The sequence below is a fragment of the Schistocerca nitens genome, chromosome 9, assembly GCF_023898315.1.
Source record: "Schistocerca nitens isolate TAMUIC-IGC-003100 chromosome 9, iqSchNite1.1, whole genome shotgun sequence".
NCBI classification, from domain to species: Eukaryota; Metazoa; Arthropoda; class Insecta; order Orthoptera; family Acrididae; genus Schistocerca; species Schistocerca nitens.
In genome coordinates this window covers 181,350,415-181,422,503 of record NC_064622.1, presented here as the reverse complement: position 1 = coordinate 181,422,503, position 72,089 = coordinate 181,350,415, and positions in this window count along the sequence as shown.

Here is a 72,089-nt window from a genome sequence, read left to right as displayed (position 1 = left end):
AGAACACCCGACAACCCAAGATGTAAATAATAGTGTTTTCAGTGAGTTACAATTCAGCAAATCACCATTTAAATCAGATACAACAGATAATGTTTTAAAAGCAAGCCACTGTGACCTGGGAAGAAGGCCTTACATACCAGAAATGGCAATAAGTTAAGAATTGTTTAAATCTTGCTGCAAATAACTAATTACAGGTATTTAAACATTAAAGGCAAGTCGCCACAAATACAGCAGACGGCATCAGACGTCAGAAATGGAAGTAAATAAGGTTTTAAAGGCTTACTACGTAAATAGAAATACCAAATTAGAATTTTATGGCAAGCGACCATAATCACAGTTGAAGACCTTACACGCCAAGGATGGCAATAAAATAAAAAAAAATTGAATCCTGTTATAAAACAGCAAATACAATAAAAAAGCTCTCCGTCTTCAGGCCACGAGTGGCCTACCGGGACTATCCGACCGCCGTGTCATCCTCAGAGGAGGATGCAGATAGGAGGGCCGTGGGGTCTGCACACCGCTCTCCCGATCGGTACTATGGTATTCTTGACTGAAGCCGCTACTATTCGGACGAGTAACTCCTCAATTGGCATCACAAGACTGAGTGCACCCCAAAAAATGGCAACAGCGCATGGCGGCTGGATGGTCACCCATCCAAGTGCCGGCCACGCCCAACAGCGCTTAACTTCGGTGGTCTCACGGGAGCCGATGTATCCACTGCGGAAAGACCGTTGCCTAGCAAACACAATAGCAAAAGTTAATTTAAAAAAACAAGCAACTGTTGCAGACGGTGCTCCAGTAATCGACCTCTGAGAAGGTCCAGCAACGAACACTTTCGCGTGCGATGAGATAGGCAGCGAAGAGTTGCATTCACTTCACAAGATGGTAACTCAGACTAGTGGCAGTCTAACGAATGGTTAATGATAATCTTGCTGAAGCTACCTCACGTCTGATAAACCAAATGCAACGATGGAACAATGCACCAAAGCCGGAACCGGCGGTCTGCACTACGTCCCCAGAATACTGTATTTAGAGCGCCGAGAACGAGAAAGAAACCACTACCAGCAGAGAAGAAGAATCACCTCTGCTCTTCGCCTCGGCGATACTACGAGCAGCAACACGAACGCAAGTCACTGGAGAATCGTGAAATATCACAATGGTGGAGCTTTCTCTACTGGTACTGAAATGCACTCATCTTAAAGCTTGCTGGATCCGGTTCACGAAGAGGTAGTGCACCCTCGTGACGACAGCCCTTCTATCCGGCAGCCCATGCATGCTGCCAATGGTCCCGGCGTGTTCTCGCACTGCACAGACCTGCGTCCTCCTGAGTCCGAAACCAAACTGGCCCACTCAAAAAAATGGTTCAAATGGCTCTGAGCACTATGGGACTTAACATCTATGGTCATCAGTCCCGTAGAACTTAGAACTACTTAAACCTAACTAACCTAAGGACATCACACAACACCCAGTCATCACGAGGCAGAGAAAATCCCCGACCCCGCCGGGAATCGAACCCGGGAACCCGGGCGCGGGAAGCGAGAACGCTACCGCACGACCACGAGCTGTGGACTGGCCCACTCACACGACCAGGAAAAACAACGACGTCGCCTCAAAGATAGGGCAACAATTACTACGTATCGATAATAGCCGCTGCTGCCACTAGCGGACAGGCAATGCTTGCGAAACCGAGTTGCGCAAGTCAACACGAGAAGAAGACAAACAACCGCAACCATTCCAACAAAACGATACTGTCTGACCTCCAACAGAGGGTGGTAACCTACAAACAGCATCGACGCGAGCAGCAGCACGGCTCACTGTGCAGAACAGACATGGTTACGTTGCGTGAAGTTAAGCAACAAAGTGTCGAAAAGATTAAACAACATGTCGAAGCATTTGCCATCAAAGCGACGATGGAAGTGAAAAAAATTCGCAGACCGCGAATGGAAAATTAGTTCAAACCAGCGTACGCCAAAACATCACGGTAACCATAGAGAAAAATGTGGATTGCGACCACAAGAAAGAATAACAGGTCATTCACGAGCACAAGACTGTGATTTACAGCACGGCTCTAGACGTCAAGCACAAAGCGTGACATACACGGATGAAACTATAGAGACGCGTTACTCAACGCCACAACCTGTAGGACGAATACCGACGGGTTACAGTTCGGCGTCTAACGAGCCAGAATTGCTTACACGTCAAGATACAGAGCCTGTAGAGGGCGTTATGCGCGCATATTGCGCAATGAGATCTGCAAGTGATTCTACGGCACAAATGTCACAGAATGCACCACGCTACACAAGTTTGCGTAGATTTGGTGCAAACCTAGGACAGAATTCTAGTCTTCAAAACCCAGAACGTACATCACAGAGAAAAGCGAGAGATTTTGATGATAACCACTTTCTTACAGCGCGGAAATACCAGCAGTATAAGGAAGATGCAAATATTCTCTATCCACACTCAATTATTGACCAATATAAAGTAGGAATACTGACACATTGGCCACATTGGCCATTGAAAGATAAGTTAGATTTCATTTGCGTGCATATGGAGGGAAGTGTTGCTGCAACTATGCAGAAGATAGCAGAAACTTGCGATTCATATGATTCGCTTAGAACTGCCTTTATAGCAAGATACTGGTCACTTGAGGCTCAGATGAGAATAAAATATGGATTATTACAAAATGTCTCATTCGAAAATTCGCGTGAGAAAACAGCAGTCAAATCCTTTGACAATATGGCTAAAAGGAGCCAATGCTTAGATAACCCATATAGCGATGGAGAATTGACTGAAATATGCAGAACGAAACTGCCAATGAAGTATCAACAAGTCTTGATAGGACATGTGGGTGATAATGTAAAAATTTCAAAGGTGTTTTGAGAGAAGTGGAATTCATGTATGAAAACGACGCTCAAAGGCGTCGCGATTCAGGGTAGAATAATTTTGAAGGAACACGTTATAGTAAGGAGAATAATAATAATGGTAGCAATTGTAGGCCGGTATTGGGATTGAATTCTGGACGAAATAGGAATAATTACGGAAATGGGAGTAGTGGAAACACTAGACCACAGCGTAATGGATATGGTTTCAGTAGTGGTTAAAACAGATGGAATATAGACGAAAATAGGAATGGACACTGGAGAACTCGAAAACACTGACAGACTTATTTTAATCAGAGATCGCCAGGTCCATGGAGAGAAAGCAGATGGGGAGGTGGTGCGAGAACGCAGCCACAGGCAAATACTTCGGGTGATTACCGGAGAAACGAATCACAGATGGAGGTTGAATTACGACCACCAAATCCTGCGAAGCGCGAGGATTGACTGACGTTAGGTATTGCAGGAGTTCAAGCAGATAATACACTTTCTGCAGAAATGGATGATAAGGCGATCACAGAAATAAATCGGTTAATATGCGAAGTACAAGAATCGGAATTAGGAACAGAAACGACAGAAAGATAATCAAAAGTATCCGTACAGATACTACAAATAGGGAGGAAGTCACAACTGAAAAGATGGGACGAGATAGAGTGGATTGACACCGACGATCAGGATGATCTCCCTCCATTACCTAGTAATGTATCGACTCTCGTATCGTGCAGGCTTGTATGTTTGGTTAGAGCAGCTCAGTCAGTGTCAGTTAGACCGTCAGCGAGAGCGCATCGCTAGCTCCTGCTACTACTAAGGCGAGTACACCGTTTGCTTCTTACATATTTTACAAACAGCAGCGACTTATTTTCAGTTATCTGTGTAATTACTAGTTTATTTTTGTAATTTCTTGCGTGTTCGAGTGCTTACTAGGTAGAACCTTTTATTTCAATAACAGTGTTTTTGTACTTATTTGCTGCGCTTAGCTTTTAAATAGTTTTTCTGGGAAAACCTAGCGTAGTTTTCGCGTCTCGTATTTCAGTGAGTGTTTCTTGATTATCAGAGTAGCTCATCAGAAGATTATCTTGGGAATTTGTCACCGTATAGAGTAGGGTAAACATAGTCATGTGTAGGGACTGTGGTTGTTGTGAGCGGACGCAAGGAGAATTGGCCACTCTTCGGGGACAGGTGGAGGCTTTGTCTGTTAGGCTCATCGAGCTCGAGGCGCAGGCGTCGGCTCGTAGTGGCGTTGGGGCAACTGTGGTGAGACCTATGCCTACTTCGGTGGCCTTGGAATCACATGGAACCCCTGATGTCGCTGCGTCTTCCGGCAGTGAGCATCTTACCGGTCAGCCATCACTCCAGGGTGAATGGCGGACAGTGGTGGGCTCGCGCGTGCCTGGCCGAAAGGCGAAGGTGGGATCTGGCCGCGTGGCGGCTGCCTTACCCCTTTCCAACAGGTACGGGGTGCTTCCTAGTGGTGATGACATCGTTTCCGAGCCACCACAGGATGCCTCGCCTGTTGGGCCAGTGGCCGATTCTCCGGCAAGGTCCCGACAGTCACAGAGGGCGGGCCTATTAGTTATAGGGAGCTCCAACGTTAGGCGGGTTATGGAGCCCCTCAGGAAAATAGCGGGTAGGTCGGGGAAGAATGCCAGTGTGCACTCGGTGTGCTTGCCGGGGGGTCTCGTCCGTAATGTGGAGGAGGCCCTTCCGGCAGCTATTGAACGCACTGGGTGTGACCGGCTGCAGATAGTAGCACATGTCGGAACGAATGACGCCTGCCGCTTGGGTTCTGAGGCCATCCTTGGTTCCTTCCGGCGGCTGGCTGATTTGGTGAAGACAACCAGCATCGCACGCGGAGTGCAAGCTGAGCTTAATATCTGCAGCATAGTGCCCAGAGTCGATCGCGGTCCTCTGGTTTGGAGCCGTGTGGAGGGTCTAAACCAGAGGCTCAGACGACTCTGCGACTATAATGGTTGCAAATTCATCGACCTCCGTTATTGGGTGGAGAACTGTAGGGCCCCCCTAGACAGGTCAGGCGTGCACTACACACCGGAAGCAGCTACTAGGGTAGCAGAGTACGTGTGGCGTGCACACGGGGGTTTTTTAGGTTAGAGGAACCCCCCCCCCCCTTGGGCGAAACGATAAAATACCTGACGGCTTACCAGAGAGAACATTATCATCGTTGATAAAGAACGTCCGTCCTCAGAGACCAAAAACAGGAAAAGTTAACGTAATATTGGTAAACTGCAGGAGTATCCAGGGCAAGGTTCCTGAATTAGTATCTCTTATTGAAGGAAATAGTGCGCATATAGTATTAGGAACGGAAAGTTGGTTAAAACCGGAAGTGAACAGTAACGAAATCCTAGACACAGAATGGAATATATACCGCAAGGATAGGATAAACGCCAATGGTGGAGGAGTATTTATAGCAGTAAAGAATTCAATAATATCCAGTGAAGTTATTAGCGAATGCGAATGTGAAATAATCTGGGTTAAGTTAAGTATCAAAGGTGGGTCAGATATGATAGTCGGATGCTTCTATAGGCCACCTGCATCAGCAACCGTAGTAGTTGAGCGCCTCAGAGAGAACCTGCAGAACGTCGTGAAGAAGTTTCGTGATCATACTATTGTAATAGGGGGAGACTTCAATCTACCAGGTATAGAATGGGATAGTCACACAATCAGAACTGGAGCCAGGGACAGAGACTCTTGTGACATTATCCTGACTGCCTTGTCCGAGAATTACTTCGAGCAGATAGTTAGAGAACCAACTCGTGAAGCTAACGTTTTAGACCTCATAGCAACAAATAGACCGGAACTTTTCGACTCCGTGAATGTAGAAGAGGGTATCAGTGATCATAAGTCAGTGGTTGCATCAATGACTACAAGTGTAATAAGAAATGCCAAGAAAGGAAGGAAAATCTATTTGCTTAACAAGAGTGATAGGGCACAAATCGCAGAATATCTGAGTGACCACCATCAAACGTTCATTTCTGAGGAAGAGGATGTGGAACAAAAATGGAAAAAATTCAGAAACATCGTCCAGTACGCCTTAGATAAGTTCGTACCGACTAAGGTCCAAAGCGAGGGGAAAGATCCACCGTGGTATAACAATCATGTACGAAAGGTACTACGGAAACAAAGAAAGCTTCACCATAGGTTTAAGAGTAGTCGAATCATAGCTGATAAGGAAAAGCTGAACGAAGCGAAAAAGAGCGTAAAGAGAGCAATGAGAGAAGCATTCAACGAATTCGAACATAAAACATTGGCAAACAATCTAAACAAGAACCCTAAAAAGTTTTGGTCATATGTAAAATCGGTAAGCGGATCTAAATCCCCTATTCAGTCACTCGTTGACCACGATGGCACCGAAACAGAGGACGACCGAAGAAAGGCAGAAATACTGAATTCAGTGTTCCGAAACTGTTTCACTGCGGAAAATCGTAACACGGTCCCTGACTTCAGCCGTCGCACGGACGCCAAAATGGAAAATATTGAAATAAACGATATCGGAATTGAAAAACAACTGCTATCACTTAGTAGCGGAAAAGCATCCGGACCAGACGAGATACCCTTAAGATTCTACAGTGATTATGCTAAAGAACTTGCCCCCTTTCTATCAGCAATTTATCGTAGATCTCTGGAAGAACGTAAAGTACCTAGCGACTGGAAGAAAGCACAGGTCGTTCCCATTTTCAAGAAGGGTCATAAATCAGATGCGAATAATTATAGGCCTATTTCACTTACGTCAATCTGTTGTAGAATAATGGAACATGTTTTGTGTTCTCGTATTATGACGTTCTTAGATAATACAAATCTCCTTCATCATAACCAACATGGATTCCGCAAACAGAGATCATGTGAAACCCAGCTCGCCCTATTTGCCCAAGAAATTCACAGTGCCGTAGACACTGGCGAGCAGATTGATGCCGTATTCCTGGACTTCAGGAAGGCATTTGATACGGTTCCGCACTTACGTTTAGTGAAAAAAATACGTGCTTACGGAATATCGGACCAGGTTTGTGATTGGATTCAGGATTTCCTAGAAGAAAGAACACAACATGTCATTCTTAACGGTTCAAAATCTGCAGATGTAGAGGTAATTTCGGGAGTACCGCAAGGAAGCGTGATAGGACCTTTATTGTTTACAATATACATAAATGACTTAGTTGACAACATCGGTAGCTCCGTGAGGCTATTTGCAGATGACACGGTTGTCTACAAGAAAGTAGCAACATCAGAAGACTCGTACGTACTCCAGGAAGACCTGCAGAGGATTAATGAATGGTGCGACAGCTGGCAGCTTTCCCTAAACGTAGATAAATGTAATATAATGCGCATACATAGGGGCAGAAATCCATTCCAGTACGATTATGCCATAGGTGGTAAATCATTGGAAGCGGTAACGACCGTAAAATACTTAGGAGTTACTATCCGGAGCGATCTGAAGTGGAATGATCACATAAAACAAATAGTGGGAAAAGCAGGCGCCAGGTTGAGATTCATAGGAAGAATTCTAAGAAAATGTGACTCATCGACGAAAGAAGTAGCTTACAAAACGCTTGTTCGTCCGATTCTTGAGTATTGCTCATCAGTATGGGACCCTTACCAGGTTGGATTAATAGAAGAGATAGACATGATCCAGCGAAAAGCAGCGCGATTCGTCATGGGGACATTTAGTCAGCGCGAGAGCGTTACGGAGATGCTGAACAAGCTCCAGTGGCGGACACCTCAAGAAAGGCGTTACGCAATACGGAGAGGTTTATTATCGAAATTACGAGAGAGCACATTCCGGGAAGAGATGGGCAACATATTACTACCGCCCACATATATCTCGCGTAATGATCACAACGAAAAGATCCGAGAAATTAGAGCAAATACGGAGACTTACAAGCAGTCGTTCTTCCCACGCACAATTCGTGAATGGAACAGGGAAGGGGGGATCAGATAGTGGTACAATAAGTACCCTCCGCCACACACCGTAAGGTGGCTCGCGGAGTATAGATGTAGATGTAGATGTAATGAATCATTTGATTGTGACGAAGTATTAATGTATATGGTTAAGATGTTTGATTCTGCACAGACGAAAAATTATTTTCAGCAGGATAACACAAATCCTACTGTAACCTTTAATGCTACGATTGATCAAGGCGATAGGATTATCCAACAAAATGCGGCCCATACAGGTCATAGAAAAAAGATGGGAGTACGGATACGTACAACTGATCGAAAGTTCGACATGCTACAAGATCTACTAAAATCTTTCCACAAAACTTTGTAAGAAAACCAGAAAGAGTCTGAGTCGTTGTGGATAGCGGGAATCGAACAAAATCGGGAAGAACAATTCGATAACGGAGAGGAAAATGACTGCAAAAATCCCGTCTGGATCGGAAAATGAACCAGATTATAATGTGAACAGTCTGATAAATCAGATTCATATAAAATAAATAAAATAAAATAGAATAAAATATTAATTATTCTATCTGTATGATAGTGATTGGTTGTAATTAATATTTGCTTATCTGGAACGTGGACGTTTAATTATTTGGTGTCAGACGCTTGACAATGGCTTTTTCGTAAATGCAATGTTATTCATAGTCGACCGTGAAATAAGACTCAAATAATCGGACTTCGTATTTAAATCGTTTCCAAAGACTGCTGCGGTAGGTGCGGACTCAAATCTAAATCTCAATATTAGAATAATTTGCCAGCCATGTCAATACGTCGTACAGAGGTGACTGTCTACTAAACATAAAAAGTTTACACAGTTAGTTAAATCAGATATATTCAACGAATAAGCCTACAGTTAAATAATTCTACTTACTTTCATAAATATAAATTTTTTACAGAAACGAGTGCCTAGTAAGATTGCAACTCGCAGTGTTCTTATACAACATCAAATATGGCGGTGTGCCAGTCAATAAAATATACGTGCTTCCCGCACCACTTATCCAAGACCTCTCCCCTCTTAAAGAAACATAAGAGTATCGTAATTGTGTTTTTGTTTTATCAGCGACATAGCGCTGCAGTTCTGTGCAATAGGCTTTATTTATTTGTCAGAGATTAATTATTTAATTAAGATTTCGCGTTTCCGAGGAAACTCACGCACGGCATGCAAATGTGCCTTTATATTGCCCCCTGAATTGCGAGGCGAAAGGACACACCTGCAGGCGAGCAATTCACCTAAAGGCACAAGAAAATCTAAGTTATCTACAACTATTTACATGACATACATTATACTGTATATTATATACAAAATTTGAATGACGCGCGTGCGCCGTAAAAGTTCTTATGTTGACAAAATAGAGGCCGCGCATGCGCAGAAGCGTCAGTGGGACTCCGGCACTGCCGTTATATCGTAAATTTAGATCACGCGGCACAGTATTGCAGTTCATATTGTTCGTGTGCGCGCGTATTTCTTAGTCGTTGCACAAAGAAAATATTCCACCAGGATTGCATATGAAGACTACATTCTATGACAGGTAACTTAGTTTTAAAATTACAATATTTGTTATAATACAATACAACTTTAGATTGTTGAATGTTCTTAGTTACATAGTATTGCAATGAAATGCTTAAAAGAAAAATGTCTTTTTGTTTCAGGTGCGTTGACCTATACACATCGTGTCGTTATTACAGTTTATATTCATCTGCTGCACAATAATTTTTCACAGGTTAGTGTCGTCGTGGTAAAGTTTTTTTTTTTTTTTTTTTTTTTTATCACAGTAACATCGCTGTATAACAACGTGATTGATACATAAGCATGTCCATTTCCTATTTTCATTATAGTCGTTGTGATGCAGTTCGTTGTGACAAAAAGCATTGTTTATTACAGATCAGACGTGACCCGTCGAGTAACTGGTCCATATGCAGTTCGTTTTCGATATTCCGTGGAAGCTTGGTTGCAGAACCTCGGACGGCACATAGCTGGCGTCGATCCTTGGACAGTCCAGGTAAGTGTGTCCGTCACATTTCGACAACATTCCGTTCCCTGAAGTTCCAACCAAAATTCTTCCACTCGTCGTGTTGTTTTCTGGACAGGCACGTTGTGACCATTTAATCCAGTTAACATCTTGAAGTTAGATACTGTAGTAATGTCACTAGACGATGCACCAATTACGCACTTCACATTTTCAGTTTTTTTTGCTGAATATAGCTCACCTAAATATTCGTAGTTACTAATCAAAGAAATCGTTCATCGCGTTTACAAAGGTACGATGCATGATGAATGGCATTAACAGTTTCTTTCACATAGGTTTCTGCGTAGTTGCAGACTTAGTAATGTTCGTTAATGTCTGTGAACAGTCGTTCACTATGCAATTTTTTTTAAAGTTTTTCACATTTTGGCACTCGTTATGGTTCAAATTTTCACATAGTAACAGTTACACTATACATCATTTTTTTTTTAAAAACATAAGTAATCATACATATACTCGCCACATATTTTCTTAGCATAAACATAATACAGTTACACATAAACATGTTTACATCATCATTACATAGCTATAAATTATTACATTGTGTCACATTTGATTACATGAATTGCAGATATTTACGTCCTCTTTAACGGTTTTGCTGGGATTTTATCGATGTTCTTTTGTGATGTCATCTGAAATTAAGATAGGTTAGACACAACATTCATTACATCAGTAGGCAAGACCAGGCGTTTTCACTACTCAATAAATATTCAAAATAATAAGAGACGGAAAACTGTTCGATTCCTCGCGTTTTGTGCGTGTGTGTATAGTGTCTGTGTGGCCTTGGCTACTGGTAGATGCTTTTCTTGCTGAGAGATGTGCGTCTAATCTATTTCTCGAAGTAAAAGATCGCTTCACAGATGACGTCTGTCGGTTCGTCAGGTGTCATACCAAGTCAGTGGTACCTACAGTCACAAATGTTCCGTGAAAAATTAATATATCATTCACTGCTACGTAATCATAAATTTTACCTTAATATTCAGTCTTCTTGGTAGTGCCGCGGCGTTGAAAGATAAGTTCTTCTGTCTTCAACTGCGTCACTGGTACAGCTGAAATGAAAATTCCTATACTACTTATTATCTATGTTGTAATTTGTTTTAGTTCTTGCCACACAGCAGGTCGTTGAGATAACGGTACGTTATATGTCTTGTGGTAGAAGATCTTGTGAGGCTTAACTTCAATCTTGTACACATACGTGTTGATAACACCTAATCGTTTGGTAAAAACTTGTAAATATTTGGATAGCACTTCCTGTAGTTTCATACGTTCATGTACACTGAGAGCTGTAGCTTCATTCATCTTATGATCAAGCAATTTTTTCAAGTCCATTAGCTCTGTGTCAGATGAGTGTGTGTGCGTGTCTTGAATGTCATTGTCAAGTACTAACTGAACCTTGTACCCTGTACAGTGTTTGTCATGCTTTAGAGTTCTCCTGTCCAAATCAATAATAATTACACTGCCTTTATCATTTAAAATGCATTTACCTTTGGAGAAGTCTATAATGCAGTCCTTCTCGCTCATAATATCTATTCCTAATATGCAATTTGTCACAAGGTTTTGTACAACCAGAAATGGCCATTGTACGGTTCGATTACCTATTTTAATGTTTACAAAAACTTGCTTCGTAACCCTACATGACTTATTACCTAGAGCAGTAGTTATTTTACAGTTTTGGGCAGGAAACTCAGGCACAGGCTCCAATTCACACATCTTTTTATAGAAATTAAAAGACAAAACGCTCACAGCTGCACCTGTATCTAAGATAATAGTAGTTGGAATTCCACCTACTACACCAGTAGTAGATGCTAAAACAATTTCATTTGTGTTTGAACGACATTGTGTACTGTCTTGCAAAAGTTCATCTGATATATTGTCATTGTGGTTGTATCTTATAAATAAAACAGGTAGTTTTTGTTTCGAATTATTAGGCATATCATTATTTTGTTGTTCAATTGTGGTGTCAAATAACTGATTAACATTGAAGTCGCCCCCCAAGAATTCTTCAGCCACGACCCGGGGCATAGAAGTGACTGTTTCTAGTTTGTTGGATTAGCATTTGTATTAGGTACTGACACAGATTGAGGTTGTGTATCAGGTGTCATTTCTATTATATTCACATTCGGATATTGCCTGTTGTGATCTCCAAACTTTTGCGGTTGTTGTTGCTGTTGCGCATTATAACTTACCTGTCGGTCTTAAGGTATGCTCCAATTTTGTCCTGGTGGCTGCTGTGGTAAAGCAGTGTTTGAATGAAAGTATTGATCGCTACGAGTCCCGCCTTGATGCTGTCTTGGCTCGTAGTTATTATTATTTCTATTTCTGTTTGTGTTTTTGTTGTTACATTTGTATCCGTTGTTACCGTTGTTGTTATTACCGCGGTGCCTTTTGTATGGATTGCCGCATGGAGTGTTATTACTGTTGTAACTGTTGTTTGTATTGGAATACGCGTGTTGATTTAGATTTCCGTATTGAGACGGCATGTGAGTTTGCTGTTTTAGCTGTACCGCGTATCCAACTGTGGGCGCACCAGAATTGAGTTGGCAAGCCTGCATGTTTTGCATACCACTAGTATAAACATTGTGGCTGCTGTTTTGCCGCGCGAAGCGCTGATCTTCTAGTAACATGTCGACCGAATCTAAAGCTGTTAAAAAAAAATCTGGATCGTCATCCGGAATATGTAAGAGTTTTTCTTTAATGTTGAAAGGCAGTTTGGCCTTCAACGCACGGAGTATATCACGTGTTGCGACTGGTTCGTCTAAAAAATGTCCCATGTTCAAGTATTTTTCAAAATATCTGCGTAAGTTACCATTTTTACTGTTAAAAGTTTCAGGTTCTAAAATTTGTCTTCTGAGTCGCTCCTGGACGGATTGCGACCAGAATTTGTTCAGAAAGGGACGCTCAAACTCACTGTACGTGGTACATACGTCAGCTTGACTGTATGCCCAGACAGCTGCATCGCCTTGGATGTAACCGACAATATATGAAATCTTTTTCCGGTCACTCCAAGTGCGTGGAAATGCGTTACTAAAAGATTTAAGAAAAATCACCGGATGAATGGTTCGTTTTTCTGGGATAAAAGCCTGAAATTGCCTGTGTTTTATTAAGCTTTCTTCTTCCTTTGCATTATGATATGGATTTGTTCCACTGTAATTACTGCAATGTTCAGCTGGCGAGTAATTACGATAATGTTGCTGTGGTTTACCATGATAATAGCTTGTGTTTGTGGTTGCACGTCGTGGTATGTGTTGTAGTCGTGGTGTGTTTTGTTCTTGTGTGTTTGTCGTGTGCGGTATGTGTGCGTCATACTCGAATGTATATTGGTTTCTGAACTGTACATTTTGACTGATATTTTCGTTACATTCAGACTGTGGTTGATCGGTGAATTGTCTCATGGGTGCAGTGACGGATTGTACTGCGTCACTAATCAGCTGTTTGTTATTACTGATGTATTCCGCTACGGAGTCGTGCACAATTGTTGGTAAATTTTCACGTATGCATCTATCAAAATGTTTGTCTTTGTTCTCTACCCAATCATAAAATTCTTTATTAATATTTTGAAAATGAGCTGTGGCATCAGATTGTAAGATGTCAGTCAGGTGTTGTTCAACATCGTCAAATTTATTCTGCACGTCAGTAATTCGTTTTTCAAGGCTGTCGTGTACTGAAGGATATGTTTGAATTTGTTCAGTAAGAGCTTCACACGTGACATTAAGGTTTTTTACTTGTGTCTGTAAAAGTGCTACGTCATTTGTAGTCTTTTCTTGTCTCGTATTAAGCTTGGAAAATTTCGTACTGAGTTCAGTCATCTGTTTGGTCAGTGTGGCGTCTATAAGTTCTACACGTTTACATAAAGTGTCATTACCTGTCTTGATTGCTATGAGATCAGATTTAATTTCGTCATTTTGTGTCTTTAACTCTGTCTTTAAGGTTGCCATGTTTTCCGCGTTCTGCATCCTTAAGGTTGCCATATTTTCTGCGTTTTGTTTCATTAGCATTTGTAACATGTTGGCAATGTTTACTGTTTGCAAGGACTCTGCCCCCGCCGCGTCATTAGACGTGACGTCATGTATTAACATGGGCTCTGACTGAGACTTTGAAATTTTTGTGGTGGACGGCCTATTGTCAAAATTTCCGTCAACACTTGCGTCAATATTTGATGAATCGTCACTACCGGTTGCTGTCGTAAAGTCATTTTCTAACATTTGTCTCTCGTCCGAGTCGGATTGCGTCTGAATAGTATGTCTTTGCTGTTCCATCTTTGCGTATTGTTTTCTAGTTATGACCATGCCACACGTGATATATGTTTCAAGAAAATAATGTTTGACACTGGTTTTAAAATAAAATTCAGTTGAGCATGAATCGCTCGTAGCAACAATGGCTGTTTGTTAATTTAGAGATGTAAACTGAATATGGGATTATTGTTAATGGCTGCTGTCCATGTTACAACGTATCGTACAGAAGTCGGCCATATTGTACACTCGTGTATTGGTATTGTTGCAGAAGTTATTGTTTAAGGAAAAGTACTGAGAATGAAATTTATCACTGAAAACTGCTACGCGTGAAAGAAATACTACAGAATCTACTGAAGAGCTAATACACTGAATTATGCGTCCGGTCAAGCCTGCCAATGCAAAGATGCGTCTTACCTTATTTTGCTGGAAGCTTCATTGCGTCTTCCCGCAAAATTTTAGAATTGGAAAATATCTTCAGATCTTTGTTATTTCTCATACATTCACGTCCAGGTCCAGAAAGTTGATTTTTAACATGAAACAAAGAGAACAATGTAACAAATGACAAAATAACAAGTCCGACAGGCAGTCACCAATATAAAATAAATAAAATAAAATAGAATAAAATATTAATTATTCTATCTGTATGATAGTGATTGGTTGTAATTAATATTTGCTTATCTGGAACGTGGGCGTTTAATTATTTGGTGTCAGACGCTTGACAATGGCTATTTCGTAAATGCAATGTTATTCGTAGTCGACCGTGAGATAAGACTCAAATAATCGGACTTCGTATTTAAATCGTTTCCAAAGACTGCTGCGGTAGGTGCGGACTCAAATCTAAATCTCAATATTAGAATAATTTGCCAGCCATGTCAATACGTCGTACAGAGGTGACTGTCTACTAAACATAAAAAGTTTACACAGTTAGTTAAATCAGATATATTCAACGAATAAGCCTACAGTTAAATAATTCTACTTACTTTCATAAATATAAATTCTTTACAGAAACGAGTGCCTAGTAAGATTGCAACTCGCAGTGTTCTTATACAACATCAAATATGGCGGTGTGCCAGTCAATAAAATATACGTGCTTCCCGCACCACTTATCCAAGACCTCTCCCTTCTTAAAGAAACATAAGAGTATCGTAATTGTGTTTTTGTTTTATCAGCGACATAGCGCTGCAGTTCTGTGCCATAGGCTTTATTTATTTGTCAGAGATTAATTATTTAATTAAGATTTCGCGTTTCCGAGGAAACTCACGCACGGCATGCAAATGTGCCTTTATACGACATGCTACAAGATCTACTAAAATCTTTCCACAAAACTTTGTAAGAAAACCAGAAAGAGTCTGAGTCGTTGTGGATAGCGGGAATCGAACCAAATCGGGAAGAACAATTCGATAACGGAGAGGAAAATGACTGCAAAAATCCCGTCTGGATCGGAAAATGAACCAGATTATAATGTGAACAGTCTGATAAATCAGATTCAAAGGTATACAATTTTGGCACATATGAGGACATAGTTCGGTAGTATAACCGAGACTATGTAATCATCACACCAGACACAGATAACAGTGTCGTAATAAATGGTGACACAGCTGAAAATCTGAATCTGCAACTCTCAGTGGTAGATAACAAATATGATCACGAGTTGAATCAGGGTGCAAGTACAGACACAATTGATGTAGAATCTGACGAATCCCCAGAATCTAAGTGTGAAGTATTGTCACACTTAAAGAATACCTGCCTGGCTCTAAAATCCAATTTAAACACGATTACCGGATGTGTGACGAGGAAACCAACCTTAATGGAAGTAGCAAGGTGTGAAAATGAAGATTTAAGATCTAGATTGGTTGCGGTAGAACCTGATCTAGAAGCAGCGAGAATACAGTTGGACAATTTAAAAGAGGGAAGTTCCTCTCCCCAAACTCTCGATGAAGACCATCAAATGTTGATGGAAGATGACGTAGCTATAGATGCCTATAAACATCCAGTTGTGACAGAACAAACACACATACATCGGTTAAATTACGAAGTAATTCAGGACATATTAATGGAGGAAGTCGAAGACGAGAGTACTCTGGAGATAAGTACGATACTTCGTGTAACAGCCAAGGGTATTGTCGTTAACGCAATAGTAGATAGTGGGAGTGAGTTAAAAGTGGTATCAGAGCCGTTATTCAATCGTTGCAATGTTGACAACGACTTATTCGAACAGAGGAAAGATCCAGAGGTCAAACATAAGTGGTGTAGGCGCCCCGGTGGTCCTGGTCGCCTACGGTGGACTGGAGGCCGAGCGGTGACCTCTCCAGTTGTCAGGATGCTAGGAAATGACTGTGGACGCGTCAGAAAGGACAAAGAAACATTATTAATTCATGACACCTTTATTCCCGCCAGGTTCAATGTGGCCTGCGTAACACAGGCTGACTGAGATTGGTGATATCAACGACCTTCCGCGAGTCCTCGCCGACTCGTAGCGATGACACCAGCTCCGGGCTGCACCAGTCTTGCTAGCGCAGCGCCGCGTGCTGTGACGAAGCGAAGGAATGTCCTTACTTTGTACTTCGGCCGCGCATGACTGGTGGCGCCTGGCTCGCCGGCCGGTTCGGCTGCGGACAGAAAGCCGCTGCGCATAGGAGGCTCCGGGTTGGAGTTCCGGCGCTGTCGGCACGAGAAGCGTTCTCATAGTGCGGAGTGTACTCTATCCCACCCCATCTTCTTCCCTGCTCCTCTTGGTGGCTCGGGTGGACAGGCGGAACGGGCTGCAGTCCCCCAGCATCGTCGGCTCACCCGGTTGTGACGGCGGATACACAGGGCCTAGGCCCCGCACGATCTCGACGACGGCTCACTGGTGTGGTCAGCATTGGCGGCGAGCGAGTCTGCCGCGATGTCTGCTAATCCTGAGTTGATGATTGACAGCGACAACAGAGAGGACCAGAGCTGGTACCATCCCCTCACGTCTGCTACTGGATGGGCCGCCCTTACTGCAACACCTCCTTAGTAAAAATTAACATATCGATCACCGAGCTGAGCGCTACGCAGCGACCCAGTACACATCTAACTGCAAGTCTAACTGCGAGTGCCTAGTTGCTATCAAAGCTGGCGTATTTAAAGGAAGCACGAGCGACGTCCTGACGACATGCTCGTTTGTAATGAACGCATTCGTTCCACTTATACTGCTGATTCATCTGTCGTACTCGCCCCTTAAGTGTTCTTGCTACAGAGTTACATGTTGTTACGGCAGACTTACGCGAAGTTGTGAAATGCAGTACAGCTGACGCTATACCTCTGTCTTACACTCTACCAAAGTCTCTGTCTAACACAAACCTGCGTGCTAAGCAATTCTCTCTCGCCTGTTGTGTGTAACCAGGCCATTGCCCCTGCGTGACGACACATTCCGATACCTCTTGGCTAACCTACTGCCTCTGGCTCTCGGCATAGGCAACGAAACTTGGACAATATTCCACGTTCCCAACTCTATACTATTCCGCGACACTACAGTGGAAAGACAAGAACCCGTTAGACATTCGTCATCATTATTTGCTGGAGAATGACGTGCTGTTCTACAGACGAGACCCAAGTACAAGTTGATGGACAGTATGTCTTCCTGATGAACTCGTAAACAAGTTTATATGCTACACTCTCTTCAGTAATTGGCACTTTGGAGCGAAGACATGTTTTATGAAACTTAAAGAGACCGCACATTTCCCAAACATGGAAAAACGTATTCGGCAAGTACTCAAAAAACGTAAGGATTACCAACGAGCCAAACACGTTGCTTTGCAGACTAGACCATCATTATCACCCACAATACTGGAAAAAAATAAAACATCTAGCAGCAACAGATTTTATGGGACAGTTACCATGGCAAAGGAATGGGAACACGTTTATCCTTGTAGTCTTAGAGTTAACATCAAAGTCTGTCACTTTGACCCCATTGAAACGTGCAACGGGTGTTACAATCAGTAAGATACTACAACGTCATTACCTTAAGTAGGTAGCGCATGTAGAAAGGTTGATTTCAGATAATGGGCCAAAATATACACTATTGGCCATTAAAATTGCTAAACCAAGAAGAAATGCAGATGATAAACGAGTATTCATTGCATAAATATATTATACTAGAACTGATATGTGATTACATTTTCACACAATTTGGGTACATAGATCCTGAGAAATCAGTACCCAGAACAACCACCTCTGGCCGTAATAACGGTCTTGATATGCTTGGGAATTCAGTCAAACAGAGAGTAGTGACTGGCGTATTGTGACGAGCCAGTTGCTGGGCCACCATTGACCAGACGTTCTCAATTGGTGAGCGATCTGGATAACGTGCTGGCCAGGGCAGCAGTCGAACATTTTCTGTATCCAGAAAGGCCTGTACAGGACCTGCAACATGCGGTCGTGCATTATCCTGCTGAAATGTAGGGTTTCGCAGGGATCGAATGAAGGGTAGAGCCACACACATCTGAAATGTAATGTCCACTGTTCAATGTGCAGTCAATGCGAACAAGAGGTGGCTGAGACGTGTAACCAATGGCACCCCATACCATCACGCCGGGTGATACGCCAGTATGGTGATGGCGGATACATGCTTCCAATGTGCGTTCACCGTGATGTCGCCAAACACGGATGTGACCATCATGATGCTGTAAACAGGACCTGGATTCGTCCGAAAAAAATGACGTTTTGCCATTCGTGCACCCAGGGTAGTCGTTGAGTGCACCATCGCAGGCACTCCTGTCTGAAATGCAGTGTCTCGTGTATCCGCAGCCATGGTCTCCAAGCTGATAGTCCATGCTGCTGCAAACATTGTAGAACTGTTTTTGCAGATGGTTGTTGTCTTGCAGATGTTCCCATCTGTTGACTCAGGGATCGAGACGTGTCTGCACGATCCGTTACAGCCATGCGGATAAGATGCCTGTCATCTCGACTGATAGTGATACGAGGCGGTTGGGATCCAGCACGGCATTCCGTATTACCCTTCTGAACCCACCGACTCCTTATTCTGTTAACAGTCAGTGGATCTCGACCAACGCGAGCAGCAATGTCGCGAAACGATAAACCGCAATCGCGATAGGCTACAATCCGACCTTGATTGTGTATGAGAAATCGGTGGAAACTTTCCTCATGTCAGCACGTTGTAGGTGTCGCCACCGGCGCCAGCCTTGCGTGAATGCTCAGAAAAGCTAATCATTTGCATATCACAGCATCTTCTTCATGTCGGTTAAATTTCGCGTCTGTAGCACGTCATCTACGTGGTGTAGCTATTTTAATGCCCAGCAGTGTAGATCTAAACCTTGGCTGGCAACTTTAAAAAGACATAAAATAAAAGCCATCTTCATATCCAGGTACAAACCAAGCGCCAGTTGAGTAAAACGAACGATGCAGGATATTGGGACATGGTGTCGTCTGTATTGTAGTTCACGACACACCACGTGGGACGCCTATTTACATCATTTACAGACTATTATTAACGAAATGCCGCACAGTACTACACGCTCATCACCAGTCATAGTGCTCAAAAATTAAAAAAAAACAGTGGATAGGGTAAGAAAAGTTGTACAGTTCCCCTTCCATCACAATAGCAGATAATAAAATTTTCACTCGCAAACATAGAACAAGCAGCTGCAAAAAGGAAGCTCAGAGCAGACAGAGGTGCATCCACATGGGCATTCACAGTGGGACAGTTGGTTCCTGTTGGAACTCACTTATTATCTAAAAAAGGAAAACAGGTATGTCATAAATTTTATCCCATTTATAATGGACCCATGTTAATTAGTAAAGTGGTTCATGCTAATGCAGTAGAATTGGTGAACCCAAGAACGGGTAGAAATATAGGTCTACATCACGTCACTTCCTTAAGGTTTATAATGAATGATAATTCTAGCAGTGGTCATATGGCAATTAGCCATGAAAATAAAAATATAAACGGATCACATATGATACAGCAAACCAATGTAGATATGTTCCAGGTAGTAGCAGATCTCAGGAGGCAGACATGACGAACCACAAACATATAAATATTCAAATATAAGTACAATAATACTAATCATTTAAATCGTTAAAGTAGATCAGAAAAAAAGAAAACTAATGGCATGATGTACTAACTAACTAACCTGCGTATCATCAATCCATGCTCAGTCACAAACTAAAGGCACCGTTATAAAATAAAATAACTTAAGGTGTATGATAAAATGTCTGTAAAGTACTAGGAAAAAAATTAAATCTTCATTGTATTATTCATGTAAATATTTTATGTAAAGTTCATCATGAATTTCGGACTTGACCATATGTCATAACAACATAATGGTAATCGTTCCTAATAACTTTCACTGAATAACATATTCTATCCCTATGCCCAAGAAGTTGCAAGTTCCAAGGAAACGACATGAAGATGCCATAAGAAATGAAGAGAAGAAAGGGTCCCAAGATGAGGACATAAGACAGCAAGATTCCTTTCTAAATCCTATACCTAAAACCAGTATGAGATCTGGCAGAATCAAGTGAAAACAATGTCCAACGAAACTGTGGCAGTTATTTCATTCAAACCATCAAATCAACTAGAGTTGATCAAACCATCAAACAGAGTACTCATAAAAAGACATCAAACTGTAGAAATTGTCAAGGGGCAACACCCTTCAATCTCAATAGCAATGACAATAGCAAGGACAAGGCCACCTGTGTCATCACATCATTGCATTGCCTTGGACGAGCAGTTTGTCATCAAAACAATGCAAAATAGAGTTGACCATGTAATGGCATTTGTGATCAAACACTCAGAACCGTAAATATCGATAATCTTCATCAACATCGCGCCGAATCTATAACTGACTAGCAGCATCAACCACAACTGATCGATAGCAGCACCAGGAAGCAAATCCAGCCCAAAAGTTTGAAGGGTAAAGTGTGCGAAGAAAGAAAGTATTGGGGTGACAAAATCATTGTAATAATTTAAAGAGCGCAAAAGATAATAACTTCAGCAAGGAGTTGAGTGCCTATAAATATTCAGTTGCACCTGTACCACTGAGAATTTGTATTTTATGTGTTTCATTTGTATTTTTTATTTGTTAAAGTATATTCATAAATGTACCATATTTTATATTATGCATTTTATATGTAAATTTGTAAATATCCAATCAATCTAAATATGTTAATAAGAATTTGTGTATAGTAGATATTTTGGAAACGTGTTTTTAATGAGAAATAATGTAAATGAAAAAAGCTTGTGCTATGCAGAAATATTAACTATTTTAAATATGTAGACTTTCTCGGCCGGAAATATCTTGTCCATTATAATTATCCGGGCTGTTATGCCGTGGTCGGTTGATGAATTCTGTGTCGATTCCCAACGTTTCGTCTCCGACTGCGGGAGACATCTTCAAGGGGGTCAGCAGTGAGCCAGTGGGTGTGTTGGACCTTCCATCGAGCTACGGGCCCCCTTGAAGATGTCTCCCGCAGTCAGAGATAAAACGTTGGGAATCGACACAGAATTCATCAACCGACCACGGCATAACAGCCCGGAAAATTATAATGGACATATTTTAAATATGTTGACAATTCAATATTGATATAGTATTTATGTGTTGAGAATAGAGATAAGAGAAACAAATGCTTCTTTAACTTCACTCAGCTTTCATAATCATCTATATCATGAATGTTTGAGTATTATGGAATGTTTGAAGTTATTGTAAAGAGAAAATCTAAAGGGTGGATGAACTATTGTAATAGAAGTTAACCCCGAGTACTCGAGAGAAAACGTTGTAAGATTAGTAAAAGGAACTGCTATAAAGGACTGTCAATAATAATCATCTAAATAGAAAGTACCCTGTAAAGCAATACATTTCAAATCAAGATAGAATATTAAAACGACAACATCTAGCATAAGTTAGACCAGTAGCTGGACGGTGATCAAAATAAATTGAATTTATAATTTAGCACTGCAGTGAGCGATGCCTCAACCATTGATCACAGCAGCACAAAATTAATTCGGTATGGATGACATGTGTAAGGTGTCTGGATTTTATGGACCTTACATGAGCTTGATTCATAGTGACAGTATGATACAGTATGACATCCTCAGAAAATAATAATTAAATTATAGCAACAAAAAGCAATAGCAGTAATCTCATGTACCGGAAATTAACAAAACAATATCCACCAATATAAGGACAGGGGCATGGATAAGTATGTTATAGTGAAACGCAATTTGGAGACGAACTGAGCAGGTGGTTAATGGCATTGGAAAACTCCACTTAACAAGAGAACAGCGAGCTTCAGCCCAGAAAGGGAAAAGCCCAGAACAATACATTATACCTTTCAACATAAATATGGTTGGGACCAAAGGTAAGTGGCTGGACGGCTGTAACAGGGCTAGATGGCAACCCAGCAAGAAAAATAAAATTCACCTCTAACAAGCCAGCGATTGGTTGAAGCCATACTGGGTGACTCAGACGCGACATGGTAGAGAGAGCGCCATTATAAAAAAGCATTTTGAGAACTAAAATTGTTAAGGATCTCTCTCGTCTCACAACAGACCACACAAGTGTGTGAAAAATAGTGAGGGTGTTGAGCGCTTTGCTTCTGTGAAGTGTGGCGATATGCTTCATATATCATGGTGACAGATAGCAAAGAAGTAGTTAATTATTCCTTTGGGAAGATTTGTGGGCAAAGGAATTCTGAACATCACCTCAACCATTAGCTAGTGTGCAATAGCCATTATTTATCCTAGGGAAAGATTAACGTTCTACGGAGTGCAGGAAAGTTGAGATTGAGTGAATTCAGTCAAGGCCAGAGTAGGGAACCAACGTTTCAGACCCAGCACGGATATAACGCCATTGCAGATCCCGCATGGTAAAGTACCATCCTGTATTAGGCCACAATAAATGTTGAGTGGAGATTTTGCTCACTCCAACTTGTATACACTTCGACCATTAAATATCAAAAGCTAGGATACTAACCTACCCTCCCATTGAGTCAGTATTTCACTAGTTTAAAAAGTAAAATTATTCTCTACCAACTCAGTGCATTGACCAGCAACACCATCATAAATGTAAGTTAGCTGCTGAAGAGTTTTAATCATTCTTTCCTGTGATAAAATTTTTCACATGTAGAATAACGATTTTAATAATCGCCAATTCGATATTTCCAAGAGTTAAATATTTTGGTGAACACGATTGTTGGGTATCACTTGACCCCTTAAAGTACAGTTGATAGATTACATGTAGAATAAAAATAGGAATAGCTGGCTTTTGTCTTTCTAGAATAGATCCCAAACTTTTACTTTTACTAATTTATGCACTCTAGTTACATGACAGCAGCATGGACGTCGCGATGGACGTCGGGAGTGAAGCTGCACATCATGCAGCCTACAGCGCACAGTTGGAGTCGTAACATGACGTCCTGTGGCTGCACGAAAAGTATTACTCAACATGGTAGTGTTGCTGTCAGGATTCTTCCGAGCCATAATCCGTAGGTAGCGGTCATGCACTGCAGTAGTAGCCCTTGGGCGGCCTGAGCGAGGCCTTTCATCGACAGTCTCTGTCTCTCTGTATCTCCTCCATGTCCGAACAACATCGCTTTGGTTCACTCCGAGACGCCTGGACACTTCCTTTGTTGAGAGCCCTTCCTGGCACAAAGTAACAATACGGTCGCGATCGAACCGTGGTGTTGACCGTCTAGGCATGGTTCAACTACAAACAACAACAGTCATGTACTTCCTTCCTGGTGGAATGCCTGGAACTAATTGGCTGTCGGACGCCTTCTTCTAATAGGCGCTGCCCATGCATGGTTGTTTACATCTTTGGATGGGTTTAGCGACATCTCTAAACAGTCAAATGGACTGTATCTGTGACAGAACATCCATAGTCAACGTCTATCTGCAGGAGTTCTGGGAACCGGGGTGATGCAAAACTTTTTTTCGTGCTTGGAAACTACGGTTAATTTGTTTCATTCACAGTGAATAGGTAATGTTTCGTGATACATCTGTAACACACTTGGGAGTTGCTCTACAAGGTGTTCGGAAATTCTTGTTCAAAAAGTCTAGGAGTTATTGAGGGGATTGAGTAGATAATATTTTGAATGGAAAACCATGTCCGGTAACTCACCGTTTCCGTTCCACGACTGTTTCAGATCACATGTGTAACGTGTCCGCATGTGCTGAAGGATGAACAAAATGGTCAGAGTTGGTCGTCTTGGCATACAGTAGGGTAGACAAGATGACGTGTACTAGTCAGACGGGCACCTGATGGCAAATAACGTCTGCCTTGCTGCGAGACGTATTCAGTGTCTGTGCATCTCCTATACAGTAACCATAGTTCGATATGCATTTTCGGAATACACACACATATTCCTTGTGAATAGCGAAGCTCGAGGTAGCGGAAGAGCTGCTTGTCGGCTGTATCAGGAACGATTTCCTGAACGCAGTGTGCCATCGCACCAACTCCTTGCCCAAGTTACACAGCAGTTCTGAGAAACACGTACGTTCACAGTGAGGAGGCAGGACTCTGATGCTTTACAGCAAAGCCGCACGCCTGAATTTGAAGCAGATATACTGTATCGCGCTGAAGATAATCCGTCAACGAATACTCGAACAACTGCGCGTGCAATGGGTATAAGTCACAGTATCGACTAGGACGTTTTACGTGAGCAACAGTTACGTTCTTACCACTTACAAAAGGTTCACGCTATCGATACAGCCGATTTTCGACAACGTGTTACCTATTGCACGAGCTTCCTTCACTGCTGCGTCGGCACACTGTCGTTTCCGTGTCGAACTTTGTTTACAGATTATAATGAGTTCACTAGGGACTTCATTCTGAATTCACAATACAGCTATGTCTGGGCAGACGAAAACCCTCGTGCCACACATGTCCAGGGACTTCACCACCGGTTTTATAGTAACGTGTGGGGCGGTATTCTGGACGTTCATGTGGACGTTCATGCACTGGTAGTGCATACGTAATCTTCCTACAAAAGGTATTGGACCCGTTATTGGAAGCTGTGCCATTGAATGTCCATCAGGAAACTTTGTTTCGGAATGGTAGTGCGCTAGCTTACGTTTCACCTGCGACTCGGAGACATCTTAACAGCTTTGAAAAATGGGTAGGCCGAGGTGGTCCAACAGCGTGGCCGCCGCGATCGCTGGATTTTGCTCCAATGCAGTACTTCTTTTGGGGTCGTATGGAAAGTTTAATTTAGAAGGCTCCTGTACAGACAGAGGAAGATGTGCTGGCTCGAGTGCTGGCCGATGCCCTAGAAATTGAAGAGACACCAGATGTGATGGAGAGTTTGTTCAAGAACATGTTTCGTAGGTAAAATGAATGTAACAATGACGATGGTCGCCACATCGAACCGCTGTTGTAATGCATCAGTACGGTTCTGCACGTACAGTGTGTTGGGTTCTCTTTCGCTTCGGAATAATATAAGCACGTAACGTTTAATTGTCAGTACAAACAAATGTGCATAAGTGATAAATGGATATTAGTTATGTTTCCTTTCGAAATGTTATCTAATAGTTGTACTGCGTCACGCCTAACTGAAGTCCTCAAACAGATGTGAGTGAGTTGAATTGAAACCGTCGTACGTTTACGTACACATGTTCCTATTCAAAATATTATCTACTCACTCCCCTCTAAAAATCCTTGAAGTTTATAACGGGAATTTGTGAACACTCTGTATATGCACAAATATCCCCTGAACACTGGAACAGGGACTGTATATTTAACGTTCGCGTGCCTAAACCACACGCACCCGGTTTTCCTGCTGCGTTTGCTCTTCTTTCCTTGCTGTGAATGCTCCGATGTGTCCTGTAATAACTATTATCTAACAAGGTGAGGAGCCCTCAAACAAACAATTCAAACTTACTCTGGTAGAAGTCCGTACAGTCTGTTAAACGTACAGGGTAGGGCTTCACTGTTCACAATAAACATTATTTCACAACTGACGTAGTTGATCTTTGCATCCGAGCAATCCGTTGTGACGTACTACCGTTATTGTTAAAGTAATATTATCCAATTCAAATGCATCCAACAGAAAACATGCAAAAAATTCACTGCTGAAACGTTGATTTACAAGTCGACGAGAAACACAGTTCTTCCAATCAATACTAAACTATTCCTTCGTTCATTACATGGGCGTGCGCCTGTCCGAATCGCGACGGGTATGTTTCAAAAAATCGGTGTGCAATACCCGAAACGATGAAGTTCCCACGCTCGTGGTATTCAAACAGTCTAGCCATAGATATTTCATTTGCTTGGAACTTGTAATTAGAGTCAGTCTAGTCAACTTTAGCTTGCCGTAACCGTCCTGGCGTGGTAGATTATGGAGCTCCCGACACAATACATGAAAAACGAAATCGTCACCTTGTAGGTAAAAATTGAGCCATGAGCTCTGATACGAAATGTACAACTTGCGTGGTAAATATTTATAATTACACCACAATAACTTGAAAAAATGCGTACTGCAGACGCGGCATCAACACTGCACGATGCCCGCGCTCTGGGGTACCCATGGTATGAACCACTAACGCCCTCTACTCTCACCAGAGAGGCGATTACCGATAAATCAGACATACAACAGTACGCTAGCACCCCCTTCATTTGCACTTTCACGTAATTTCTTGTGTTTCTGTGTAACTAAACAATTGTTCCGATAGAGGAGCTATCCATTGTGGGGTCTTGATGACATTTTACTGTATCACGAATTATGTTTACAGCGATGTAGTTCTGTCTTCTGACAGCTCGCATACTGAATTGTTAATTTTCCAACATCGTGATGCTGTTACCCGTGTATCTGGCAAGGCAGTTTCTGACCTTTAGCATCACACGTATTCCACACATTGTTAGTTCTCAAGTGGTTCATATGGCTCTGAGCACTATGGGATTTAACTTCTGAGGTCATCAGTCCCCTAAAACGTAGAACTACTTAAACCTAACGAACCTAAGGACATCACACATATCCATGCCCGAGGCAAGATTTGAACCTGCGACCGTAGCGGTCGCGTGGTTCCAGACTGTAGCGCTTAGAACCGCTCGGCCACATCGGTCGGCATTGTTAGTTCTACCAAATGGTGTTGTTCGAAGTATAGATCACAGTGCAAAAATTGTAACGAACACCAATATGTGCACGGTGTTTTTGTACATTTTCATATTTTTCAATTTCTTGAAGAGAGGCTTTGAGCCCACCACATGCCTTGCATCCGGTCACTAGAGTCACGTGTTATAGATTGCGTCATGAGTATAGTCAAAACCTACTTTTGAGGAAAATTTCTCTCAGTTTCCGATTTCTATTGTCTCCCCACTTTTACGCAGTGGCCATGCATACGTCTTGCTAGAAGCACCACACACACCTGATACTCTCGATTAATCTCTGATCTCCCTAAAAGGAAGCGAATTGTAGATGTAAATATTGTTGAGTTGCTCTATGTATCTGCATGTACGTGAATTGAGTCCTCTCTCATTCTGCATTTGGGCTGTGTGTCATTGTGTTTACTAGCATGTTAATGATTTTCTTTTCGTAAGTGTATATTAAGGAACGGCTTAAGGAATAATTTGGTACAGAATTCTTGTGTTTGTTAAAATGTGTGCCCTCCTTGTCCTTTTAAGAGTGTGACGATGTGCAGAGAGGTGTCCCGTATATCAACTCTAGTTCTTATTCTTGCTGAACAGTCCGCTTTGTGTTTAAGGAATCTCATTGTTACTCTAACGCACCCAACGTTGCACATTCTCCATTACGTCCAGTATGAGACCACAAAGTGATGATATGCATGATGCTTATGTATATCTTGATTTAGGGATAGAATCGTGATTGGAAAGCAATTTAGCAAACTTAAAAAATTATAACTGTGTAGAGTCTGGTCGTGGAGCGATAAAGTGTTGACGAAATTTAAATATAAGTACACTCTCGACGTCAGTTTGTGTACCATAAATAAACAATAACACAGACGCCCATTTGGTGGTCTTTGACAGAATCTCCACAAAGAACAATTAACGCTTAAAATTATATTGGAGACGAATGGAACTATATTGTTAAATTCAAAATAGAAAACACTATTACAATTTTCTTAAAATTTGAGTTCAGGAATTTCTAAATTACTCAATTAACAGAACATACAGTGCACATAACTTTTCTGATATATAATACAAGAAACCCGCCCGCAACATACTAAAAACCTTAAAGACAGGAGTAACACATAATAGATATATTATATAGAACTAAGTCTAGTATCATTACGATAGCTAGTTTTACCACTCAAAGTTTTGAAAACTGCAATTACTTCAGCCAGTATTTGAAGTGGCCAACAGAGTCATACCAAGATAATTAAGTAGCGCCTCAGCGGTTTAAACAAGTTAAATGTCAATTTAAATAAACGTCAATAATGTCAATATAATGTCAATTTAAATAAACGTTAATGGTTCTTCTGGCAATTTACACTCGTGGCAACCAGGACATAGCTTAAAAGGTGGGCGGTGTGGAATCATTTTCATTTAAATCTATGAGCCTCTCTGCGAATTTCTGTTCACTGAGACGGAGCCTTTCGTTGCCTTATTTTATAAGAGCCCACTGGAGTCATCAGCTGAGAGATTAACTTGGTCAATAAGTTTCAAACTGCTAAGCAACGTATCATGACTGGCTGCAGATTGTGTAAGCAACTGGACTCTTGCACGAACTTTTCTGCCTTCTGTGCAAGAGAGACACTAATAAGTATGTTATTGTTGGGAGCGTGGTGTGCTGCAGAAAATGTAACTGATTATACAGGGTGTGCGGAAATTCCTGTTACAAACTTCTACTACTTCTACAGGGGAGTGAGTACATAATATTCTGAATAGGGTGCCATGTCCGGAAATGTGCCGCTTCCGTTCTACAACGGTTCAGTTCAGATGTTTCGAGTGGTTCTAGGCGCTTCAGTCCGGAACCACGCGGCTGCCACGGTTGCAGGTTCGAATCCGGCCTCAGGCGTGGATGTGTGTGATGTCCTTAGGTTAGTTAGGTTTACGTAGTTCTAAGTCTAGGGGACTGATGACCTCAGATATTAAGTCGCATAGTGCATAGAGCCATTTGAACCATTTGGATTCAGATTTTCGACTCATCCACTTGCGCTTGAGAAATTGAACTAGACGTGACGAAGTACAATTATTAGGCAACAAATCGAATGGGTACATAATGAAATATCCACTTCAGAACATTTGTTTGTATTTACTCTTAAATATAAAATGTTTACATTATTTCAGATCTAAGGCGCTGCAATCATGGACGGTGCGGCTGGTCCCGGCGGAGTTTCGAGCCCTCCCTCGGGCACGGGTGTGTGTGTTTGTCCATAGGATAATTTAGGTTAAGTAGTTTGTAAGCTTAGGGACTGATGACCTTAGCAGTTAAGTCCCACAAGATTTCACACACATTTGTACATCTGAAAATTATTTCAGAACAGAAATGAACCCAACCTACTGCATGTACGGGACAGTAGTGATGCATTACGAGGTGCATTCAAGTTCTAAGGCCTCCGATTTTTTTTCTAATTAACTACTCACCCGAAATCGATGAAACTGGCGTTACTTCTCGACGTAATCGCCCTGCACACGTACACATTTTTCACAACGCTGACGCCATGATTCCAGGGCGGCGGCAAAGGCCTCTTTAGGAGTCTGTTTTGACCACTGGAAAATCGCTGAGGCAATAGCAGCACGGCTGGTGAATGTGCGGCCACGGAGAGTGTCTTTCATTGTTGGAAAAAGCCAAAAGTCACTAGGAGCCAGGTCAGGTGAGTAGGGAGCATGAGGAATCACTTCAAAGTTGTTATCACGAAGAAACTGTTGCGTAACGTTAGCTCGATGTGCGGGTGCGTTGTCTTGGTGAAACAGCACACGCGCAGCCCTTCCCGGACGTTTTTGTTGCAGTGCAGGAAGGAATTTGTTCTTCAAAACATTTTCGTAGGATGCACCTGTTACCGTAGTGCCCTTTGGTACGCAATGGGTAAGGATTACGCCCTCGCTGTCTCAGAACATGGACACCATAATTTTTTCAGCACTGGCGGTTACCCGATTTTTTTTTTGGTGGCGGTGAATCTGTGTGCTTCCATTGAGCTGACTGGCGCTTTGTTTCTGGATTGAAAAATGCCATCCACGTCTCGTCCATTGTCACAAACGACGAAAAGAAAGTCCCATTCATGCTGTCGTTGCGCGTCAACATTGCTTGGCAACATGCCACACGGGCAGCCATGTGGTCGTCCGTCAGCATTTGTGGCACCCACCTGGATGACACTTTTCGCATTTTCAGGTCGTCATGCAGGATTGTGTGCACAGAACCCACAGAAATGCCAACTCTGGAGGCGATCTGTTCAACAGTCATTCGGCGATCCCCCAAAACAATTCTCTCCACTTTCTCGATCATGTCGTCAGACCGGCTTGTGCGAGCCCGAGGTTATTTCGGTTTGTTGTTACACGATTTTTTGCCTTCATTGAACTGTCGCACTCACGAACGCACTTTCGACACATCCATAACTCCATCACCACATGTCTCCATCAATTCTCGATGAATTTCAATTGGTTTCACACCACGCAAATTCAGGAAACGAATGATTGCACGCTGTTCAAGTAATGAAAACGTCGCCATTTTAAGTATTTAAAACAGTTCTCATTCTCGCCGCTGGCGGTAAAATTCCATCTGCCGTACGGTGCTGCCATCTCTGGGACGTATTGACAATGAACGCGGCCTCATTTTAAAACAATGCGCATGTTTCTATCTCTTTCCAGTCCGGAGAATAAAAATCGGAGGCCTTAGAACTTGAATGCACCTCGTACAACAGCGGCTCGGTGTTGCGACCACCAACGTCGTTACAGACATTGTACCTACAAAGCATGTTTTGGTACACACTCTCCATCCCACCTGGTGTCTCTTCAATTTCCAGGGCAGCGGCCAAAACTGGTGCCAGCAGGTTTTCCTCTGTCTCTGCAAGAGTCTCGGTAATTAACTTTGCCTACGACCCCACAAGAAGTTGTCCGTAGGAGTTAAATCCGCCGATCACGGTGGCCACGCGGTTGGTCCATCTCGGCCTATCCACCTTTCACCATAGCCTCCAATGAAATGTCTCTGAACCGCACGTGAGAAATAGTGTGGTGCACTATCATGCTGAAGCCACATTTTCTAACGGTCATTCAGTAGCACAGCTTCCAACAACGGGTCCAACACGTTTTGCAGGAAGGTCACGTATGCGCTACTAGTTACCTTGACTGGAAGGAGGTATGGCAAAATCACATGACTATCCAGAATACCTCCCCACACATTAATACCTAACCGGTGCTAAATCACTGAACATGCATGGCACGAGGTTTTTCGTTTGCTCAGATATGGCTGTTTCGTGAACTCGATGCACAGTCCCTAGTGAACTTGCGTTCGTCTGTGAACTGAAATGGTGTGCCGACGCAGCAGACAAGGAACCAAATGCAGTAGCCAACGAGATGTGAAAAATCGGCTGGACCAAGAGCGTGTACGCTTTGCAACTGGTGTAGATGTAACTGTCACTCACGTGAAACATGTGACAAACACCCATTGCACGCGCAGTAGCTCGACTACTCGTTAACGGATTCTCTTCAACGCGATGCAGTACATCTGCTTCAAATTCCGGACTGCGACGATGCTGTGGGGCAACACAATCCAGTCTCCTCACTGTGAAAGAACCTGTTTCTCTTAGCCGCTGCGTAATTTATGCAAAACCTGAGCTCCGCTATAAACAAGGAGCATGTCTGTGTGTTCTGAAAACGTGTACCGAATCATTTTTACTGTATCGGAGACGCACAGGCATTGAATAGGCCTCACAGCAAGGCAGACGTTAAGTGGCCGTTTGACGTAGTGGATGCCATCTTGTTTACCCCATGGCGTACCACGATAAGCAACTCTGAAGACTTTTCTCCTTCTTTCAGCAGACGTGGACGCATTACACATCTGAACTGAAACCGTCGTAGAACGGAAACTGTATAATCCAAAAACTTCATTTCTCTTAATCTCAAGCGAAAGGGTAGAGTTGTTGTTAACTTTTACATGGAATTCGCCGCATATTTAGCTCCTTCAGCCAGCCGTTGTGGCCGAGCGGTTCTAGGTGCTTCAGTCCGGAACCGCACGACTGCTACGGCCGCCGTTCGAATCCTGCCTCGGGCATGGATGTGTGTGATGTCCTTAGGTTAGTTAGGTTTAAGTAGTTCTAAGTTCTAGGGGACTGATGACCTCAGATGTTTGGTCCCATAGTGCTCAGAGCCATTTGAACCATTTAGCTCCTTCCTTTGCTCACATTTACAACAAATCGCTCAAGCTGCAGATTTTTATTTCTTATTGAAGAAGGGGTCACAGCACAGCTATTTCTGAAAGAAACAACGTATACAACTGCACAATACTATCTCCAACGTCTGTTCTTTTTAGAATGCTAGCTCATATTATTAGCTCGTAAATAACGAGATTCCTAGAGGAAAAGGGCTTTCCCTAAAGAATCGTCAGGTATTCAGGAAACATTAGTCTTCCGAAGCAACAGGCCTTTATCGCACAGTGTCTTGCAAGCACTATATCGCACCGTATCCTGTAAACGGCAGAACTGGTAATTCCACCATCGTTGACGCCCAAAAGGTGTTTAGCGCTGTAAACACTGTCGACTGTAATCAAGATATTATGTACTTTTCCCCCAAAAGAATTGAATAACTCGATGAACTTTCGTCTGACAGAAGCTGCTGCGAAGAGTAGTCCCAGAAATCTATTCCCCATCTCGAAAAAAATAATGTAGTGATTTATTCGTTTGTTAGCAGGTACATATCCGCAGGCCGGGTATCCACCGACAACTCCTAGTGGCAATGTCGTAGAACGCCCCTAGAGGAGAGAAAAGGACATGACGCAAATCATTAATAATGTGCTGTATCCTGAGATAGTTCCTTTGCTGCAACAGCGGAAATGTTCCGGCTGATCAATACATTGTCGCCTATAAAAGTTCACAAAATATTTGATCAAGCGAACATCTGCAACTCAGGAACATACACTGAAGGTAAAAATCAGAAAACAAAAGAATAATTAATTTTGTGTAACGAAATTCTGGGTAAACATTTGTTTAGGTAACATTTCAAGACCACAGATTCATGTACGCGTGACATAGCCCAGTGTGAATGTGAAATTCTGGTACATTAATGAAGGTGTAACCAACAGAATGTTCAATGGAAGTGCATACATTGTGATGTGTAGGTGTCGGATGTCATGGGATGGAGGTATATGCCTGTCGCACTTGGTCTGTCAATACAGGGATGCCGGTCGGAGTGGCCGAGCGGTTCTAGGCGCTGCCTCAGGCATGGATGTGTGATGTCCTTAGGTTAGTTAGGTTTAAGTAGTTCTAGGTTCTAGGGGACTGATGACCTCAGAAGTTAAGTCCCATGGTGCTCAGAGCCATTTGAACAATTTGCCAATACGGGGACGGTTAAAACTTTTTCTGGATGGTGCTTGACTTCACGTCCGGTGATGGTCTATTGGAGACAGACCTGGTGATTGAGCAGGCCAAGGAAAGATGTCGATAGTCTGTAGAGCGTGTTGGGTTACAGCAGCGGTATGAGGGCGATTGTTATCCTGTTGGAAAACTCCCCCTGGAATGGTGTTCATGAATGACAACACAATAGGTCGCTACAGGCAGTCTGGCTCGAAGCTATCCTTAAAGTAACCGATTTGTATCACTTAGTTGTATCACTGTGGTGTCAGCAGCTGCTCACATTGCTGCTGTAGATGCAGTGCGATACGCCAGAGCCACGTGCCGAACACGATGGTCTTTTCCTCGGTAGTCCTACTGCCCGTCCGGAACCTGATCTCCTTGCGGACTTACATGCTCGTGACCACATGCTCTCAGCGATCATGAACAGTTGTTACTTTGCTACCTATTCTTCCTGCAGTGTCGTGGAAGGAACATCGAGCTTCTTGTAGCCCTATTACGTCACCTCGTTCAAGCTCAATGAGGTATTGATAACGGCGTCTTCGTCGCCTTCAAGGCATTATTGACTAACTTACCACGTACAATCTCAAAGATAACTAACGCTCATGCACCTTAAAGTAAACATCATTTGGATACTCACAGTGACCCTGCTAACGCCGCTCCTTTGCTACCGGTGCGAAATTCGGACAGACTTCATCTTTCAGACGTAGAAACAATCCTACCAACTTTCGTTCATGTCACACAACTCCTTCTTGGTCGTGCGATTTTTGTTTGTTAATGTATTAATAGCATAAAAGAATGCTTCAGTTGCCATATACTGTCATTAAAAGCAGATTTTTATTCTGTTAACATAAAAATTTACTCAAGGCCGAATGCACGCTGGAAAGACACATAGGGAAGATGTGCATTATTACAATAACACTGAATGATGAGTGTTTCGTGCGAAATGATTTGGAGGTCAGGCCGTCCATTCGACATTATAGCTACCACATGGACCACGCAAACGAGTATGTTGGACAACCTGCCCACTTCCCATCATTTGAAGGTACATCCAGCGTTGTCCAACATGATGGTTTTTATGATGCAGATGTTATAGTGTAGAGAGGCATGAAGTTGTGTTATCATACACACACCACTCAACTTTATTGTGGTACTGTACTTTGCCCATGTGAGTCTTTTCAGGGATGGGTTCAGCCCTTTCTGTATCTTTATGAATGACAATGCATGACAGCACAAAACACCGCAGGTGGAAGAGCTCATGGAATATTCGGCCATTGGTCTGGCCTGCCCGTTTCCCCGGCTTAAATCCCATCAAGTGCGTGTGGCATGCATTAGAGATCGGTAATGTAGCAAATCCGCATGAACGAGATCCCACATAGTGGTTGTCAACCACGCTGGAGTAATGGAACGCCCTACCACAAGAAATTATTACTAACCTTGTGGCCTGCATGGGAGTGAGTTGCAGAACATTAATTCCTTCGGTGGTGATAACATAGTCAATTAAGATCCCTGTCCCGCTTTTTGTTATGTTCAGTGGACCATCATGATGGCGGTGACTGCAGTGTCATTATGTCTTTTAATTTAAGCGTCATTTCTGTTCGTATCATTGCGTATTTCTTCCATTACTTTCTGTACTACACTGTAGTAGTTCTTTCTAACAAGGAGACGGCACGACCGTTGGGTCCGGGATTTTTCCGAAATTTTGTGTGGTGAAAGAGGACCCCTAACACCTCATGTGATTAAAATATTACGACGCACTACTCGGAAAATCCTGAGAAAAATCGATCCAAAGTTTCTTAGGTGCATTATGAGTATAAAATGTTAGTCCAATGCCGAGCCGCCGTCTGGCCTACATGGTTAGCGTTCGGACCCTTACGCGAGAGGTCTCGGGTTCGATTCCACCTCCGGGACTAATTTTTCTTCTGTTGCTTGCAAAATTGCAGCGCATTGTTACAGAAGAATCGTGAAATTAATTCCCGGGAAGACTGTATAAAAATTCATTCTATAATTCACCCTCAGTTATCGTCACCAATATTCCGAGACATGATTCAATATGCCTGGTTTGCCTCAAAATTATCATGAACACTAAACATTTTCGTAAATGTTAATGGGGCATATTTTTGTACAGATTTATTGCAAACGCCCTGTGATTGTAAAACATCCGCCTTTATATGTTGCGCAAGATGTCGCAAAAATTATTGCTTTGTTTGTTTTTACGATAATTACCACTGCTGTTCTTGTTTATAATTATTATATGTATAAAAAATGAATGTTTTCCAATCGAATTTGTTATTCTGATTAAAAACCCAATGATTCTCCTTATATATTTTACAATGAAAAATGGCAAACCCACCGCCATGAATTGTTTTCTTGGACAAAAAGAAAATACTTTTTATTCAATAATGTAACTAATTTGTTAAAGATAATGCAGGTTTGGGAAACTTTCTGAATAATTGGTGGAATAACAAAAGAAAATGAAACAGAAGGAAAAAAAGGTGCCAGAGGAGGAATCGAACCAGAGACATCTGGCGTAAGAGTCCGAGCCCCAAACATCTAGGCCAGACGGCGATGGATTAACATTTTATACTCATAAGGCATCTAAGAAACTTTGGATTGATTTTTCCCGGGATTTTCCGGGTAGTGCGTCCTAATATTTTAACCACATGAGGTGTTAGGGGTCCTCTTTCTCCACACAAAATTTCGCACAAATCCCCGACCCCCGCTCGTGCCGTCTCCTTGTAAGTGTGGCTCAAGCTTCATCGAGCTAAGTTACTTGGCAACAACATAACATACGAAAGCTACTTTCGTCATTAAATTTTCATATCAGTGTATTGAATTGTTAACATTATTTTTTCAAGACGATAATTAAAGCTAAGTGACGAACCATCGTAAATTATACTGGACGGCCAATATTCAACAGAGTCGATAGCATCATGGGGTGGGTCCTAAGGAAGCGAAATAGGAGCCCTAAATATATCAATACGCTTAAACCATTTATGAGAATGTGGTTATATGCAACACAAAATCCGTAAGGAACAGAAAAATCTTTATAACGTATGATTACAAGATGAGCTGTAAACTTGTGTCGTATTGTTAAATATATACGGATAAACACGAAGCAATGTGAAATAAACACGTGAAGTCGGTGTAGTGAGGGCGAGTGGGTAACTTCGATTTGTTGTGATGATTTTGTGAAAGTGCAGTGAAGTGCACTGTCCACATGGCGATAGAGCATACTGCTTCAGTATTTTCGCTCCTTACCAAGCCGGACTGACAAAGGGCAGAGATTATTTCTCAGAACCGCAACTCCGCAGCAAGCTATGCTTCATACGAAGAAGGAATAACGGAAAGGCTCAGGAAAGTTAAATGTGTTACGGAGTATAAAATCACTTGTGTTGCAATTGATACGTCCTAATTGTCGAAACTAGTTTCGGAATGAATTGATTTCATTTGCATGCTGCACTGCGTCTGAACTTTATCCGAACGTGAGCTCTAATTCCATGAGTAATAGGAATCCAATTATCTGGGTTCCTGGTCATAAGGGGAAAGGCACGCACATTCTGAGTTCCTCCAGGTAAGTCTTCCCCAGCGTTCATATCTTTCTCTTCGATAATACATATTTCCATCCAATAAAAAGAATCTACCTCCCACACATTATTGTGCCTCCGTATTGATCCGCTAATGAGTAATGATGATTATGAGTCTTTCTTGTGTTGTGGCCTTACACATCAATGATCTTTGCAAATTATGATAGATTACTTATGGCGAGTTTGACTAAGGAATTTACTTGTTGCGAGGGTACGCTTAAAAAATCTAACTGCTGAACGAATGCCTATAAAAAAAAAGAGTTCAAATGGCTCTGAGCACTATGGACTTAACTTCCGAGGTCATCAGTCCCCTAGAACTTAGAACTACTTAAACCTAACTAACCTAAGGACATTACACACACCCATGCCCAAGGAAGGATTCGAACCTGTGACCGTAGCGATCACGAGGTTCCAGACTGTAGCGCCCAGAACCGCTCGGCCACCCCGGCCGGCTGCCTATAAAATAACGGGGAAACTCAACACTGTATTCGATTGCTCGCTGTTGTACGCTCACTACTATCGTAGGTGTAGTCACCCCATAGAAAATATACCATAACATTAATGAATCGAAATAAGCCAAATAAATTAAAGTTACCAGTTATATAACGAACGAAATACCGGAAACGTAACTTTTTCAAAAGCTAAATTTTTTTCTGGTTAAAGTTTTCAGCGTTATTTACAATCTGGAACATTCTATACTATTCACCGACTCTCTTTCGCACATGCTACATTTGTCGTCTGTGCTGTCCAGTTTACTGGATGTACCTAAGTTGCATTTTTGTTGTATTATCTCGCTCTGTTACACTGAATTGGATTTTAAGAGATCAGAATGGTGGACTTTTTACTTGTATACGAATAGGTCAGATCTTATGCTTAGCTGTCGCTATTGCATTTCTGTAATTTTATGACACGTGTCGTGCGCATCGTCTTCTCTAGCTACTTGAAAACTTCGCGAAATGTCAACACAGCTGCTCAGCTGGAAATCACAGAATTTTCGACATCGAATCAGGCTTTCAGGAACGCGACAGAGTTCTCTCTGTGAAGCAAAACTTCGGTTCTCGTTACACGGCAGGGTGAACGTTTTTCAGAAAGTGGAGCGAGAAATGTCGAAGGTGATGCGCTATTTGCTGTTTCTCAAGTTTGAGATAATCTTGTAGTTTGTAACATGGTACTAGTTAGAACATACACAAAAATCATATTAGCAGCAATTATACTGTTTCAGCCGTTTGTCAATATTAATTTAAATTTATTAATGTTCTTTTGCAAAATATGTCTGCTCTCAAAGGACAAGTAATTATCTGAGATGTAAAATACGTGCCGTTGGTTCATAATTTTGTTCTGAATATTTTTGTTTCTCTCCGGAGGTAACGACGGCGGTTCCTGCACGGAAGATATCGACGTTATCGAGTCAAAGCGGTTCAGGGACTGGAAACTGAGGATAGACGGCTGTTGGTCCCTGTTAATAATCTAGTTCCGCCAGTTAGACGTCAGAATGTCATTATAAGCAGTGGCATGAACTCCACTGCCGAATCATTCGCCGTGTGAAGACTTGACACTACATCCGCGCGACTCCCTGTTGGAACCTGGGTGCCTAACTGGACTGGGCTACAGATTCTTATATGCACTACGTATTACTGCATGACTCTGCGAGGCCTTACGACCTTCTTTCATTCAACCATCATCCTGATAGCTCGTTCACTCCGACCTGACTCGTTCAGATTTTTGTGAATTAGAACTTGTTCTGCGGTTCAAGAAAAACCGTGCACGTTGATAGACAGGAACGAAAGAGGGTATACAAAACGTATGAAACTACACTGGTGTCGAAAATTAAAGCAACAAATGGGAATTTTGCAAGATTGCTTTTATTTTGCCACAAAACACTATAAACAAGTGATATTAAAGTAGGACCAGTATGTATAATACAGAACGTAAAGAACAAGAACAAGCATAACGGTAGACAGAAATGTCCTCCATTTTTTCCAACTTAATGCGCTTGCACAAAAATTCCGACAAACGCTCAGTGAGCTCAGCAGAGGGTGTGGCCACCTCTGGCAGGAATAGAGGCCTGAAAACAACGGGTACGCTGTGAATGACGTAATCAATCTCATGTTGAGGGCCATTCTTCTCGCAGAGCTGTTCGCAAGTCTTGGAGAGTGGTTGGTGGATGTTGACGTGATGCAACTCGTCCCCTAGTGGATTCCAGATATTCTCTATGGGATTCAAATCGGAAGAGCGAGCAGGCCACGTCAGGCGTGGAATATCTTCCGTTTTCAAGAAAATATCAACCACCACTGCTCTATGAGATCGTGCTTTATCGTCCTTGGATACAAAGTATGAGAACACAACACCTCTCATCAACCTTACATCAGGTCCCAAGATCTCCTCACGATGCCTGACAGCAGTTGAACCTCGCCGAATCGCCCATACAGTTTCATAATGAGGTGTTACAGTGGTCAACATACTCCCTGCCCACACCATTAGGGATCCTCCACGATATAGGTCTCTTTCCAAGATGTTTGGGTGCCTAAATCGTGTTCCACGTGCCCTCCATATCCGAATCCGTCGAGACTCACTCACCAGACCAAATCGGGCTCATCTATAAAAAGATCATTGGCCCTCTATTCGACCGTCCAGGTGGCATGTCGACGACTCCGCTCTAGACGTTCCCTTTTGTGAAGAGGCGTCGTAAGTAAATAAACAACAAGTCTCTGAAAATAAATACCACTCTGTCTGTACACCATTTACCTCGATACAACACGTCCAACGGGTGATGCGATGTCAGATGGTAGTTGCAGTGTCGTACTAAGGGTATAGAAAATGGTTCAAATAGCTCTGAGCACTATGCGAATTAACTTCTGAGGTCATCAGTCGCCTAGAACTTAGAACTAATTTAACCTAACTAACCTAAGGACATCACAGACATCCATGCCCGAGGCAGGATTCGAACCTGCGACCGTAGCGGTCGCTCGGCTCCAGGCTGTAGCGCCTAGAACCGCACGGCCACTCCGGCCGGCGCGGGGTATAGATCCGTGGTCTAGGGGTGGCGTCTTTGATGCATAATCAAAACGTCTTCGGTCGCGGGTTAGAATCCCTCCGCTGTTTAAATTTTGATTAATAATCAGCACTGTCGGCCGAAGACTTCCGGCATAAGAAAGTCACCCTCATTCTGCCAACGCCCTTGTCAAAGAGGGTGGACAGAGGTTAAAGCACTCTCTTGTCCTAGGGGTGGGAAACTGCCCTTAAAGGCGGAAGAATCATCAGTGATCAACGGAATGAGGATGCAGCAGTAAATGGAAACCACTGCATTAAAGACACGGAACAGTAACCACTGGACATGTGGCCTGTAATTGAAAAAGTGTCATGATGATCACTCCATTGGCAAAAGATTCCGGAACATTCCCACATTCGGATCTCCAGGAGGGGACTGTAAAGGAGGAGGTTACCATGAGAAAAATATGGAATAATCAACGGATGGACAACATTCTCCAAATCGGGGCGTGGAATGTCTCTGAAAAGAGAAATGTAAAGACTCAGTCTGTATATAGTAGGGATCAGTGAAGTGAAGTGGAAAGAAGACTAGAATTTCTGGTCAGATTACTATAGGGTAATATCAACAGCAGCAGAAAATGTTATAACGGGAATATGATTCAAATGGCTCTGAGCACTATGGGACTTAACAGCTGTGTTCATCAGTCCCCTAGAACTTAGAACTACTTAAACCTAACTAACCTAAGGACATCACACACATCCACGCCCGAGGCAGGATTCGAACCTGCGACCGTAGCAGTCGCGCGGTTCCGGACTGCGCGCCTAGAACCGTGAGACCACCGCGGCCGGCGGGAATATGATTCGTTATGAATAGGAAGGTAGGGCAGAGAGTTTCTTACTGTGAACAGTTCAGTGACCGGGTTGTTATTATCAGAATCGACAGCAAACCAACACCGACAACGATAGTTCAGGTATACATGCCGACGTCGCAGACTGAAGATGAAGGGATAGTAAAAGTGTATGACGATATTCAAAGGGTAATACAATATGTAAAGGGGGTAGAAAATTTAAAAGTCATGGGGTACTGGAATACAGTTGTAGGGGAAGGAGTAGAATATAAGGTTTCTTGAGAATATGGGCTTGGGATAGGGAATGAGATAGGAGAAAGACTAATTGCATTCTGTAACAAGTTTCAGGTAGTAAAGCGAATACTTTGTTCAAGAATCACAAGAGGAGGAGGTACACTTGGAAAATGGCGGGTGATACGATAAGAGTTCAGTTAGATTACATAATGATCAGACAGAGATTCTGAAATCAGATACGGAGCTGTAAGGCGTACCCAGCAGCAGATATAGATTCAGATCACAGTGTAGTAGCGCTGAAGAATAGGCTGAAGCTTAAGACATTAGTTAGGAAGAATCAGTACGCAAAGAAGTGGGATACGGAAGTACTAAGGAATGACGAGATACGGTTGAAGTTCTCTAAGGCTATAGGTACAGCGATAAGGAATAATTCAGTACGCAGTACAATTGAGGAGGAATGGACATCTCAAAAAAGGCCAAGTTGAGAAGGAAAACGTAGTTATAAAGAGAAGGTAACTGCAAAGAAACCATGGGTAACAGTAGAAATACTTCAAATGGTCAATGAAAGGAGGAAGTACAAAAATGTTCTTGGAAACTCATAAATACAGTAATACAAGTCGCTGAGGTATGAAATAAATAGGACGTGGTGGGAAACTAAGACGAAATGGCTTCAGGAAGAATGTGAATACACTGAAAAAGAAATGATTGTCGGAAGGACAGGCTCAGCATACAAGAAAGTCAAAACAACTTTCGGTGACATTAAAAGCAAGGGTGATAACATTAAGAGTGGATCGGGAATTCCACGGTTAAATGCAGAGGAGAGAGCGAATAGGTGGAAAGAATACATTGAAAGCCTCTGTGAGGCGGAAGATTGGTCTGATGTGATAAAAGAAGAACCAGAGGAGATAGGAGATACTGTATTAGAATCAGAATTTAAAAGAACGCTGGAGGCCTTAAGATCAAATAAAGCAGAAGGGATAGATAACATTCCATCAGAATTTCTAAAATCATGGGTGTATATGGCAACAAAACGGCTATTCACTTCGGTGTGTAGAATGTATGAGTCTGGTGACAAACCATCTGACTTTCTGAAAAGTATCATTCACACAATTCCGAAGACGGCAAGAGCTGACAAGTGCGAGAATTATCGCACAGTCACCTTAACAGCTCATGCATCCAAGTTGATTAGATGAACAATATACTGAAGAATGAAGCAGAAAATTGAGGATGCGCTAGATGACGATCAGTTTGGCTTTAGGAAAGGTATAGGCACGAGAGAGGCAATTCTGACATTGCTGTTAATAATGGAAGCAAGACTAAAGAAAAATCAAGAGACGTTCATAGGATTTGTCGACCCGGAAAATGCGTTCGACAGTGTAAAATCGTGCAAGATGTTCGAAATTCTGAAAAAGGTGGGGGTAAGCTATAGGTAGAGACGGATTATATACAATATGTACAACAGCCAAGATAGAATAATAAGAGTGGACGAACAAGAACGAAGTGCTCGGTTTAAAAAGAGTGTAAGACAAGGATATAGCCTTTCGCCCCTACTGTTCAATCTGTTTATCGAGGAAGCAATGATGGGAATGAAAGAAGGGTACAGGAGTGGAATTAAAATTCAAGGTGAAAGGATATCGACGATACGACTCGCTGATGACATTGCTATCCTGAGTGAAAGTGAAGAAGAATTACATGATCTGCTGAATGGAATGAACAGTCTAATGAGCAAATCGAAGAAAGACGAAGGCAATGAGAAATAGTAGAAATGAGAACAGCGAGGAACTTAACATCAGAATTGATGGTCACGAAGTAGATGAAGTTAAGGAATTCTGCTACCTAGGCAGTAAAATAACCAATGACGGACGGACCAAGGAGGACATCAAAAGCAGGCTAGCATTACTGGCCAAATGAAGTCTACTAATATCAAATATCGGCGTTAATTTGAAGATTCTGAGAAAGTACGTCTGGAGTACAGCATTGTATGGTAGTGAAACATGGACTGTGGGGAAACCAGAAGGGAATCGAAGCATTTGAGATGTGGTGCTACAGACGAATGTTGAAAATTAGGTGGACGGATAAGGTAAAATATAAGGAGGTTCTGTGCGGAATTTGAAATAAAAGGTATATGTGGAAAACACCGACAATGAGAAGGGACAGGATGACAGGATATCTGTGAAGACACGAGGGAATGACTTCCATGGTCCTAGAGTGAGCTGTAGAGGACAAAAACTGTAGAGAAAGACAGAGATTGGAATACATCCAGCAAATAATTGAGGACGTAGGTTTCAAGTGTTACTCTGAGATGAAGAGGTTAGCACAGGAGGGGAATTCGTGGCGGGCTGCATCAAACCATTCAGAAGACTGATGAAAAAAAAAGTTGGTACCGTCGAGCCCTTGCAAGAAAATGACGGTCCTCTGTCTCTGTCACACTTGGTCGGCCCTGCCTTGGCCGTCGGGATACAGTTTCGAACTGTCACAACATCCGAGAAATAACAGAACGATGCACATTATGCCATCGGGCTAAGTGAATTTGCAACTGCCCTGCTTCCATTCATCCTGCGGCCCCTCCACCGCAGAGTGGCTGGCAGGCGTCTTTTCTGTGCCACACTGCACCGTCTGTGACAGAGCACACTGTCCCGGCGTAACGTCAAGTGCCGGCATTCCTGTCAAGAACGTTAGAGCAGAGAGGGCTGTGAAGGAGACGTCAGCAAACACTACGCTGACCGACCCCATCTAGGACGAGAACGAGACAGCAGCGGCCCCTAGACGAGGAGAACATAGAGTCGCGCCGCTTGCCAACGGCCCAGCTGAAAACTAGCCATTCTACGAGCTCTACAGGAGCTGTATAATTTCACTTGTAATAGGCATTGTCTACAATGAAGATACATCTTATTTGTCTGTTGCCATTTGCAAGCGACACACCATTGTAAACTCTAGCTAAGTGTTGTCTTTTATTTACTGTAATAAAAATTCGTTAATACGATTTGCTTGAATTGTTGTCTAGCGATCCGAGAGAGCAGGTTTCCTAGGCATCGCATACTCGACGAGTAGGCAGGACACAACACAGACACAAATTGTGGTCGGGCAAACGCTATCACATAGGTTCCCTGACGTCATTGTTGGCGTGGTTGTCCGTTGACCGGAATGCCATCTTCCGTGCAGAACACGATCCTGCGGACATCTGTTGACAGGTTGTATGTTTATATCGTGAGTTAGACACAGGACGGGGAAGTAGCAGTATTTATGAAGTTGATGAAACATCTTTCATTTACCGCATTCTCGCCACAAGTAAATTAAATGACAGATTTCCTCCTGCGTCCTTCAGGAGTTCGATAAACACTAATGACCTCTTGAAGTTGTGGCCGGATGACGTTCCTACTAGGGCAGACGTTAGTTATGATAGAAAAGTCGACAGTTCTGTTTATTATCGTATTTGAATTCTTTGTGAATCGTATTTTCTGAAACGGAGAAAGAGATCACGATGAAATGCCTACAAAGCACAACAGTGTACACCAGTATACCAGATCGATGGTCACACATCCACGGGGATTGGAACAGCGCCTTGTTTATCCCTCGTCCTTGTAATCTAGCGCACTTTGCATTAAGCTGTACTCCCAGGTCCATTCAACTGTAGTCCATCACTGATGACAAGTGGTTGGAGCTGGTTCCAAGAAACGCACATCGTGTTCGTTCGGCTCCTAATGTGCTCATTCGTATTGAAGGCAAGCGACACATGGTGGTAAGATAGTACATAAGTACCTTAATGTACCTAGAGCAGCCCTCAAATTCTTTTGAAGCAATAAAGTAGTACACCGTCTCACTACGAGCACTGGATCTCTATACATCTGTCCGCATCTCGTGGTCGTGCGGTAGCGTTCTCGCTTCCCGCGCCCGGGTTCCCGGGTTCGATTCCCGGCGGGGTTAGGGATTTTCGCTGCCTTGTGATGACTGGGTGTTGTGTGATATCCTTAGGTTAGTTAGGTTTAAGTAGTTCTAAGTTCTAGGGGACTGATGACCATAGATGTTGAGTCCCGTAGTGCTTAGAGCCATTTGAACCATCTATACATTTGTGTAGGTAAACTAAAGTACGCACATGATCGGACAGAAGATTTTAGCACAGATAACGGCTGAGAGATGGTGGGAGAGGTATCATCACCTCTGAATGCTATTCGTTGTTGTTTCAAAATCTTTTCTTTATTTTCTGCGTTTCTCTACATTTATTGACGCACATCAAGTCATTAAAATGGCAAGAAGGTCAAGGTTGGACGCAACACAGGTCATACTAGGATGAAGTGTGCTACATACTTTGGTATGCTAATAATTAGAACCGTATACAACAGGTGTTAACAATAACATCTGTACATTGTACACAAGCCAGTTTCTCATTCAGATATGGCATCTGAATGTTGTTTGTGATGTGGGTAAGAAGAAGAAACGTGTCTGAACTCGGCTACGCCAGCATCGTGTCTTATCGAGACTGCGGTTTATCTTTTCAAGGTATTGGTAAACGTATTCGATGAGATCACACCTCTACCATGGCAGTCTAAAATTAATGAACTCAGGAGGGCGGTACACGACGCCATGTGGGACCTTACTGGCACCATGTGACTAGCAATCGATGGAGCAAATACACTGAAGACCCAAGGAAACTGGTAAAACTGCCTAATATCGCATATGGCCGCCGGGAACACGAAGAAGCGCGCAAGACGACGCGACATGGACCCGACTAATCTCTGAAGTAGAGCTGGAGGGAATTGACACCATATATCCTGCAGCGCTGTTCATAAATCCGTAAGAGTATGAGGGGGTGGAGATCTCTTCTGAACAGCACGTTGCAAGGCATCCCAGATACGCTCAATAATGTTTGGGGAGTTTGGTGGCCAACGGAAGTGCTTAAACTAAGACAGTTCCTGGAGTTACACGGTAGCAATTCTGGAAGCATGCGGTGTCGCATTCTCCTGCTGGAATTGCCCAAGTCCGTCGGAATGTACAATGGCTATGAATGGATGCAGGTCATCAAAAAAAAAAAAAAAAAAAAAAAAAAAAGGCTCTGAGCACTATGGGACTTAACATCTGTGGTCATCAGTCCCATAGTACTTAGAACTACTTAAACCTAACTAACCTAAGGACATCACAAACATACATGACGAGGCAAGATTCGAACCTGCGACCATAGCGTTCGCGCGGTTCCAGACTGTAACGCCTAGAACCGCTCGGCCACTTCGGCAGGCAGCTTATGGAAGAGGCTGGGTATCGAGAAACTCATCTTTTGTGATCAACCAACGTTTTTTTGTGAATGACACATTGAACGGGCACATTGTGCGAATCTAGGGGACAGAGAATCGCCAAACTATCATACAGCACATTTGAGATTCATCAAAAGACAATTTATTCTGTGCAGTCTCACATTTTACAGTATACAGTCGGTTTTTCTTCTGTGAAGAGGCTGTTACACGACGTGTGTGTCTGGACATGTTGGAAAAGTGGCTCACGTCACCACTGGACACTGACAGTTTGGAACTGATCCACCATCGGGATGATGATCCAGTCCGCTTCCATCACAATGTTCGTGAATTCATAAGCAGGAACTGGAAAAACCGATGGATCTGTCGTGGTGGGATTGATGATCAGGGATTCATATTATGGCCTCCACACGCCCCATAAATAAACCTACACAAACTTCTTGGGTAGTGCTATGTGAAATATCTGGCGGTTATGCCTCCTTTACTAATAAGCCGTCTAGAACTTCGACCCCGCATCAAAAGTGTTTATGGAGAGGGTGACAGGGACATGTTGTGCCGAATATACTTATATGGATATGGTGTCTGTTCTTTCGGACGTGTCCATTGATGACCTGCAGCCGTCTAGAACGAAATTAGAATTGTATAATAATACCTTTAGCTGTTGACGGTCGTTGATATATATCAACGGGGGCAGGTCAAAATGTGTGCCCCGACCGGAACCGGAACACGGGATCTCCTGCTAACATGGCTGACGCTCTATCCATATATCGGAGATGTCCGCAAGAACAGACACCAGAACCATATAAGTATATAGTTATGGCAATACCGGCCATGACCTTCCTCTTCTGTGCGGATGCACACATGTTACCCTCACTCTTATGGGGACATGGTAAGAATGTCTTCCACGAGTAATGAGTGTGTTGGGTAGGGACACTACGAATGAAGTGTGTGGACATATAAGGTGAGAATGTGGATCTCGCGGGAGGCGTGCGCGAGATAGTCCCTGCAGTCTCACTATCCTCTGTGCCTTCGGTGGCTCAGATGGACAGAGCGTCTGCCATGCAAGCAGGAGATCCTTGGTCCGAGTCCCGGTCGGGGCACACATTTTCACCTGTTTCCGTCAGCAGCTGAATGTATTAATACATAATTCGAATTTTGTTGTGCCGAATGTGGAAAGAATTTGATTTTAGACTTGATATCTGCAGACTCAAAAGGCTGCACATTCACTGAGGTGATAAAATTCATGGTGTACCTCCTAATATCGTGTTGGGTCTCCTTTTGGCTGGTATATTGCAGCAGCTCGACGTGGTATGGATTCAACAAGTTGATGGAAGTCCCCTGCAGAAATATTGAGCCATGTTGCCTCTATAGCCGTCCATAACTGCGAAAGCGTTGCAGATGCACGATTTTCTGCATGAACTGACCTCTCGATTATGTCCCACAAATCTTCGATGGGATACATGTCGGACGACGTGTGAGGCCACATGAATCTCTCGATCTGTCTAGAGTGTTCTTCAAACCAATCACAAACAACTGTTGGCCGATGACACGGTGCATTGGTATCTATAAAAACTCCGTCGTCGTTCGGGAACATGAAATCCAGGCATGGCTGCAAATGGTTCCAAGTAGTCGACATAACCAGAGGACTTAGTCGATTCCACATAGACATCCCACATCACTGTGGAGCAACTCCAGCTTGCACAGAGTCTTCTTAACAACTTTGGTCCAAGGCTCGTTGGGTCTAAGCCACACTCTGAACCTACCATCAGCTTTTAACAACTGAAATAGGGACTCATCTGACCAGGCCACGGTTTTCAAGTCCTCTAGGGTCCAACCAATGCGGTTACTAGCTCAAGAGAGGCGCTACAGACGATGCCATGCTGTTAGTAAAGGTAACTGCGTCGGTCGTCTGCTGCCATAGCACTGTCCTAACAGATATGTTCCTCAAGTCCCATATTTATTTCTGCGGTTATTTCACGGCGTTGCTTGTCTGTTAGTACTGACAACTACGTGAACGGTACTACTCTCTGTCGTTAAGTGAAGGCCGTCGGCCACTGCGTTGTCCATGGTGACAGGTAACGCCTGAAACGTGCTATTCTCGGCACGTTCAGGCGCTTTACATTTCGGAATGTAGAATTTCCTAACGATTTCCTAAACGGAATGTACCATGAATCTAACTCCAACCAGAGCGTTAAAAATCTGTTGATTCCCTGGTGCGGTCATAATAAGGTCGGAAACGTTTCCGCATGAATAACCTGAGTGAACTGTGAATTACTTTCAAAATCTTTTCTTAAAGAATTTACTTTATTTACTAGCGATTCATGAAGAACATTAACACATTTAATCACACTAGGTGAGCGTGGAAGTAGTTGCCAGGGAGTAACTGATGAAAATGAAATTACTTTTAACAAGTGAGAGTTTTATTCATAAAAGCCTTTTGGAAATCATATTTAAAATTTATAAGCAGAAAAGCACCCTCAAAATATCAAGTTACAATTTTATTTAGAGGCAGAAAAAGCAATATTGACAGTATGAGTCTTCGGGCTGAGAAGCTTGCCACTCCCTTTCAACATGGCCGTAGTCACGACCGCCCACAACTTCTGAAAGACTACACTGGTGCAAACCTGCAACACTCCCGATTACATTAATCTAAAAATTGTAACAACTCACACTAACACATTAACTATGCGCCCCGTAAGAGGGATGGAAATGGTACAAACAGTCACACTAAGAAATTATTTGCCACCGAAAGTGCAATTTGTTTTTAAAAGGACTCTTACGGTGGAAGGGTGGCAACTTTATAAAAATGACTATTTAAATAAAACCCATGAAATTCAGACTTACATAAAATGTACAACATGCTCTACATTACACATATATCGCCTCGCAAGATGATACGCAAGATAAAAAACATATTTCAGGAATTCGGCCTCAACCTCTTAATTCTATAAATTCGTTAACGCCGAATACAACAAACATGACAGAGGCAGCTATTAACGTATGGCAGATTGACAAGGGGTTTACTTAACAATCTGAACCGCAGATCGCTCTAACTCTCCCCAACTCCACAAGTGAAAAAGGACCACCCAATTCCCAAATAACCACCTTCCCGCGGGTGGGCAAAAGGAGAAAAATGGTGGGACAACCCCAAAACAAAGTGGCTGGTCACCTCACTAAGAAAACAAGTATAATTTAACAAGTAAATGAAAGAACATATCTCCAATCACTTACTTTGTAATAAACTGAGATTTATGGCGAAGACCTGGCGCAGCAACCCCAAAACGCTCTCCCGAATCGTCCGCTGCCAGCCGCTTCAACGGTCGCAGGAAGGCGCGCCGATCTCCCGTCTCACGGCGTCGCAGCTCGCTCCGGCCAGACCGACGTCGTGGGTTGACTCCTGTTGCTCTCGTGTCGGCCGCGAAGCCACTACCCCTTTCTATACGGCGCGGCCCACTGGACTCAGGTGGGGACCTCACATGCGCCGACACTCAAGGCGGACAAGTCATCTTGTGCCTCAGTGCGCGACCGACCAACCGATCGATCCAACTGCCAATGACCGTTGCCCAAGAAAACTCGAGCAGACTGGCGGCCTAACACATACTAGCACTCCGGACGACAGACAGACACTGACTGCCCCACACTGCGCCGGCTGACCAACTGACCAGACTCGCTCGGACTGACAGACTGCCCCCTGCCGAGCTCATAGCGCCCCTTGAATGCACGTGAACAGGCAACTTTTTCCCTTTTCCCACCAGAGGGAGACACCAAAGCTGTGATTGCCACAGCGGCGCCACCGCCAGAAAACAGCATATTTTACCACGGCTCACTGAGTACAAACAACAGCCTCGCCAATGCACTGTCCTTTTATACCTTATGTACAAGACACTATCGCCATCTGTGTGTGTGCATATCGCTATTCCATGACTTTTGTCCTCTTAGTATATGGGAACTTATGTATGTCAAAAAAACATTTTAGTTTTCTACCGGTGTGCAGAGTCCTGTGACAATATGGCAAGTAATACAGCTACAGCAAATCTGTGAAATCGCTTCAGTCATTTATAATAATCCCGTGTTTCTGAACCTGTTTACGGAAAATAGGTACCACAATGCAGCGATCAGGAGGACAGCGAATTGTTTGGCCTTCCAACTTGGAAGACGCAACACTTGCAAGAGGAAATGTGGAACGTTCAACCATCACTGGATCACTTGCACTTAAAATGGATGCCTTGCACAATATTGCATTGAAGGTAATACGGAATCATTAGTTGCACCCTTACAACTTACAAAAAGTTGTAGACTTAACCACGGCTAACTTCGGACTGCGAGTGGTTTTGAGCAAGTGGGTGTAGTGGAGCTGAATTGTATGTTCTCTCCTGGGAAGCTTGTGTACTTTTCTTGGTGGATGAAGCTTGTTCTGCTACAATCAGATTCTTCAGTCCTCTCAACAGTCATACATAGGCCGCTGAGAATGCCCACACTACAGTTGTCAAGAACCATCCACTTAGATTTTCATTGCACTTTTCAGTGTTATTTAACAAGCTCTTACTCGATTCCATCCCGTTTAACATCACCATAGTAAACTGTGGTTGCAAATCTCCTCGTCGTTGGAGGGTATCGTACTTCATCTTCGTGAAAGTGTGTTAATCCTGTATTATAAAACTACTAATCCATTTCGCACTTGCCGCGCGGGGTAGCCGCGCGGTCTAGGGGCGTCTTTTCACGGTCCGCACCGTTCCCCACGTCAGTGGTTCGAGTCCTCCCTCGGGCATAGGCGTGTGTGTTGTCCATAGCGTATGTTAGTTTAAGTTAGATTAAGTTGTGTGTAAGCTTAGGGACCGATGACCTAAGCAGTTTGGTCCCATAAGATCTTACCACAAATTTACAGATTTCGCACGTTTTCCCTCTGAACTCCTGCGTCAGACATTCCAGGTTAATAGGAAGAGGAGATCTTGTTTGTTAGCCAGCTTATTCACCCGATCTAATCCCACTTTCTATCATCCTGCTGGGTCATGTCAAAGGTTTTGTGTATGAGGCACCTTCTTAGGTTCTCCTTTCGAGAATTGATGCCATAGTTATTTGGACAATAAAGTTTTATTCGAACAAATACGACGTAACATCGAATAACGATGGCAAGCACGCTCACCACCGTTGCCGTGAGTTTGAGTAAGCAGATAAATGAAATTATTACAAACGGTCGTCTGTTTAGAGTTTTATCAACGCCACTAACCAACGATAAATTGTCGTGCTGGGTGGTGTAGCCGTAAAGTGCGTGCTTGGCAACCGAGAGGATGGGGGAATCTAGTCCTGATCGGTGAACTGAAATGTTCAGCCTTCACCTTTCAACAATGTGAGGGTCTCCAGGGGTGACACGTGATTCAGATTCCACGTTAAATAGCAGGTTCTCTTGGATAACTAGAGGACGATGGGACACGCAAGTTCCTGAAGTGGCGTCCTAGAAAAACACTTTCACCCGGCCTTTGAGTCACACACACGCAACGAACGCTCAAGTGCTAAGTATTTAATTGTCGCTCGTAACTTATGACTCAATCACTTGCTGGTTATGTATTTCAAAATGAGAATATTGTCCTGGGAGTTTCTATCTGTTCTAGAGTGGTGTGCAATTAATTATGAGTGTGGGGGATTGCTGCACACTAGCAAGATAGTCTGTACCATGCGCCATGTCCTCCAATAGCTGCATTTTGTGACAGCTGTCAGTCTCCACACCTTGCAGCAAGGAGGAACAAGTAACTACACGGAAGATTCTAAGTCGATCCTTGAGGTTTGCACCCATACCTAGATCTTCAGATTTCAGCCTTTAAATCTGCAGCTGTGTAACGATTTACGCACGTCGTAATATCTACTTAGGCGACTATTGATCCGCCTGTTGCGATGGACTTTCGTCATTTGAAATTCAAAGATTGTTTAATTGAACGACCAACACGAGTCATTTTGCCCAGCCTCCATTCAACATGATGTAAGTACGTTTGAGCACATGTTGGGCCCGTTGGCAACAGCTGCATAACTCGGACTTAAAGGTGTGAGTCCTCATGGTCTGTCAGATGTGAGTCTGTATGGTTTTTCAGTAATGTATGAGGTCATGTCGACTTCACGTTATAATGTGGCGCCTCTTGTATCAAAGCGAAAAGACGTACTAACACTATGAGCAAGGTATCACAGTGTCGTATGTTGAACAAAAGGCAGCTGTAGTAGCAGTAGGAGTGATAATGATAATAATAATAATAATAATAATAATAGTTTATCTGCTTTCATATCGTTTTACAATAACAGTGAATAAGTGAGCGTGATGTGAAAAGGTAACATACTAAATCAATTAGTTCTTAAATAATTTAATAGCACTCAGATTTACTTTCAAAATGGTTCTCGTCTTGCGTACAATGCTGAATTGTGTGTATCTACGTGGAAGCAAAGTACATGATAGTGCCGAAATTTGATACGTTTCTGAATAAAATCACTTCCACAGTGACTACACATACTTATAACTTAAACAAGGGCCTTAGCAATGCTGCTGACTTTCCGTCATGTACGTCGTTCTTTCCCAGTCGTCTGCCCGAGAAAGAATCTCATATCTTTCTGCAACGAATAAGATACTGAACTAAGGAAAATGATAATGCGTTTCTGTTGGTGTTATGTATGGCAGATCACGTGCGAAAGATTCTCCAGTATGAAACATTACCCGGTAAACGTATACTGTATGATGATGCAGCCTCTATTTTTTTCTTAAATTAATGTATATTATCTTTCTACCAACCTGTTGCTTGCCTTACCCAAATAAATATTTGACTACTATTATATGAGAAGTATGTTTCCAATGCCTGCTTGAATTGTTGAGTTCATCAATTCTCTCCAGGAACTTTGGGCAATGAATTGTATAATTTGACAGAGTATACCGTTTTGAGCTTCTTTTTCTTCTTAAATGTAAGATAAATCTAGCTCTTGTCACAAGATCACGTATATAATTGTTTTCATACCACGTTTAATGCAATGGTACATATACTTTCATAATGCTGTTACATTCTACAACTTTTAAAATGGTCCGTAGCTCTTAAAATTGCTGTATATTTCTACTCGCAGAGCCTTCTAAAACGATTCATCTGATTTCGTAAATCTGTGTGCTGTACATGAGTGAAGACAGAAACTTAAAGTTTACCTTGTTGCCATTTGTAAATGGTTGAAGTTGAACTAAATCGGCCCTCAGTCAAATTTTTTTGTATTTTTGACCAGCTTCCAACACTTCTAAGAGTGTCTTCATCAGACTTTAAATATTTAAAGTGGCCTATAACATAATTACAAATTTATGGTAAAGGAAAATTTTGTATAAAAGTGTGAGTAATGACTAACAGTAAAGAAAGAGATAGTACTTCATGCTTTTTTTTAAGAAAAAATTTATTGGTGACATGTAAGTACTGTCTCTTTCTTTACTGTTAGTCATTACTTACACTTTTATACAAAATTTTCTTTTACCATAAATTTGTAGTTACGTTATAAGCCACTTTAAATATTTAAATTCTGATGAAGACACTCTTAGAAGTGTTGAAACATGGTCAAAAATACTAAAAATTGTGACCGAGGGCTTATATAGTTCAACTTTAATTTATAAATGGTAACTGAACGAAGCAGCCACGTTTAAAACTTTGTAAATTTTTGGTTCATTTGTGGTTCCCAGCAGGGGCCTCCATGGTGTACATAGAGCGTTCACTGCCTCACTCATTTCCCTATACACCAACAGTTTCAACAAAGTGGTTGTTCATATATGAAGAAGTACAAAAGGTCATCTCCTCTGAGGACATTCAACAGTATGTTTTTTTCGTACCAACTGAGTGCAATTCCTCAAGTATTTGTCTGACGTACCGTGTGTCTGCAAACTCTCCGCAGCGGCGAGCCTCGCTTAGCTCGCCTGACGGGGCGCATAGGTTGGCGGTCATTTCAAGTCTCGCTCTCACGTGTTCCTTGTACCTGTAGTGGTAGCGTGGCGGTAGTAGTGTTGCGTGCGTTTTGCAGCTGCTGGTTATGTTATTATCTAGCTCTTGTGTAAGCTTAGTGTGGTGAGAGCCTTCTTAAGTGGAAGCGGTTTTCCACGCAGGAGAAAACTTTACAGACCACATGGGGCGACAATTTAGGTTGCGCCTTGCTACTTCGAGGTGTCCACATGATGACACTGTGCTTAATTTAATTCGCAGATACCAGAAAACAGTTCAGCTCTTGGTGCAGCACCAACTGGCAGACCCAAAATTTTAACAGGAACGGAAGTTTGACGACGTATCGAACATTAAGCTGCGGAGTCCAATAAAATCAGCTAGGAGATTATCACAAGAGACTGAAGTCTCCCTTACGACAGCATATCAGGCCGATCCAAAGAACTGGGGCTGCATCCGTACAAATTTACTGCTGTGCAGCAGTTACATTGTATGAACTATGTGAAAGGAGTAGCTTGTTGTGAATGGTTGCAGCGATTTGTTAACCGACGTGGAGTTGGTCTTTTCGATAGAAACTCTTTCACTGATGAGGTTTGGTTTCACCTATCTTGTTATATTAATTCCACGAATTTGGTCTTCAGAAAATCCAAATGCCTTAAGAGAAACGCCATTACACTCAGACAAAATCGGAGTGTGGGTTACCATAACGCGAGCGCGAATTGTAGGGCAGATCTTTTTCGATTCTACCGTCACTATTGTTCCCACATAATTTATCATTTATTGTCATGCTGAATGAATATGAGATCATTCATTCATTTTTCCAACGCGATAACGATACTACTCACGAGTACAATGTATTTAATTGTAATTAACTTACTTCATTATTTTAATTGTAATAATGTTGAATCCTACACCTCAGCATAACTCCAGCCACTGGCAGTGAATCCCGGCCACTAGCTTATGCAGCGACATGAATGTGCCGCCAGCCTTACACGCCCCACAAAGCGAGACGCGCAGAGCTCGCCGCAGCCTGGAGACATAGCACTGCTATGTATGTATTTCAAGTCGTACAGGTTGAATTGCTACAAGCCTTTCATAACTGCACTAAAGAACAGCTTGTAGTTTTCAGTGAACTCATTCTGGGCGTGGAGAAAAAAATTGCTTTCAAGTTCAGCATTTGGTTATGAGGCTACGTTTCATTTAAGTGGAAGTGCAACAATGTATGGAATACAGCAGCCACATGTGATAGAAGGACTCCCTAAAGTTTCATTTTTGCAACATTTTTACGTGAAACGTTTCATGAAAGAGGCAGCTACGAGAATCATATGCCTGGACATGTTGGAGGTATAGTTTGTTGCACAATCACGACGACATGTCGAAAACTTCATTTCCGAAGAGAACGGAGCACCACTGCTCTGGCATATGTAAGCAAGAGCATTTTTTTAGCAATGAGCTGCCTCAAGGAATGACCAACTGTAAGGATCGTAACCGTGATATGCCCATAAAATATAGGGTGGGTTGCACTATAGTCTAATTTTGTCGTGCGTCCGGTGGAGGGTACTTTAAACATTTGTGAAAAGCAAAGGAAATGCATGATAGCAAATGTAATTGTAAAAGTGCCCCAAAGTTCTATGTACGTATATGTAAAAGATATACCCCCATTTTGAAATGGTTTTCCTTTCAAAATAAAAAAAAACTTTGAACATTGTGTGTAGTTCAGAATTCACCCCGATTTCATCTACATTTGTATTGAAGATTGAATCCTGTGACAGAGTCAGCAGATGAATCATTTTGAAACGTCCAGTACGACGTACAAGAGTGCAGCTACAAGGCACTAGTTGTTACATCCTTATGACAGGACTTCATACGGATGATTATGAGCGAAGGGACACTATAGGCAGCCTACGGAAGAGGAACAGGTGCCCTGCAGCAACAAGAAACACTGTCCAGTCCGCAGAAACAGAGGGGCGCAAAGTGGCGGTAATGATCGAGTGTGGATGGACGAGAGCTGCGACATAAAACCGGGCCATCCTAACGACGGCGTGTGGCTGACGTTGCGCAGGGGAGTCTGGCTCCGTTCGCTGTCCGCCCGCCTCTTTTACTGCTTTTCCAGAGAGGGTAGAGAGCTCAGAAACAGCTAAAGTCCACGTTTATAGTCCGGGCGGGTTCTTCCATTCACGATACTCCCTCTCCTGCCACTCCCCCCCCCCTCACTCCCCCCACACACACAACCTAGCGGCCGCCCACGCAGCCGTCTTTCACTGTGAACACCCCTTCAACATCAAATTTTATTACCTGTGCTGAGAGTCGGATGTAAAACATTTTCGAAACTGTTATTTGGTTACTCGTAGTCTTTTGTCCAGAGAGAAGGTCTTCCTCGCAGACGTTTTCGGAATTTTACAGATATTTCAGATCTTCGTTTAAAGACGTCTAATGCAAGATGTCTAATTTTTTTGTCTTCATCTAAACTTTCGTAATTCTAAACGTATAAGACGCCATTTATAGCCTTCTCAAAATTTGATCCAGGTGTCTTTGTTGCTCGTTTCAAACTTGAAGTAATGACCATGTTTAATTGATTGTTATTATCTGATTCAATCTTAAATGTTTTAACAAATGAGGAGCTGGGAGTGGTTTGGTGCCAGGGCAGAAAAACGTAACACGTCACCCAGAAAAGGCTTCACTTAACAAGCTGTACAAAATTCTTTTCGTTTTTCTTTGAAACACATGAGATTGAACGATCCACACTGAATGTAAGAACAGAGCAAAAGATTGTTGTTGTTGTTGTCTTCAGTCCTGAGACTGGTTTGATGCAGCTCTCCATGCTACCCTATCCTGTGCAAGCTTCTTCATCTCCAAGTACTTACTGCATCCTACAACCTTCTGAATCTGCTTAGTGTATTCATCTCTTGGTCTCCCTCTACGATTTTTACCCTCCACAGTGCCCTACAATTCTAAATTTGTGATCCCTTGATGCCTCACAACATATCCTACCAACCGGTCCCTTCTTCTTGTCAAGTTGTGCCACAAGCTTCTCTTCTCCCCAATTCTATTCAATACATCCTCATTAGTTATGTGATGTACCCATCTTATCTTCAGCATTCTTCTGTAGCACCACATTTTGAAAGCTTCTATTTTCATCTTGTCCAGACTATTTATCGTCCATGTTTCACTTCCATTCATGGCTACACTCCATACAAATATTTTAAGAAACGACACTTAAATCTATACTCGATGTTAACAAATTTCTCTCGTTCAGAAACGCTTTCCTTGCCATTGCCAGTCTACATTTTATATCTTCTCTACTTCGACCATCATCAGTTATTTTGCTCCCCAAATGACAAATCTCCTTTACTACTTTGTCTCATTTCCTAATCTATTTCCCTCAGCATCACCCGACTTAATTCGACTTCATTCCATTATCCTAGTTTTCCTTTTGTTCAAAAGATTGAATATTTGCAAATTCAGAATGTCCCAAATCGAAAAAAGCATCACATGAAACTAGTCCACAATGGAACGGACAAAAATATTGAAGTTAAAAAGTAAAATGTATCAGTCATCACCAAATATTTAGACAACACAACAGGCCCAGTAAACCGGAACAATTGATGGGAATTTGTAAAATACTATGTACGAAATATAAGCTTCACAGAAATTTACACTGACAGAAAAAATCGCACACCAACAAATAATTAATGTAGAGTAATGAAATTTCTGGATTACATGTGTAATATGTTTAAGACCAAGATCACAGGTTAATGTAAGCGCGAGATAAGCCATTGCAAATGTGAAACGCTGGAACATTAATAACCGGTGCCATCGAGAGATTTTTGAATGCAAGAATGCAAACGTGCATGCATTGAGTTTTAGAGGCGTCGGATGTCAGTTTGTGGGATGGATCTCCTTGACTGTTGCACTTGGTCAACCAATACAGGGCCAGTTAATGCTGTATGTGGATGACGCTGGATTTTTCGTCTGATATGTGCTATATTGGAGACAGATTTGGTGATTGAGCAGGTCAAGGAAAAATGTCGATACTCTGTAGAGTGTTTCAACAGCGGTATGTGGGTGAGCGTTATCCTGTTAAGCATCCACTGGAATGCTGTTTATGAATGGCAGCACAACAGGTCAAATCACAAGACTGACATACAAATTTGAAGTCACGGTGTTTGGGATAACCACGAGAGTGCTCCTGCTGACATACGCAGTCACATTCTAGACCATACCTCCAGGTATAGGTCCACTGTTTTTCACCCAGACAGGTAGTTTACAGGCCATCAACTGGCCTCATTCTAGCCAACATACGACAATCTCTGGCAACGAGGCAGACTCCGCTTTCATTACCCTGCCCTTCAATGAGCTCTCGGTTGACGCTACTGAAGTCGCGAATGGCGGTGGCTTGGGATCAGTGGAATGTATGCTACAGGGCTTACCTCGGAGCTTTCCTTGAGGTAACCGATCTGTCACAGTTCGTTGTGTCACTTTAATGCCAACACCTGCTCAAAGCACTGCTGCAGATGCAGTACGATGCGCCAGAACCATACGCCAAACACAATCATCTTTCCTCTGGGTAGTCCCATGTGGACGTCTGGAGCCCGGTCTTTCTGCAGCGTACATACCCGTGAGCACCGCTGCCAGCAATCAAGTACAGTGGCTACATTCCTGCCAGACATGCCTGAAAAACGCAGAGGAAACATCCACCTTCTTGCAGCTCTATTAGACGACATCTTTCAAACTCAGAGAAGTGTTGATAATGTTGTCGCCTCATCACGTCCAGTCTCAAATAAAACTAACGCTCAAGACCATTAAAGCGTATATTTAAAGGAAGCCCGATTTGCATCCCCAGATGACGCTGCTAGCGCCACTCCTATGCGACTGGAAAGAAACTTACGGATACATCGTCTTGCAGATGTAGAAACACGCCTACCAACGTTCGTACAATTCCTTCTTGGTGCGGTGATATTTTTTCCGTCCTTGTAATTGAACTCTCGAAATTTGGATTCAAATAACTCAAGCTAATACTGTAAAAAATGTATAAATAGAATTTAAACACTAATGCCCACTAGCTCTCAACTAAAACAGCAATCAGGAAATTAAACCTGAGCTCATAAACGAATTACCCATGGCGAGCACAAGTAATATTCATAAATTACAAATCAGGCTCAAACCCGTTACATGCGGCCTACCGTGGCATAAATCATCAGAAACCTTTCCAAATGTATGTAATCCAAAATGGAATGTGGAAAGTCCTTGATTAGAATCGGGTTTAGTTCAATGGGAAAACATAACATAAAGAACCTTGCGGCAAAGCGGATAGTTCCGAATAATTCTCAAATTCAGCACACTGTGTGCTTACCGAACAACGTCCAACCAGCAACGGTGACTGCGGCTCATTAATCCCAGTTTGTCTGGGAATTCAGTGGAAACAAATGGCAGATCGAGTTCCAGGCCAGCCTTCCATCAAAATCGTCTGACGAGATACTGGGGGACGTAATTGATGTAATACAGAGTTTTTTTCCCTTTGCATCATCGGTTTCCCGACTGGTTTGATGCGGTCCGCCACAAATTCCTATCCCGTGCAAGCCATTTCAGTCTAGCACATGTCCACTACGTCCAGAATTATTTACTGGATGCATTATAATCTCCGTGTCCCCTACAGTTTTTATCCTGTGCAGTTTCCTCTTGGACTATAGAGGGTAATTGCTAGTGCCTAACACATGCACTGTCATCCAGTCCCATCTTCCTACCAGTCTTTCTCCACAGGTTCTTTTCTTCGCCGATTCTTCAGCGAATCTCCTCATTAGTCTACCGAATTTTCAACATGAAAAACGCTTCGATTCTCTTTTGTTCTGATTTTCTCATTCTCCATGTTTCTCTAACGTGCAATGCTGCGCTCCGAAAGTACATTCTCAGAAATTTCTTCCTCGAATTAAGGTATATTTTAGGTACCTGAAGACTTCTCTTTGCCAGGAATACCCTGTTTGCCAGTGTTAGTCTGCTTTTATGTCCTCCTTGCTCCATCCATCATGGGTTACTTTCGTGTCTCGATAGCAGAATTCCTTTACTTCGTGGTAACCAGTTTCTCGATTTTCTCGTATCTGCTATTTCGCTTTACTTCCAGGTTTGCTCTCAGATTAATTAGACTTATCATTCCATTCAACACGTCCTGTAATTATTCTTTCACTCATGATAGCAACGTCATCATTGAATCTTATCACTGATATGCTTTCGCCCTGAATTTTAATCCTACTCTTGAACTACACTCCTGGAAATTGAAATAAGAACACCGTGAATTCATTGTCCCAGGAAGGGGAAACTTTATTGACACATTCCTGGGGTCAGATACATCACATGATCACACTGACAGAACCACAGGCACATAGACACAGGCAACAGAGCATGCACAATGTCGGCACTAGTACAGTGTATATCTATATCCACCTTTCGCAGCAATGCAGGCTGCTATTCTCCCATGGAGACGATCGTAGAGATGCTGGATGTAGTCCTGTGGAACGGCTTGCCATGCCATTTCCACCTGGCGCCTCAGTTGGACCAGCGTTCGTGCTGGACGTGCAGACCGCGTGAGACGACGCTTCATCCAGTCCCAAACATGCTCAATGGGGGACAGATCCGGAGATCTTGCTGGCCAGGGTAGTTGACTGACACCTTCTAGAGCACGTTGGGTGGCACGGGATACATGCGGACGTGCATTGTCCTGTTGGAACAGCAAGTTCCCTTGCCGGTCTAGGAATGGTAGAACGATGGGTTCGATGACGGTTTGGATGTACCGTGCACTATTCAGTGTCCCCTCGACGATCACCAGTGGTGTACGGCCAGTGTAGGAGATCGCTCCCCATACCATGATGCCGGGTGTTGGCCCTGTGTGCCTCGGTCGTATGCAGTCCTGATTGTGGCGCTCACCTGCACGGCGCCAAACACGCATACGACCATCATTGGCACCAAGGCAGAAGCGACTCTCATCGCTGAAGACGACACGTCTCCATTCGTCCCTCCATTCACGCCTGTCGCGACACCACTGGAGGCGGGCTGCACGATGTTGGGGCGTGAGCGGAAGACGGCCTAACGGTGTGCGGGACCGTAGCCCAGCTTCATGGAGACGGTTGCGAATGGTCCTCGCCGATACCCCAGGAGCAACAGCGTCCCTAATTTGCTGGGAAGTGGCGGTGCGGTCCCCTACGGCACTGCGTAGGATCCTACGGTCTTGGCGTGCATCCGTGCGTCGCTGCGGTCCGGTCCCAGGTCGACGGGCACGTGCACCTTCCGCCGACCACTGCCGACAACATCAATGTACTGTGGAGACCTCACGCCCCACGTGTTGAGCAATTCGGCGGTACGTCCACCCGGCCTCCCGCATGCCCACTATACGCCCTCGCTCAAAGTCCGTCAACTGCACATACGGTTCACGTCCATGCTGTCGCGGAATGCTACCAGTGTTAAAGACTGCGATGGAGCTCCGTATGCCACGGCAAACTGGCTGACACTGACGGCGGCGGTGCACAAATGCTGCGCAGCTAGCGCCATTCGACGGCCAACACCGCGGTTCCTGGTGTGTCCGCTGTGCCGTGCGTGTGATCATTGCTTGTACAGCCCTCTCGCAGTGTCCGGAGCAAGTATGGTGGGTCTGACACACCGGTGTCAATGTGTTCTTTTTTCCATTTCCAGGAGTGTATTTCCGCCACTGCTTCTTCGATGTATAGATTGAGCAGTAGGGGCAAAGACTACATCCCTGCCTTACACCCTTTTTAATCTGAGCAGTTCACTCTTATTGTTACGTAGTATTCCAATCTCATTGTTCTTTCTCGGTCTCCTGTACACTACTGCACATCAGTTCTTCCCTGTAGCTTACGCATATTTCTCTCAGAATCTCGAACATCTTGCACTACTTTATATTGTAAAATGCTTTCTCTATGTCGATAAATCCTACGACCGTACCTCGATTTCCCTTCACTCTTGCTTCCATTATAAAATGCGAAGTCAGAACTGCTTTCTGATGCCTTTACCTTTCCTAAAACCAAAATGATTGTCATCTTACATGTCCTCAATTTTTTTCCATTCATCTTATCACCAGCTTGGTTGCTTGAGATTATGCTGACTGTGCAATAGTTTTCACACCTATCTACCATTATCACACAGCTGCTCTAAATGTTATTCAGTCTTGAGAGATTCTCATAACGTCGTACTACCACATAACTGCCGGCACTTTCCCTTGATTTCCTTGCAGCTAATGGCTTTAAACGAGTGAGAGTTAGCTCGCACATATAGCCGTTAGGTCGGCGTGTCAGAGAGCCGGATGCCCTCAAGGGAGACAAGAATGAGGCAATTGCTTAGCTACACTGGCAAAGAGATTACATTGCTCTTTTGATACGATATTGAAGCCATGCACGGGTCATAAGTACTTCTTATTTCACTTGTGCTTTTCTACATAATGCAGTGTCCGTTAAAAGTCGTGGCTCTGTGCTGTGTTCTGGCGTAGTCTTTTTCATAGCCAATTTTACCTCTCTTATCAATCTCTTCTCCAAGAAGACACTGGACTAAACAGGTTGTTAGAACCCGCCAGTTTCTGACGGTATAATGGATAGGGCACCATAGCCCACTCCAACAAAGCAATAACTTAGCTTATTGTCACAGGAATATACTGTTGTGAATTGTCAAGAGTAACATGGATCACTTTCAGCTTCCTTTGCGCTCTCTTTACCTTCTTGACTTTCTTTAAAGTCCTTGAGTGTCTTCTACGAATGGATTCTTCATCCCTGCTCATAAGCGTCCCACCTACATTAATGATATCGAGAAACAGAGAATCTTTACTTCTTTTGAGAGGTTCACACAGTCACAGTCGGGTGTCACTATCTTAGATACTCACATCACACATACTTCACTCCCTCCCAAATCTTCCTTTAATTTTTGTGTGGCCCTGTGACACAGTTCACTTGGGCAACGAGATCGTTGATTGCGACTTGTCTGTTCTTGCCAGTCACTTCGTCTACACATTTATTTTCCGTGGCACATGTCGTAGTTAATGGTCAACGATTGTGCTGTTTGATTTACACACTGACTGCCGCTTCTGCATCCATCCATGCATATTGCCGTTATCTATGACGACATGTTCATATACACTCTTCAGCTTTGCCCCACTCCTCTTACAACATCACCTTCCATAGGAGGGTACGTCCAGCGTCGTCGAACAGGATCGTTTCGGTGTCCAGGTGTGGAAGGGGGGGGGGGGGGGAAGGCTTAGCTTTGCATTGGCGTATTGACATCCAGGTTACTGACCACGGTACAATCATCGCTCAATGTTTCTGTGACACGGTATTCCCTGAACATGTATAACAACAGTTGTACATACGGACCAGATTTCATTATTGTCGATGACAGTGGGATACCACATCAAACGGCGAAGGTGTAGCAGCTTTCGAAACAAGAGAATATTGGTCCAATCGACTTTTAGTCCGCTCTCCCGTCTTAAACGCCATCGAGTTTGAGTGGGATGCGTTGGATGGGCGAACTGCCAAGCATCCACATGCACCAACGAGCACGCAGCTTTCGGGCTTTGAAAAATAAAATAATGAATGGATGGTGGTGTTGTGGCCCTCAGCTACGCACCTAGTCTCAATGTTGAAATATTAAAAGTATTTCTATCTCTCGCGATCATGCGCAAACCGCTCCACACTCCAAGTCTCTCTCGCGACTCTGCGTCCGTGGTGCCGTCGCGTCTTGCACTTCGCATGTCCTATTCCATACTGTGCGAATGACCCTCGTGCTGCACTGTTCACCACTGCCTCAAGTCCACTCCGGAAAACAATCCTCCTTCCCCACTTCCATACAGTCTCTCCACGTGTCCTTTTTGGAACGATCGCTGTGATTGGCTAGAGTGCTCCTGCCCTATCTCCAAGCCAATGCCCACTCACGAACGTATTGAAACACATTCGACATACTGGATTTACATTTATATAAGGTGAAATTACATAAATATTCCTACGACTTGACGATAAACACGCTCTAACACGCATTATTAAATACATAAACAAATTAAATAAACATATATCAAAGGAATAGCAAGCGAAGGTAGACCAGTTGCCTAATGTCTCTGTGCTTTCTAAAACACAATAAATATTTAACCAATGTCTTCATGGATAGGATATATCTGATATAAACAAAGACATAGATGAATAAATATATTTATAAGCATGCTGCTACCGTTTTTCCGTATAACTGTGGAGTAGTTATAGTCCGGATGCGATCGATAGTAATTGACTAATTTGACCTCCAATAACTGATGTACTATTCCAGTTACATGCCTGTAATTTTTACCAATTTAGGTTTACACTAATAGCTTTCTAAAGAGATGTCGATCGACGAAATCAGGTGGACCATCTACATTTTGGAAATTCTTTGCTGGGTATTACTTGTATAATTTCCCTTTGATACTAAGCTTTAAACTAATAGAGATATTGAAAATCTGATTACACCTTCAGAATCGTTGTGCAAATAATAGTAATGTACATGTTTCTTTTTGAGGTATCATGATTTGTCTGGCTACTATTAGTTTATATACAAACTGTGAAACGTCTGCCATGATGATTTCACAATGTCCGCCATCTTTGGTACTCCCAGCAAGTCTCCTTCATCGACACAGCGTCACCATGGAATTCCCAGCCGCGCAGCTGGACCACACGCTGGGGCTGCCCTTCATGCTCAGCTAACATTCGGCACCATGTGGTTGCTGCTGGGCCGCGGCCTGCCGAGAGGCCCCCATGCGGCCGCTCCAACTCTGAACTTAGAATAATTCCAGGCGCCACAATTCTCCCAATACCTCACAAGCTGTTGTCAGTCACGGTCGTGGAGGAATAGAGCGCCTTACAACAAGATTAACAATCTTGTGGTTAGCATGACAGTATGTTGCAGTGCATGAACTGGTGTTACACAGACAATTAAGTCCCGCCTTTTGTAATGTCCAGGGAAGCAACATGATTTGTGGCGACTTCAGTGAAATTACTGACTTCGAATGAAAGTGTTTTTCCTATTCATCTTATTGCATATTTCTTTCAGTTACCTTGTTTGCTATACTGTAGCAGTATTTTCTGTGTATAGTCCATGCTTCATCGACAAATATTACTTGGCAGTGACATATGATGTGAAAGATACTTAAGACTCAAATCTTGCAGACAAGTGCATGTTATCTTTTAACATAGTCTAGTAACAAAGGTCTGCACTCGTGGTCTCGAGGTAGCGTTCTCGCTTCCCGAGCACGGGATCCTGGGTTCGTTTCCCGGCAGGGTCAGGGATTTTCACGTGCTCCGAGATGACTGGGTGTTGTTGTGTCGTCTTCATCATCATCATCATTCATCCCCATTATGGTCAGAGGAAGGCAACGGCAAACCACCTCCAATAGGACCTTGCCTAGTACGGTAGTGCGGGTGTCCTGCATCGTTCCCCTATGTTCCGCAAAGTAGCTTCGGACTTAATTTCATTTCATTAGTAAGGAAGTATAATTCCAGTTACGAATGATGATTGTGTGGCGTAACAGGAAGTGATAGGGCTGAATTGAGAGGTAATATTTTTAAATCTTTTATTTAAAAACTTGGCAAAAGTTTTGTTTTAAACACTTTTTTAAAAAAAATAACTAAAAAGAGCAATGCATTAAAATCAACCACAAGTGGAGGTGAGACGTGGCATTTACTTGTATTCAGGAAAATGTGGAAGGGAGGACCCACCAATGTAACTTCCTTTTCACAGAACCTGTTTATTTAACAACATATAATCATAAAATTGTTTTCCTTACAAATTAACAAACTTGTGAAATGAATAAGCTTTTACAAGAGAAATAAAAACAAGAACAACATGAAAATAATTACAAGGGCCCGGACCTGCAGCCCGCCCATTATAGGGTGAAACAGGGATGTTTACTACCATGCTGGACACGGTTTCTCTTATTAAATGCACTTCTGCAACACATGAAAACATATAAGTAATATTGATTACAAGAGTGTTTCAATTATTCAAACAAATGATGTAATTTTTTTTTATTTGGAATCTGTATGTCGAAAGGCTCGGGGTTAAGATGCGCACCTATGCTTAAAGGTCAAACAAATTAGGAAACAATTACGACAAGGCTTGATTCAAAGCGAGCAGCCTTTTCATTTCAATCAGCAAGACGGTGCGACTGGATCCCAACCTGTCCCTTATTCTGACTAAAGCCATGGTGACAGTTGGCTGTTAATATGTCAGAAGTTAAACTCAGTTATGAAAGCCGCTCTGAAGGAACGTTTTAAAACAAGACGTATTGAGCACTTATTACAAGAGAACTCACTCGGTGGAGCCTCAAGATCCAGTTAAAAACACAGCAATAATGACCCAGTCTTTCAAAGACAGGAACGCACAGCTTAGTACAACAGCTAATTTATATTATCTCAAATACAATTACAATCAAGGAATTGAACCGGTTAACATCTAAATCTAACCACAAGACCCCCGTTTCTTTAACAGCAACCTATGCCTTGGTATCATTGTTCCGACTGTATTTCCGACCAGGGGCTGATTCATTAAAACAATACTGAAAGGGTATGAACTAGAAAGAAAGTGCAATATAATATCAGAACAAATTTTCAAACGACAACTAGTGTCTAGTACAATACTACGGTCTATATTTACGACCAAAGATCCGACCGGGTAAAACTCTGTTGTCAGGTACAGACCAGGAAATAATAAAACCAAGGCAATATAGTAACGGGGCAAATTTTTAAACGACAACCAAGGTCTTAGTTCAATACTACGGCCTATATTTACGACGAAAGGGCCGACCGAGTAAAACTCTGAGGGTCGGGTGAAAACCAGAAAATAATTGCGAGCTTGGGTAGACAATGACATCAGTCACCTCGAGGATTACAGAATGTTACTCCCCTTTATCATCAAGCAGCTCAATGGCTTTACGGTGCACCACGGCGCTTGCTGAGTGGTGTCGATGACAGCCAGGTACAAGGGGGCAGCCAGGTCACGGGCAGTCGTCCGACACAAAAGTTGCCAACCAACTGACCGGATGACGGCCTGCTGCTTGTAGTTGATGCTGACCCTAGTGAAGTGCTCCGGTGTTGTTCTTTTGTGCAGGCCCTCCTTGCGTAGCTCGTGGCTTCGGCCGCTCGGACCTCGTGATAGCCTCTCTCTCGGGCCAGCGAACCCGTATATACAGGGTGTTACTAAAAGGTACGGCCAAACTTTCAGGAAACATTCCTCACACACAAATAAATAAAATATATTATGTGGACATGTGTCCGGAAACGCTTACTTTCCATGTTAGAGCTCATTTTATTACTTCTCTTCAAATCACATTAATCATGGAATGGAAACACACAGCAACAGAATGTACCAGCGTGACTTCAAACACTTTGTTACAGGAAATGTTCAAAATGTCCTCCGTTAGCGAGGATACATGCATCCACCCTCCGTCGCATGGAATCCCTGATGCGCTGATGCAGCCCTGGAGAATGGCGTATTGTATCATAGCCGTCCACAATACGAGCACGAAGAGTCTCTACACCGCGGGACTGCTACGGTCGCAGGTTCGAATCCTGCCTCGGGCATGGGTGTGTGTGATGTCCTTAGGTTAGTTAGGTTTAAGTAGTTCTAAGTTCTAGGGGACTTATGACCTAAGATGTTGAGTCCCATAGTGCTCAGAGCCATTTGAACCATTTTTTTAGTCTCTACATTTGGTACCAGGGTTGCGTAGACAAGAGCTTTCAAATGCCCTCATAAATGAAAGTCAAGAGGGCTGAGGTCAGGAGAGCGTGGAGGCCATGGAATTGGTCCGCCTCTACCAATCCATCGATCACCGAATCCGTTGTTGAGAAGCGTACGAACACTTCGACTGAAATGTGCAGGAGCTCCATCGTGCATGAACCACTTGTCGTGTCGTACTTGCAAAGGCACATGTTCCATCAGCACAGGTATAGTATCCCGTATGAAATCATGATACCGTGCTCCATTGAGCGTAGGTGGACGAAACTAAAATGAGCTCTAACATGGAATTTAAGCGTTTCCGGACACATGTCCACGTAACATCGTTTCTTTATTTGTGTGTGAGGAATGTTTCCTGAAAGTTTGGCCGTACCTTTTTGTAACACCCTGTATATCAGCAAGCAAAGAGCTTCTGAGGACACAACCCACAGATACCAACTCTTCCTCATAGATTTTGGCAACGGGGGCGCAAGGGGAATAGTCGATACTACCTTCGCGCTAGCGGTGCCAGACAGTACAGTCTCTAACTCAGTGGCGCCACTGCTCAGGTCGAATAGCAATATATATTTATTAGAATTAATTAAAATACAAAAACAGCTACCTAATATTAAAAACAAATTTCATAATAAAATTACACTGGAGCAACCCACAGAATGAGAAAAATTTCAGAAATAACACATACTAGATTCAAAAAAGAACTGACTGCAAGTGGGGCAGAGCACCAAATGCAATACATGTGTATGTAAGTATGCTCCGAATAATAGTGTCCACTACCTCTGCCAAATAACACAAGATATCAAACATAGAACAAAATGTAATGAGATTCGTTAGAATTAAGAATTATGCAGAGTGAGAGGAAGCTTCAAAGTTGTACTCAAACTCGACGTTGTGGGCAACAAGATTAACAAAATTGTGCATGGATCATTGCTCACTCATTACAAAAAGAACCAGAGGGGTAGTTATAACAACGCTAGACCGAAATCACTAAAATTTTCGAAGGGCGCACTTTACTTAGACGTGCTTATATCACCTGGAAAAAGGTTCAGTGACATAATACAGTCGTTCACTATTGCTGCTCAACTGGCCGATATGATTACAACACCAGAACTGAGAATCAAGGGTAAACCATTACAAAATCACCTAACAGCCACGAATAATTAATAAGCATTCTTGCACAGAGTGAGAACCTATGTACGTACCAATAATGCTTTCTACTCGCTCCTATAAATACGACACCAGCGGTATAAGTGAGAGAGGTAGCAACGACTGGCATCAGAAATGAGGGAAACTTTGCATTACAACACATTTACACAGATCGAGACGCTGTCCCAATCTGTGTGTTCCAGGAACTGCCCGGAACAGACTATTCTACAGCAAACAGCACCAGGCGTACTATACTTTCACTCTAGAATGAGATTTTCACTCTGCAGGGGAATGTGCGCTGATATGAAACTTTCCTGGTAGATTAAAACTGTGTGCCGGACCGAGACTCGAACTCGGGACCTTTGCCTTTCGCGGGCAAGTGCTCTACCAACTGAGCTACCGAAGCACTACTCACGCCCCGTCCTCACAGCTTTACGTCCGCCAGTACATCGTCTCCTACCTTCCAGACTTTACAGAAGCTCTCCTGCGAACCTTGCAGGATTAGCACTCCTGAAAGAAAGGATACTGCGGAGACATGGCTTAGCCACAGCCTGGTTTCCATAATGAGATTTTCATTCTGCAGCGGAGTGTGCGCTGATATAAGACTTCCGTGACAGATTAAAACTGTGTGCCAGACCGAGCTGTGTGGACGGTTCGTCAGTCGTGCTTGGGTAGCTCAGTTGGTAGGGCACTTGCCTACGAAAGGCAAAGGTCCCGAGTTCGAGTCTCGGTCTGGCACACACTTTTAATCTGCCAGGAAAATTTCATATCAGCCCGCACTCCGCTGCAGAGTGAAAATCTCATTATGGAAACACCCCCCAGGCTGTGGCTAAGTCATGTCTCCGCAATATTCTTTCTTTCAGGAGTGCTAGTACTGCAAGGTTCGCAGGAGAGCTTCTGTAAAATTTGGAAGGTAGAAGACGAGGTACTAGCGGAAGTAAAGTTGTGAGGACTGGGCGTGAGTCGTGTTTGGGTAACCAAGTTGGTAGAGCCCTTGCCCGCGAAAGGCAAAGGTCCCGAGTTCGAGTCTCGGTCCAGCTCACAGCTCTAATCTGCCAGGAATGTTAAATACTTTCACTATTTGGACAGCACACACTTCTTTCCGCATGTCGTCCATTCCACGGCTTCCCAAGTGACCGGTCCAATCAGTCTTGATTGCTGCTCCATGGTACTCCGGGGTCCCCTCTCATATAAGGGGCTTGCTCTCATGACACTCATTCTGTCGCACTCCCAGTTCCGCCCGATCTATCCAACTGGTCTCGCATGCCGACTGGCTCCAGAGGTGGTGTCAGGGCGCCGTCGCTGTCAGCACCCTCACGCAGTTGCTACTCTGCTCACGCGGCTTTCCAAACTACACCGGCTGCATGTCGTTTGCGACAGCATAGATCTTTAACTTTTTCACATCCTGCATTCGCAAAATCCCAGCTAATGAGAAAAGGCAGACAGCAGGAGGACTTCCTTCTTTTCAGCCAAATAGCGGGCAGAGGGAATCCTAATTGAGAACGGTTGGAAGGGTATTTCCAGTTCCAGCAATTGCCCTATATCCAAGGGAACGGTCCCGAACTATTTTTATTTATTCCTGGGACAATAATGTTGATTGCCCCATACATAAATTAATATACTGCGCGTGTGTAAGTACTGTGTGTGTATGTTTACTATTGCCACCAAGAATAACTTCGAAAGTATTATAGGAGCTGAAAAGTTTGTGGGAGAAAAGTTTCAAGCGACAACGGAGGCCATAATATGACGTTGGTTTTTTGTTGCTAGGTGGCGTCGTGTCAGAGATATGAAGGTCAACATTGTTTGTTTAAATAGATGCTATAGTTTGGTACTTATTTTTTAATAGCGGCTATCGAGACGAATCCAATCACATGTAATAGTAAGGTCTTTAAAGATCAACGAAGGTCACAAAGGTGGCATGAACGTCCATGTACAGAAAGTGTTTGAAGTGATGACCATTGGTATCAATGCAGTACTGCAATCTTCTTATCATGGACTGAGTGGTATTCCCTATCACACTTATCGAAGCACACGCTCTGACAAATCTCTCTCGCATATACTCAGGTGTACTTGGAACGTGTTTATAAACGATGTCTTTTACGAATCCCCACAAGAAAAAGTGCAGACGCATCAAGTCTGGCGAACGAGCCGGCCACGACACATCTCCTCCGTGTCCAGTCCAACGAATTGGGAATTGTCTCTGCAACTCATTTCAAGCCATCAGCGAGAAATGTGCCGGACACCAATCGTGTTGATACCACATCCTGTTCCTTGTTCCTCAAGATATTTCTCGCAATAACAAACCTAATGTTTCTTGCAGGAATGTGGTGTACTTCCTACCATTAATATTTCCTTCGATGAAATAGGTGCCTATAATTCTGTCCTCCAGAAGCCCACACCGTACATTCACCGACCACAGTTTTTGGCGTGCAACTTGGCGCAGCCAAAAAAATGGTTCAAATGGCTCTGAGCACTATGGGACTCAACTGCTGTGGTCATAAGTCCCCTAGAACTTAGAACTACTTAAACCTAACTAACCTAAGGACAGCACACAACACCCAGCCATCACGAGGCAGAGAAAATCCCTGACCCCGCCGGGAATCGAACCCGGGAACCTGGGCGTGGGAAGCGAGAACGCTACCGCACGACCACGAGATGCGGGCGGCGCAGCCAACATGGATTTTCAGTTGCCCTATAATGCATGTTTTGCAAATTAACATTTCCATGGTTCGTGAATGTAGCCTCGTCAGTAAATAAATCAAATTAATAAATGTGTCAGTCCTCTGAAACTGAAGCTGAGTCCATTGACAGAATTTAAAAAAAAATGGCTCTGAGCACTA